The following is a 55,272-nucleotide window of genomic DNA, read 5'->3' as shown; positions in this document are numbered from 1 at the left end:
GGTAGAAAAATACAGAATTAAATGCACTGCAGGTGAAGGTTCAGATGAGTGAAAAAAAAAAACTTGTTTTTGGAAACTGGAGGAATGGAGATCTTTTCCATAGCATGGCAGACAGCTCAGCTGAATTGTATCATGCAGTAAATGTAAAGTTACTTACTATTTTATTCTTTTGAAATTAATAAGTATCTTATAAGAAGCTACTTTGAGACAATGTGAGTAAGTACTGCATACTGCTTTTCCTTAAAGGTTCATCACTAATTTTAGCAGCCACTGATGTTTCCTTGCTGGAATAAAATTATTGTGATGATGACTGTCAAATGGTCATTTCCTACCTTCATCATTTCTTCTATATCTTTTAGTTGACTTCTACTGCAACAAACCAGCAAAAACTCCTTTTCTTTCTTCTTTCCTTTTCATCTAATCCCTCCCTTTCTTCTTTCCTGCTTTCTCCTTTACTTTTTGGAGCAGATAAGTTCTTGAGGGAGCCATGAATCATATCAAAAAAGTGTCATGTTATTTTAGCTACTGGATTGATGGTGACTATTGTTTTCCTTGTCAGAAAATAATTACTAAAGAAAGTAAATATAGACACTTTCTTAACTGATCTTAATTTACCCAACTCCTTGGGTTGACATTTCCTATTCTGTCGGTAAAACCTAATTATTAGCTCAAATTATGCTGAATACGCTTGACAATTACATCAAGAGAGTCCCTATTGAGTCTCTAGTTCTAGGGTACATCTACTCTCTCAAAAGTTCTACACCAGATAAAGGTGATTTGTATTTATTTGTAAATCAGTTTATACAAAAGATTATTGTAGTTACAGAAAGTAGATATTTTTACTTGCTTTGATTAAATATTAATATAAAAGATTGTTTCTATGTAAATCATAGTAAAACTTTATTGTTTTACACTAAGATACCTTTGAAAGTGTCTTAGAATTCTGACTCTATTGAAACAAAAATAAACTGTGTATTTTTCTACAAGAAAGACGATGCAGAATAGTAGACCCACACTTGGCCCTTGCCCCTACTTAAAAGACTGATAAATAAATGAATGATAATAACAAAATAATAAAATTTACCCTTAATTTATTTTAAGTATATTCATCTTTTTTACAGATATGCTTCTTCATCTTTTATTGACTTTTTTACTTACACAACTAATTACTAATACCAATCTCCTCAGATAAATGAACTTTGGTTATTTTGATAGCTTTCAGGACCTGAAACGTATATCAGTTCAGACTGTAAATTTGAAAGATAGATAATTCAACAATTTTAGGCCATCTACCATGTATACAAGTTTTTGGTGATGACGGAGATACCAAATCACCATGAGAAAATTTCTGTGTAGATAAAATAACTTCTCCATCTGAAAAGGCTAGACTAGTTCCTAGAGAATAATCAGGCAAACCATGCTGCTTGGTGGGGGGAGGTGGGGGGTGGGGAAAGGGAGCTTTAGAGAAGTCCGCCACTAGGATTCCTAGAGACTGAGAGAGAGCTATGAGGAGGAAAGGACACTTGATCTTTCCCACCTCAGCCTCTCAAAGTGGGATTACAGGTGTCAACCACTACGTCTGGCCCCAACCTGAACTTCTTAATGTGACTAGGACACTGTATGATGTAGCCACTCTTTAGATGTCCCACCCCTTGCACGTCTTTCACTCATGAAGGAACACAAAACCAGTGGCCTAACCACATTTCAGACCCCTGAGGTGACTTCTGTTTATGTTCTTTCCTTTGCCTGAAATAATCTTCTCACTTCCCTTTCGTCCAGCAAGCTTTCTTTGTTTAAATGTTACTTCCCCTAATTTCCTGACCATTAAAACTGAGTTCAGTGTCCCTAATAACCCTCTCCATAGTACTCTGAATCCTATAATCACACATTCCATAGGTATAATTGACCTTAAGCACCTTGTAGAAAATAATTTTTGTTGCTTAGTGAGACATCGTACCTAGCATAACTCCTGGCCCAGTGTAGAAGCTCTGTATGTACTTGTTAAATAATTGATGAGCAGTTTCAGTGCCCTTAAATCAATCAACTTTACATTTTTTATATTAATTTCAATTATAAAGAAAGTTTACAAATACATTTATGTGAATTATTTGAGTGAATCTATCTTATTCATAAAAACCAAAATAGATTTGCAAAAAAAAAAAAAATTTTTGTGAGTAAATTATTTTCTGCTTGTGACTTGCGATAATGGGGAGAGAATTCAGACAGTATGATTTAGCAGAAATGTGCTTAGTAGGTGCCATGGTTTAAAGGCATGTGTCCCCCCAAATTCATTTGTTGGAAACTAAGACCCATTTTGACAGTATTCAGATATGGGGTCTTTAGGATGTGATTAAGTCATGAGGGCACCATTCTCACGAATTGGATTGGTGACCTTTTAAAAGGGCTCGGTTGGGTCCCTGTTGACCTGCCTTCCACCATGTGAGAATGCAGCAACAAGGTGCCATCTTGGAAGCAGAGAGCAGCCCTCACGACACACCAGAATCTGTTGGTGACTTGATCTTGGACTTCTCAGCTTCATGAACTATAATTAACAAATTGTAGTCATTTGTAATTACACTGTCCCTGTCTAAGGTGTTTTGGTATAGAAGCCCGAGTGGAACGGGTGGTAGACTAAGATCTAATTAACTCTGTGAAGTCAATATAACTGAGAATTTCTCTAAGATATCTCCAGGTGGTTGCAGTCTATTGGCAATGCCTGATTAAAGCTGAAATTTTTCCTAGCAGCTAACTCCTTTGCTGAAATAAATAGGTCAATGTTTGTTCCCTATCACTGCCAGACAGAATAACCTCAATGTGTTAATGATGGAAAACTCCCAGAATCCACAGGTAGAAACAAATTGTCCTTAGTAGGCAAACAGATCAATTTTCCAAATCTAGTCAGAATTCAATGTGAGTAAATTTATAATCTGCATTTTGGCATAAATCTGACGTTTCCTACCATATAAACACTAACAGTAGATTAACGTTAACTTGAATGCTTGGTGTGTGTGTATGTGTCGGGGGTTGTTAAGTGCAGAGCTCTGTGACCAGCTGTACTTCTTGCTTATCATTCTATGGCCCTCTCAGTTTGTAAATCATGAGTTCAAACCCTGTATTGTCAGTTGTTTCATCTGGTTTCAGGGACCCAGATTATTGTTCCTCCCTCTCTCTCTTATTTTCTTGAGAAGCAGTTTCACTCTTGTCACCCAGGCTGGAGTGCAATGGCGTGATCTCGGCTCACTGCAACCTCCGCCTCCCAGGTTCAATCAATTCTCCTGCCTCATCCTCCCCAGTAGCTGGGATTACAGGCGCCCGCCACCATGCCCAGCTCATTTTTGTATTTTTAATAGAGACGGGGTTTCACCATTTTGGCCAGGCTGGTCTTGAACTCCTGACCTCTGACCTCAGGTGATCCACCTGTCTTGGCCTCCCAAAGTGCTGGGTTACAGGCAAGAGCCACTGAGCCCAGCTACTGTCCCTCTCTTAAAATGGCTTGCCACATTTCGACACTATAAGGCTAAGAAAAAAAAAGACTCTAACGCAGAAGTCAGAGACTGTGTTCGCCCCTGTGCCTTAATTTCCTTTAATCTACACTTCTGTGAGATGAACATCATTCCCTAGCTTGCCATCTTGCATAAACATCTTTTTTTTTTTTTTTTTTTTGAGGAGATAGTCAGTATTCTTCCTAGGGTTTAAATGAATTTTATTTGCTATTCAAATCATAATACAGAAATTTAATTTAGCCCAAATCTTCCTCATTGGCTTTGAGACATTTCCCTGTGTTTCGAAACCCATTGATTTTTATCAACACATAGCCCTTTTCATTTTTTACACTGGTTCTACTGCAGGAACCTGCTCATGTCACTGAACCTGCATTAGAACACAGAATCTTCACATTGACCTTGTAAGGCAGATAACATAATCAATTGACAATGATACTATTGATTATTGAGGAAAATGAAGGCACAAGGAGGAACACAGAGCTTGAAGGAGACAGTGCCAGGTGCAGGAACGTGGTCCTAGGAAACTCTGGCAGTGTATGCTGGGCTAGGGACAGGAAAGGAGAGAGGCAGGATATGGAGGGAAACCCTGTACACTTTTCTGGCACTTTAAGCACTCGGAGCACTTCATTGTGCCCAGAGACATTTTAAATCATTCCATTCTTACTGATGGCAGGGATTCTCTACAGAGTCTTTTCTAGTTACCCTAAAGTTACAGTCACTCTTTTTGAGCCCAAATGCAGTTAAAGCTTTAGTACTTATGCCTAGAGTAGCTAGCTAACTTGATGCTGGGAGCCCAGACGCCGATTTTCTGGCAATTTAATTGCCTGTGGCTGGTGCTTTTTGTTTTTTCCTCTCCCAGCCTTGTCTCTGCTTTCACTTACACTCCCCTCACTCCTCAACCCTCCCCCAAGAGGTACATAGAAGAGGTACTGACATCCCTTAAATCTTGTCTTCCTCCTCCCTCCCCATTCTCCCCCTTCCTCACAGACCACCTACCTAGAACTTTCTTCCCAAGACCAAAAACACAGCTCCATGCCCCATCCATTGCAGCTTTTCCTCCTCAACATTTTCCCTAGTCAGGGACACGCAGTTTGACTTTCCATTTACTGTTATAACTCACATAGCAGAAATAAAAAAATAGGCAACATTTCCTCAAATCTCATTAAGATTACAGTTAAAATTTGAAAAACAATTCCTGGTATTTTCTTAAATATCGAATTTTTCATGTGTGATTATTTTTCTCTATGTAATTATGTAATGAGAAGATATTTGTCTAGTATTTAAGTAGGTTCTGCAGAAAATATGTGGAGTTTTGCTCAGATGTTCTTTGCAGAGTTGAATAAAGAAAAAAATGTTTAGATCAGTTTAGTTTTATTTTACTTAAAGATTCAGAATCCTGTTTAGAGAGAGACAAATAATGAAAGTAAGATGTAGCTGTCACAGAGATAATGTCAGTACTCTAAGCCTTATTTTGGGTTAGTTTTGGCACATTATGGCCAGTTTGGAAGTCCTATTTCCACCCTCTTCTGTAACTGGCATAACAATGCCATTGGGATTCAGCTATGCAAGTACCTCCACTTTTCTTGACATGCTATCTCTACCAAGCACACGCTCTGAGTGAGTTCCATGGGTATACTTCATCATTGGAATTTGGCATCTGGCGATTTGTTTAGGCTTGTGGGAAATCATCTAGACTTGGCTTTTCTTGAAGATCTCCTGCATACTAATGTTCTCACCACTTGCCATTTGGAGCTATTGAGGTCTAGGGCACTAATCCCATGAGGAGAGCTGCTGTTATAAGAATTGTGCTGAACATGAAAGAGAGACTCTTCCACATGCCCTTATTGCTTAAGCACACTTTTCCGTTGCATGAGGAATATTGTGGGTTGTTCATGTCATATAAGCTACTGACAGGTAGAGAACCTAGTTTCCAACTCTGGTACAGATTTTACTACAAAGTGTCATGTACTTGCTCCTTTTTGAAGGAGATTTGAAAGGAAAAGGCAGTTAAACATGATGGGGACAGGAGGCAGAGAAATTCTAGGCAGAAAAGGGTGAGTCCCCAGTGAAAACCCTACCCTTAAGCTGAAATGCCTGAAACCCCGGCCCAAAGTGAGAATTTATATCCATGTTTTTCTCCTTGAATGTTGCCTTTTCCTAAACTGCCCATGGCCCTCCCTGCCCGCAATCCTGTGCCTATAAAGACCCCAGACTCAGTCAGAGAGGAGTGGAGACTATGGCTGGACATTGGAGAGAAGTAGCTTGACTTCAGAGGGATAGCTTGACAGTGTAAATTCAGAGAAGAATCCAGCTGGAGATGGCCAGACTTCCGAGGAAGATCACCTACCCCACTGTCCCCTTTTCAGCTCCTTTTTTCCACTGAGAGTCACTTTCCTCAGCAATAAAGTCCCTGCATTTACCATCCTTCAGTTGTTTTTGTGACCACATTTTTCCTGGACGCCGGACAAGAGCCTGGGAGCCATGAGTGAAGATACAAAAGGCACTCACACTCGCCCTTTGCCCTTGCTGGTGGAGGGCAGCTGTCCCACGTGACAAGACAGAGGGCTCACTGAGCTGTTAACACTTAAGCCGTCCACAGACAGCAGAGCTAAAAGAGCACTGTAACACACCTTCTGGGGCTTCAGGAATCGCAGGCAACCGCACCTGGTTGCTACCACAGGGCCTGCACGGAGTTTGCTCTTGCCCGTGCCAAAGCGGTCAGCCAGTTCCAGTGCTTGTGCACTCCAGTTCCTGCCTTGTTTGCCTGCGCACTCCCTCCCAGGAGGAGTTGAGAGTGGCAGGCTGAGTAAACAAGACACCGCTTCTCGAGTCCCAGGAAGGGGTCAGGGAAATATCCTGCTTCAAATGTACCATCATTTAACTGAATGAGTGTTCAAAATACCATCTGAACACATTTTGTTTAAAAAACAAAAGTCAAATATACAAAAAAATCAAGTTTTTATTTCAAATATTTGAATCTAATAGATCATTATTTAGGTTTATTCTCTGTGAATATATATATAATATTATATTTAATTACCATCAGAGTAATCTCAATTACCATTTTCTAGAAAGGATAGAGTATAAAAGCTATACATTTCATATATAAATATTAACTTTCAAAAGTTATAATAGTACGAGTTTCAGAGTGAAAGATTGTTTAAAATGTGCCTTTCTTTGGACAAGAATCATTTTGTTCTTTACTAACAATAATTTAAAAATTGGTAATTTAATATCTTGTGAATATGAATGTATCATTTATGGTACAGCTTAGCTTCTAGGAGAAGTTAAGTGTAGCATGATTTCTTGAAGATTAAAAAAATACATTTAACTTTTTAAAGATAATATACATATTGAATATTATTTGAACATAACAGTAAAGAAAATTATCTTTGAACTTTTTTGAATATATGGCATTTGCAAAATAACATTAGCTCTTATGCATGAAATAAATTGTAACTAGATTTAAGATATAATTTATATAAAAATTAATAAGGCCTTAGTTAATATTTGGTAGTAAAATGGACAGTGGATCAGAGATCATAATTCAAAGCAGTTTTTCACAGGAAGTTTCACTAATAAATGCAAAAACTCAGATGTCCTTTTTCTCAAATTCACAATGAGTATTAAAAAATGTACAAAAACCTTTATAAATCAGTTATACAGAAGATAAACTATAATTTGAAAAGCAAAAGTATACAACCAGAGCTACAGGTATTACAGCTTAATTCACACAGGTGTGAGTTTAGATAGTCTCAATCAATTTACGGACTTCAGATTTCCTGAGACTTTCACTAATCCACTACCACATTCCTGATTTTTGTTTCTGGCTGCCAGTGCTTTCAAAAAACATGAAATCCTAGATAAAAACAAAAATACACAAATGAATTTTCAGCAACAAAACAGAGATCAATTATCTGATGCAGAAATACTAAGGGATCTAGTGAAACACAATAACATATCTGTTAAAAAAATTAAATGTAATAAACACAGAAAAGCTCTATAATTATATAAGTTCTACCTTTAGCTTTCCATTTTAATAATAAATTTTATAATTCTATTAATGTATTGATACCTGTATGAATTTAATTAATCTTCTGGTCATTTTCTCTAAATGTGACTTTTTCTCTATCCCCATAATTCTCATCTTTGGCTGCATATTGGAACCACCTGGAGCACTATATGAACTTCGAAGTTTGACTCAGTTGAAATGAGGTATGGACTAGTACTTACAGTTTTTAAAGGTCCCTAAGTGATTCTAATGTGAAGACAATTTCAGAATCACTGGTATATCCAATTATCTCCTGTAATTTGGTAGTTAGGTCTGCACACTTGAGTGAATGCACACTCTTACTGTAGTTCATACTCCTATATTAGATGGTTTAATTTCTTTACCATGAGTCATGGTAAAGTTTCCTTGTTTCACTAAATTTTTCCCACATATGCCCACTTTCAACTTCTTCCTCAAAGCATCTAGGAGATGGCTGATTTAAGGGGAGACTAAAATCTCTACTTAGTACGCCTCCTTAGTCCCTCTCTTGCCATGTGAATATTCATAGAATCGTTAGACAGAAACTAGTCACCTGTGACCCCAGAGTGTCAGGATCAAATAGAATTTCAGAGCTAGGATTAAATGGGAATCCTGATTTAAAATCTATAAATTTTAAAACGTCATTTTGAAATATACACTTTACTGAATCATTTCAGAAAGAACCTAGAGAAAGCATCTATAATCAAGATTAATAAGAACAGACTTACAATGAGGAAACAGGCACCAATCATTACAGCTTTCATTTTAACATCAAGGTCTAAAGGGAACTGGATTCCAAAGTTATCAGCGTCTGTAAACGCCTCTCTCAAAATTCCAGTCCAGTGCTTGGAAATTTTGCCAACCACACACTGTTCATCAAGAGATTTAATCTAAATTGAAAAAAAAGTATTACATACTTTTAGGAAACTTACAGCAAAAGTACTTTCAAATTTGAAGATGAAACAAATGTGGTATTAAAATTATGTACCATATGTAACCATGAACATGTAACCCTCATTAGATAACTAGAGGCTCTGGTATCTATTTATAGATACATGAAAAAAACTGTTTCATTATATAGAGAAATTATATGAAAGTTTTTCTGAAATATATAACAATTTGTATTTTATATTAATAGACATTAATAAATTATTTGAACTGACCCAAAATAAAACTTAGGCAAAAAAGGATATAAATATGAAATGTTTATGTGATGACATTTCTAGAAGCCATCAGGAAGGTAATGAACAAAACTCCTATTAGACTTCTGCTTTAGGAGAAGCACAGTTTACATAGACCAAAAGATTAAATATGATGAAAAGGCTTATTACCACCCACTGTGAGTTACCAAACATGAAATGCTATGCGCCTAGAAAAGATTAGCAGTTTGGAGTAAAGGCAAATACCAGTAAGTAACTTGATGAAATGCCCCACACCAAGGGCTGAAGTAACAGTGGATAACTAGTGGGGTGTGAATAATAAAAGACAAAGAGTGTATAAACAAATGAGCTCCAAAGTAGCAATTTTCTAATTTTACAATTCTGCCTGAGGAAAGTTCAGGACCATCATATAGGGCTGAATGGACTGTGCTCAGACTAAGGCAACTCCTCTAGGAGGGCAGGTGGGGACTGAATGTAGCTGAAATTCACAAAACTATGTACATCTATAGTTGTGTTAACAGAGGAGTGTCTTTTCAGCTAAATAAATGTGGGGAATCTAAAAACACTTGACTCATTTTATTTTAGTACAAGTGGGTAGTTTGTAAAATACCAGAAATAAACATCTAATATGAAACTGATAACATAATACTGTTCATCAAATATTCATTTCATTCCCTCTCCTTCTGTATGGCCAGTATACTTCCTGTTCCTTCATAATTAGGCTTGGCCACGTTACTTGTTTGAACAATGGGTGTTAGCAGATATGACATGAGTAGTGTCCTTAAACTGGCCTAAGTGCTTTGGCCTGTTTTATGATCTTCAGTGACAAGCCACTAGAAAAGCATGACTCAGGTAGCTGCTGCTGCTACAGCCACAGAACAAACATACCTGGAGCAGATTGAGGTTAACATGCAGCCTAAATCACTGCTTAAATACATCTACTGAAACTCAGTTGACCTGCACACCCCTAAGTATGAGCATAAACGCTTGTTGCAAGCGGCTGAGTTTTAGGGATTATGTGTAATGAAATACTATGTGGAGAAATAAACGAATACAAATCCTTTCTTGTACATGTTAGTATTTTTCTGCTAATAGCTGTCATTGAAGCATTTGAAGCTAGTAATGAAAACTCTGGTTTATTTTTTAATTCTGAAATTCTGACTATTAGAAGGAAAACTATCAAACAGGAAGATTCATCTTTATATAGCTGAAGTCTGACAGAGGAGTCAAATACTATATGATTAAAGAAGGCAGACAGATCACGGAAATGAATGACACTGGATATTGAAAAACCTCAGTAAGGGGTGGAGACAGTGATAGAGTTCCCATGTCATTATTACAAGGGGCAACCCCACACATCTTTAGTAGATTTTTGCCCTTTCTGTGGAAAGGTGGGCCCAGTTAACCCAGTTTTCTGATTTTCCAAGAGAAACAAGAAATCAAGATTAAATCATAAAACCTTCTGATTTTAAACATTTGCAATGAAAAAATTTGGATTGTAAAAGTAGACCATCTGTCGTTGAAGAAATACTGTAATGAAATTCTACAATATATTACAGTAAATATACAAATATTAATATGTTGCAGCTTCCAGTGACCTAATTTAATATAGGGAACAGGAGAGACCACAGAGAAGCATAATTGGGTAGTATACATTATACTAATTTTCTCAAAACTATCTTTGCATAATTGGGTTTCTTGTAGGAATTCAAAGATGTCAGACATTCTGAACATGGCCTTGAGCACTGGCAGCTGATATTTCAGATTTAAGAAGGATCCATATGCTTTGGCAGTCAGACTTAGATGACAAGGTTAACATTCTGTTTAAAATGGATAACATACAGTGTCATCACACAGAAACCACCACATTTAAGTGTTAGACGATTTGCTTATTTTTATTTGACTACATAGGTCTGCTTCTCTTTTTTCCATTTATCATGACCAACAGTGACCTTTAATCAGAGTGATAACTACCACTCTGACCAAAGTTAAATATATGAGCAAATTATCTTGCTATTGAGACACTGGCACACAATACTTATTTAATGCATTTATAACATCCTGTAAAATTACATTCTTATATTAGGAAAGCAAATCTTATAAACATTATGACATCTCTTACCTCAAAATCAACATCTCCACAACAGCTGCACACAACACATGGACCACTTATTTTTAGTACATCCTCTCTTTTCTCATTTTGAATTGTAAACTTTGGTAGACATGGGTGCCAGGTCTGAATAACATAACCTACTGGTACACCAGGAGGAGCTTGGATTTCTATCTATAAGGCAAAATAATATATGTAAACGTAATAATCATAATGCCTATGTTTGATGAAAGGTTCAATGACAGGGTAGAAATTCTTGCTGAACTACTTTACAAAATGCCCTGGTAATTGCTCACATACCTCCTGAAGGCAGCAGGGACAACAACAGCTGCTACATCTTAGTGGTCTCTCCAGAGTTATGACTTCTTGACCCATATTATCAATAATCCTCAAGGTAAAAGGTCTAGATGGCCCACAGCAATTTCGGGTACAGCAATCCGTATCTTCTGCTGCAAAGTAAACCCTCTGTCCAAAGCTGTTCTTAATTTCATATTTGTTATTAGTTTCAAAACCTGTTAAAACTAAAAACATAAAAGATGAAATCATAATCACCTCTATGTTAAAAGTATTGAATTTATCCAAAGATATTATAATATCTAGCTATGCCAGTTTTAGATGATACTCCAAGTGGCATAAGGAGAAGGAGAAGAAATGATGTTCAGAGATGATCCAGGCAGAGAAAAATGGCAAAAAAAAAGGAGGAGGAGAGAATACCAATGTATAGAGAAATTAAGTCCTTATGTGAGACACAGGAAACAAGTTATATTTTCCTAATTCCATAAATGTCTGTCAGAAGAGAGACTTTTCTGCTGAGGGCTGGGACAATGCTGTGGGTGGGCACAGTGGTGCTAGGTGCATAGATACAATGTCCGCTAATGCACGATAGTTTTTGTGTAATGTGGAGGGGAATATAAGAGGATTGCCATTTATGTGCTAGGAAATTTTATATTAATTGGTTTGAGACTGTCTTATAAACCATACCTATGTCTTATTTTTTGCAATGCTTTTGAAAGAAGGCAATGTACATGCATAAAAACCGAGGGAGTGAAAATGAAAAGTGAATTAGAATGTCACAGTGGACCCAGGGCATCCTTATTCAACTCAGCAGTAGTTGTTCAGAAGTGGGAGGTGGGTATTAGACAAAGGGTGTTTGGCAACCAACACTTCAATTCACAGAATATCTAGACCATGGGAATCCTAAGTGAACTCTGCACCTTAGCTGGGCTAATCTCTTCATGAGGGAAACAGATGGCTGCAAAATGCTGATGCTTACATGCTTTTGTATCAAGGGCTTTCCATATCTAACCACACACTTGAAACCTCTAGGTATTTAAAGCCAGAAAGGAGCAATAACTGTCCCACTTGTACATAACCCTCAGTAACTGGGGTCATAGATGTCAGAAGCCTGACTAAAATGATGAGTGATTAAAATAAATATATGGAGGAACAGTCACTCTACAATGCCTATGTGGAAAGACTCTGAGTCAGAGAAAGATGGCCTTCCCAAGTCTTAGCACCATGAATGCCTTTAAGAGTCCTTGGTGGGACACAGACAGACCCTGTTCTCTGCATTTATAAGAACCACCTCTGATTTCAACATCTGAAATACTTAAATGTTTAATGAGAAAAAAGTTAAGCTGATTTTGACAGGGCATTTATTATCTAATTAATTGTTTCATTAAGTAGCTTAATCTCAAAAATCTCCAGCTTATTTGTAAAACAACATTGCTTTACATAACCTTTAAGTTTCTTTTCATTTACTTAAAAATACAAACAAATTGTTCATGTCTTTATTGTCTTCTGTGTTTTGAACTGAGAAAAAAACTTATTTTATGCTCAGATTCTAAAAAACTGAGTAATCTTTGTCTTTTTTATACCACTCATGAAAAAATAACATAGACTTTCAATTTTGGAGAAAAAGAAACAAAAAAACCTTGAGACATTTCTTTTTTGAAAAATAAGCATAATTAAAAACTATTAGGTTTGGAACTTTCTATTTCATAATTAACACATTATTTAACAAATATTTATAAAGTCCAGAAACCTACAAAAAAAGATAAATAGTGTGCTGTGTAATGTTTGGTTATATCTGTTTGGATTTTATAGCCTTATTAATATATACTATAAAACATTTAAAAATTCAGAATACAAAGCTGTCTTCCAGAGAAAGCTTTGTTTACATACGCTAAAAAAAAATCAAGTAAATTATAAATATCTAATAATGTGCTTTATAAATAACTTCAATATAATAGATGACAATCATATATTTTAGCCAAATCCATTATTTTGCTTATACAATCCATGTTCTAATTTTTACCAGTGGAAAGAAACTTTGGAGACAGGTGAAAACGAACTTAACAGACATATTCCTAAAAACTGGCAGAGTTTTTATTAAACCTTTTATATCTAGAAGGCAAACACTATTGTTCATAAATCTACCCGGGGTCTTCTTTCCCTGGCAGCCATTATAAAACATTAATTGGCTTCCTAAGTTTATTCTTGCACCTAAGGAGCCCTGGACCCAGGGAAGTGCCAGGCCATTCAGCAGGAGCAGGAGTGTTCTTCTATGAAGCCAAGCCTGCAGGCTAGTTGGTCAGCATCCTCCAACACTGCAGCGTCCTGCATCCGACCTGGTATACAAAGGTTTTATAGGGTTCATCTTAACTCCCAAGAGAAACTGTGGGCACAAATGATAATTTTCCCAAACTTTCTCATCCGAATAAAAAAGATAACTTACTTTAAAATGTGGCTCTGTGCCATTCTTAAGCTGATCACAATTACGGAGAAAATAGCTTAAGTGGTAGAAGTCAGATAAAAAGTGATGTATGAATAGAGGAGCAAAATAAGGGTTTTGATTATTTTCCTTCTAAGTTAGTGTCAATATCCTGAGGGCAGGTGCCCAACATAATAGCATTTTACCTTTTGATTCCTAAATTTTAGAAATGAATTGCTGATGTTTATTATTGTAAATAACCGGCTTAACTGTCCCATATAAGTGAGAGTGTTACATTTGTGGAGGTTGATGTGCCTTTATCTGCATAAACTTCTACTCTGTATAGAAACAGGATGAAAACAATGAATACATACCTTCCAGAAGTTCAATTTGCTGATGAATCAGTATCTGATCTATCTGTCACAGGAAAAAAAAAATAAGTGGTAAGTATATGTCAAATGAAGGTTTTTATAAGCTAACCCAATTAAAATTCATGTATTTATATTTTTTAAAGTACATGTAATCAGTTATCAATATTTGATAGCTTATATTACTTCTTAGTATAAAACTGAAGTTAATATTTTTAATTAATAAAAGATTTACTGTGTTCATTATTAATGTGGAAAAATTCAGGTCAAATAAAATTGATTTACACTGGATTATCCTTAACAATTAGTAAATTGAGGTGGCTCATGCCTGTAATCCCAGCATTTTGGGAGGCCAAAGTGGGCAGATCACGAGGTCAGGAGAGTGAGACCATCCTGGCTGACATAGTGAAACCTTGTCTCTATTAAAAATACAAAAAATAAGCTGGATGTGGTGGCAGGCGCCTGTAGTCCCAGCTACATGGGAGGCTCAAGCAGAAGAATCACTCGAACCCAGGAGGCAGAGGTTGCAGTGAGCCGAGATTATGCTACTGCACTCCAGCCTGGGCAACAAGAGCGAGACTTTGTCTCAATAAATAAATACATACATACATACATAAATTGATACAAATGGCCAGTAAGTTTATGAAAAAATGCTCAACATCACTAATCACCAGAGAAATGAAATCCAAACCACAATAAGATATTATCTTTGTCCAGTTAAGAATGACTATTATCAAAAAGACAAAAAAAAAAAAAACAAATAATGGTAAAAATGTGGAGAAGGGGAAATCTGTTGGTGGGAAAGTAAATTAGAGCAGCCATTATGGAGAACAGTGAAGAGGTTCCTCAAAAACTAAAATTACAGCCACCATATGATTCAGCAATCCCACTACTGTTTTTTTTAAACAGTATTTTTTCAAATTTTTCAAAATTTTCAGAACAAAAATTTTAAAGGACAGGAAATCAATATGTCAAAGAGGTATCTGCAATCTCATGCTTATTGCAGCAATAGTCAACATATAGAATCAACCTAAGTGTTCATCAATAGATAAAGAAAAATTCATTGTTAATACACACAATGGAATAAAAATCAGCCATAAAAATGAATGAAACCCTGTCACTGGTAGCAACATGGATGAGCCTAAGGGACATATTATGTTAAGTGAAATAAGCCAGGCATGGAAAGAAAAATACTGAATGTTCTCACTCATATGTGGAAGCTTTAAATAATTGATTTCTTAGAAGTACAGAGTAGAGGCTGGGCACGGTGATTCACGCCTGTAATCCCAGCATTTTGGGAGGCCAAGGCAGGTGGATCACAAGGTCAGGAGTTCGAGACCAGCCTGACAAATATGGTGAGACCCCGTCTCTACTAAAAATATAGAAATGAGCTGGGTGTGGTGGCGGGCACTTGTAGCCCAGGTACTTGGGAAGCTGAGGAAGGAGAATCGCTTGAACCTGGGAGGCGGAGCTTGCAGTGAGCTGAGATCGCGCCACTGCACTCCAGCCTGGGCAACAGGGTGAGACTCCATCCAAACAACAGAAAAAAGTAGATAGTAGAATAGTGGTTACTAGAAACTGTGAAGGGTAGAGAGGAGAGGTATAAAGACAAGTTGGTTAATGAATACAAAATTACATTTAGATAGGAGGAATAAATTCTAGTGTTCTACAGCTATGTAGGCTGACTATAATTAACAACAATTTATTGTATATTTTCAAATAACTAGAAGAGAGGATTTGGAATGTTTTCAACACTAAGAAATGATAAATATTGAAAGTGATAGCTATGCTAACTATCCTCATTTTTCATTACACATAGTACATGGGCATTAAAATGCCAGACTGTACTCTATAAATATGCACAATTATTATGCGTCAAAAACAATTTGAAAAGTAGAAAACAGTCTTCCTTCTAGAGGAGGCTCAAGAAATATTGATAACTTCTTTAGCCATCAAAGAGATTTTTTTTTACAAGTTTCAAATTTGTATTAAGCATACTTAATATCAACCTTTGTCGTATGTGATAACATCCTTTATGTATTTTATGAGACCTTGATTTTTAAAATATCTATTTCTGTGTATTTCTTGCATAATACAATAATGACCAAAAATTCCTATGATTGTGCCACTTAAGTACATTGTGGGAAATTAAGTTACTAAAGAGAGTGCAAGAAAGAAGTGATTTATAAAATGAAAACTGGCTGGACACACGGAGTTTCTTGTTTCTATTTGATCTACCTGATTTCTAACACCACATAAATGTTAAACCTCTTATTGCTGAGATTAATTATAATTTAGTGCAACAAAATCCAGGACTTTTTACTCCTTTATTAATGGCATTTATGAAATTGGGTCTTCCAAAGAACAAGAGCAGCATCATAAAAATGCAGTTTTATTAGTTACAATATAAAGGTGAGTTGTATTACACATAAAATATTAACCCCTTGTTTGGTGCCGCTTATTGAAACTCAAAAATAAACTTTATTTAAATTTTCTTTCAAATTATAAAGCAATTATTCAGTATTGAGATTAAAGAGCACTTTGCTCAGTACCAAAGTTTGGGGATTAAGAAAACAGTCTCAACTCTTTAGGTTCTCACCCCAGAGCGAGCTATGTAACTTCTCTGGACCTCAGTTTCTTCTTTTGAAAAATGGAGATAACTGTAGCACCTATACATCATAGACTTTCTATAAGGACTAAATGAGATTACACATGTATCAGGCATACAACAAAGACAGGAAAACAGTGCTAATTAAATGTTTGTTATTGGCCATTATCATAGATTGTATTTAAGATCACAGAAAATACAATTTTCTAAGGCATTTGTATTTTGCTTTAAAACTGAACCTGACCTAAAAGAATGAGAGTAATCTCTTAGCAGAAAATATAGTTTTGCCATTTCAGACTTTGGTGAATTATTCATTTGTTAATCTGGTTAAGCAAGCTGGAAGCACAGTTCTGTTTTTTATGAGTATTTTGTGTCTTTGAAATTACCTGACTTAAATATTCTAATCCAGGTGGACAGTTTAATGGAGGCAGTGGTGCTGGCATCCATGGTATCCCTGCAGCTCCACCTGGCTGATTATACATTGGCTGATTTGGGACAGGAAAGCCAGCTGGGCCAGGACCTGAATGGCCAGCTGGTGGGGGTGGGTAGCCAACCTGGGGCCCAGGGTAGCCATTATATCCTGGAGGTCCTGAAATACAAACAAGTGAAATGATTTATAACTGCACCAAAAATGGAATCATCAACCATTTTAGGGTTACGCCATCTATCTGTAAGTTGACATTTCAGCATAGAAATCTGTATCTGTGATGTTTAAGATATGCTTTTATCTTTCTGAGATTTTTCAATGAAATATCTGTGGTTGCACATCCACTTCTATTTTCAAGATAGCAGGCAGTGAATAGCTTTACCCTTACCATTCAAAACTCAGATGGAAAATATGCTTTAATATCTGAGAAAATGAAAGTAAATAACCATGATCTACAGTCACCTACATAAAGATTCTGGCAAGCCTCAAGGGAAACAGACACGGCATTGGTAGAAGGCCCAAAATAATGGCTTTGAGTCAGCATTTCTAGGGCCAAAGTATCTTGTGAAAAATGATAATTCTGAAATTCTAGCAAATGACTTATAATATATGTATAGAACTGGGGGTAGTTTTGCCCCCTTTCTGTCAGGGATATTTGACAAGATCTGCAGACTTTATTTGGTCACAACTGGAGGGGAAGATAATACTGCATCTGGTGGGTAGAGGTCAGGGCTACTGCTACACATCTTCAAAGACCCAGAACAGCTCCCTAAAAATGAAGAATTGTCCAGCCCAAAATATTATAGTGCCACTGTTGAAGGTGAAAGCATGTCATTTCTTTCAGTACATTCCAGATATCTGCTTGGGTTAATCCTTTGCGTTATGTTTTAATCCATAATGTAGTGCTTTCCTAAGTCCTTCTTCATTAAAATAAAATTTCATTGTAATATTTAGGTTAGAAATTTAAATTTCACAATTTAACATACTTTGGTCTCTGGAAAATATAATTTGAGAAACAAGGATGGCAAAAAATTGTAAGAGGCAGCGTAGAGGCAGAAATTTAATAAGAGTAAGTGTACTTCATATTATCTATGAATGTGTGATTACGATGAAGATTTATATGCCTGTTTGTATGGTCCACAGAGTAGCAATTCCATAGCAGTGGAATATAATTTCAAAAGACTGTGTTTCTCAATATTTTAACATTAAAGCCTATGCAAAATGCAATACTTAGAATAGGAAATGTATACATTCTTTTAAATGGAACATTTATGACAAAATTCATTTGCCTTTAAAAAATAAGGCTTAGAAAAACAGATTAAACCTCACAATAATGCATCACAAATATAGTTTTTATAATTTGTTCCTTTACGATGAATGAATATTTACAAATGATCCATAATGTGACTGGCTGTGTTGTAGAATACGAGGACACAAATCTCAAGGAGGCATCCTGCTGCCAGAGAGCTTACAGTCAACTTCTGAGAGAAAGAAAACACATTTAGAACAAAAAAAATTCATATGAATGTGATGGAGAGAATGTATGTCAGGGAGGGCAGGGCATGAGGCAGTTACTTTAGGTAAATATAACTTACATCAAGGTCTAAAAGATGAGAAAAGCTTTATATGAAGATCTAGTGACAAATGCTTCAGGAGGAAAGAAAGGCAAATAGAATACCTCTGACTTTGTAATGAATTTGACATGCTTGTAAAAGAGAAAGGAATGTCATAAGAAAGAAGACGACTAGGAAAGGCTGTTAGCAAAGTAATAGGAAGCTGTTCATCAAAGGAGGCCTTACTAAGGAGTCTGGATTTGGTTCCAATTATGATTGGCAAGTACTGGAGGATTTTGAGCAGAAGAATGAGTCCCATGGTCTTATTTATATCTTACAAAATTTTCAAGAGTGGAAAAGTATTAGAATTTACAACGGAAAACACAGATGCAATCCCTGTCCATCATTGTTTAATGAGAGAGACAACTTTATATCCCCACTTATTCTAGGGAGCTATAATACCAGAGTAATTAATTGATTAATTAGAATCAGAGATAAATGCTTTCAAGTAAGAGACCACGGTTTTATGACTAGAGATGCCAAAGGTTGCTATTGAGATGGGAAGAGAAAAAGGGAAGGAGTAGGAACAGCTGCCCTGAGGGGTCACCTTTATGCTGAGATCTGAAGGATGCACAGGAGTTCAGGAGGCCGGAGTCATAGAAAAAACATTTCAGAGCAAAATCTGAAAAATCGCCAGTCTAGCTGAATAGCAGCAAGCCAGGCTCAAGAGGAGGTTAAAGAGAGAGCATGGAAAAGGCCATCCTGGGTTTAGTGTTAGCCTTTATTCTAAAAGTAATAGGACACTAATAAAATAGGGGTTATACACTCTCTGTAATATGAGCAGATTTACATTTTTAAAGATCACTGGCACAGAAACCAGACCACAGGCAGACCAGTGGGTATGTGGAGATGTGATTTAATTTCTTACATTTTTAACATCATCATAATTTCCCCCAGACTCTGAAAATATGATCAATTACTCATCAAATGAATGAATTAAGCATAAAGAATTACCTGAAATTTGAACATTAGTATCATTTATGTAAAGAGTAATTAATTTAAAATATTTTAAATATGTTAGCAAATACTTGTCATTTCTTATTTGCAAGCATTGTGCTCAGTGTTTTACATACACTCTCATTTACTCTATAAAGCAACCTACATTGAAAATATCACCCTCATTTATAGATAGGAACACTGAGGCTTCAAGGTACTGCAACTTGTTTAAGACTACCACATAACTATTAGTACAGAAGGCAGAACCTAGTTTACCAGCACATTTACCTATACAAAATTTTTTTTAAAAAAAAAGCAGGCAGAACCTGAAGCCTGATCCAAACTCCCTATGCCTCAGCTTTCCCACATACACAATGGGGATAACTAACAGTATTTACCTCGTAAGAGTATTCTGAGAATTAAATGTGTTAATCCACATTAATTCCACATTTAAAACAATGACTAAAGCATGGTAAGCTCTCAATTTTAAACTATCCTTACTGTTAGCATCATTGTTATCTTAAGACTTGTGCTATATATAATCCTGGACTTGAGAAACAAAATAAAGCTGTAGAGTGATATATATATGTCAGCAAACTCTCAAGTCTGATTATATCTGAACTGTATCATTTATGCATATCCACTTTTAATTTAGTGATAGGGTGGATTAAATAATTCTCTTGTGCCTTGGATGACTATTATAGACTTACTAATGATTTGCCAAACAGCAATCCTGTGAGAATTTAGAGCAGAGGTTCTCAACCCTGGCTTCACATTAGAATGACTTCGGGTGTTAAAAGATTACTATTCCTTGAGTCCCACCACCAGAAGCTATGATTTAATTTTTCTGGAATAGTGCCTTGGCACTACTATTTTGAAGTGGTTCTGGGTGATGATACTTCAGTGCAGACATGGTTGCCATGAGACACCACCTGAGAGTCTTTGAGCTTATCTAGCTCATATTCTTTTAGTTGCAAACATCTGGATGAGATCCGGGACCGCAGGGAGGTTTCTTGATAGGCAATTAAACATGACTTTCAGCTCCTAAGCACATTTGTTTACTCAGGGAAGAGCATACAATGGGTACATCCTTCTATCCAACTCACATTCCCTTTGATCTTAAATCCTCAGGATGCTCTTTCAAGATCTGGGTAGCCTGCCTGCTTGTAAATCTGGACATGCCATGGCCTTTGCTATTTTTAAAGTTCTAGTAGTTTGGATAACTGCATTTGCCTAAATGAAAATCTCTGAATTCTTTCAGGCATTGGTTGAAAAGAAAAAATGTACTCAATTACATGCGTAGTCAAATGACTCAATTATTTTTCTTAGAAATACAGGGCTGAATCAGTATATATACAAAAATAAAGCTTTCATATATATTACGAAATTAAAATGAGAATTATTCCCAGGTAACTGAATTTCTATTACTTCCAGTTTTAAGCAGTCTTACCATTTTGATGTGACTCTCACTGAACACATGCCAAACTACTACATGACTCAATTTATCAGAAATAAATTTCCTAAATGTGATTAAATGATCATAATTTTCAGAACAGATGGAGGATCAATAAAATATTTTACTTAATATTTGTGTTTTGGGATGTGCAGTCTTGTATTTCATTTGCTAAATTTAAACCTAATGCTGTTTTCACTAGCTTTCTTTATACCTTTACTGTCCTCTATAAATAAAAATTACTTCTATGGAAAATGTATAGCCAAATAAAAATAATCAAGAACTAGGCTGCCAAAATTTCATTAATACAATTTTTAAAAAAGAATGACTAAAATAAAAACAAATGCACAATTCTCTCTCTCTCTAGAGAGAGAGAGAGAGATCGATTAACTTTCATTTTTCTTCTTTAATCAACTACTTTACCTTGGAATGCTGTCGGTGGATACTGAGGAGGATACCCAACTGGCAAGTTTGTTTCCGGGTGAGAAGCATTCATCTGTGTGTCTGCAATTCAAGGAGAGGTAAATAGATGTCTGATTAAATAAAATATATACTAGAAAGAAACAATGTATTGTACTTAGATAATTGTCACTTGTGTGGTCTTATGCTGTACTGAAATAGGGAAAGTAAAATTTTCACTTAACATAAGCTGTGCCTATTATCAGAGCTAATTTGCAATTAGCAAATTTGTTTCAAACAAATTTCCCTTTAGATAAAATGAGACAGCTAAGTTACTGGGGCTGAATTACCAGTTTTTGAAACATCCCTGATAAATGTTCAGTTCCATGTTTTGTTGACAATAAAATAAAGATAGCTTTAAAATTACATATAGACTACGAAGAAAGAGATAAATGAAATTAATGGGATGTGAGGATGGTAGAATTATGGATGATTTTAAAGATATCTATCATCACTGCTATAAGAATTATTATTTTAAATATTTAAAATAATGAATATACTTCAATATTTATGTATTTTATGCTTACTCTGGAACTACACCAATAAAGTTGAACCATATGAAATTCCCCAAATATGACTGTTTTTGACCCACAAAAATCATAATGTTTAATTACAATACACTAGCATATTAAACTTTGTTACTTGCTAAGAAGGCTTGAGTAACCTTAACATATGCACAAATGGTTCAACCTAAATATTAATATTCATGTCTATCTAGTCATTCAGTTACCTACTGCACCCAGTCTCTAAATATTTACTGAGCATGTCCTATGTCACCCTTGAATTAGGCTCTGTGGCTACAATGGCTCTGCTTTCATACAGCTTAAGGTGTAGTAGACACTACACTTATCTCCTTATCTGTTTCCTGATGAATTACTAACTCTAAATTCAAAATCTTTTTTTTTTAGAATCGTGGAGGCATGGCATCAATATAGAAGAACATATAGGTCAAACTTTCACTGTAACATTTTTTTGTATGTGTCTCTATTATGAACTTTGAAAGACCACTCAACTTGCTAATCATGTGGTTTTATCAGGAAGATTGGACTGTTCTCCTCACCCCCTGCCCCGGCCTTTCTCCTTCATAAATGGCTTCATCACGACTTCAGCAGAATGCAGTCCATGGTGATTGTGTAAAATCAGGCAAAAAAAACCGCTCTCCTACTCGTTCAAGACTAGCCTGGCCAACATAATGAAACTCCATTTCTACTAAAAATGCAAACATTAGCCAGGCATGGTGGCACATGCGTGTAGTCCCAGCAACTCAGGAGGCTGAGGCAGAAGAATCACTTAAACCCGGGAGGTGGAGGTTGCAGTGAGCCAAGATCGTGCCACTGCACTCCAGCCTGGGCGACAGAGGGAGACTCCGTCTCAAATAAATAAACAAACAAACAAACACAAAACAACAACAAAAAACAAATAAGGGCTTTTCCCTGGACAAACACTGCAACATACCCTTTGATATCTGAATCATTACAAAATCTCTGAAACTTCCCATCATTCTTTCCCATCCATTCTCTTCTATTTCTCAGCATCAAATGACTGACCTAACTCCCTAGTTCTCTAGCTAATAAGGCCTTGCCTGCAGCCCCTACTCCAAACTTAAATTGGAAACAACAGCATCAGACTCAGAATAGATTTCAAGAAAATATTCTGCAAGTCTGAAGTAAAGATCTAGCCTTGACAGGTATGTCACATTGTGATACCTCTTAATAAGCAACATTGTTTGAATACTAGAACATAGAACACACACACACATACACATATCCAGGAGCAGACAGACTCAAGAAGTCATGAGCTCACAATCTCTGGGCTTTTGGTACCAAAGCAATGATTCCGATTTCAGGCATTCCAGGGGGAATTCATACAAGGAGAATGAGTGAATGGGCAGGTGTTCAAATAGAAGAAAGAGTATGCTAATTATGGTTTGATTTCTGCATTTTTGAAATGCAACTTAAAATGGCTTATAAATAGTACAAGTCTATCGCATTGTCTTAAAGATATTTTATTTTTATGTCTACATGTATGTATATATACATATATACACATTTATTCACACACATATACACATTTTATTTCTATTTAGGCAAATGCATTCATACATACATACAATTATATACATACAAAACTGAAAAGTTATAAGTTGACTATGACCATGACCAGATACATTTTTGTAAATTCAGTGCAATCAACTTAAAGCTTGTGGCAAATAAAACAGTGTAATTCTATACAAATTTACATTTAAAAAGCTTTGAGTTTTGTAAGTAAAAAGAAAACCATAAAACTTCACATGGGAAAAGCGAGGAGTCTAGTCCTGGAGATTATTTCATATATCTAATAAGGCTGACACTGTAGCAACAGATAAATATTTTTTTGTTACTTCAACAAAGATGAAAGAGAGAATAAAGAAAAGCATTTCAGAAAAATGGGATTTAATTTTTGAATTTAATTTTCCCTATGTAGTGGGAATTTTGAACATAATTTTCCCTCTGTAGTGGTGTCCCTCTTCAGAACCTTAATATCTTAATAAGACAAAGTTTTTATTACTTGCTTGATAAATATCCATCTTACTTAGAATTTTCTTGAGAGAAAAAAAGCTAGAACATAATGACTGGTATTTATTTAAACATACAAACATGTGTCTGTGATGAAATATACGTTGAGGTGTGTATCTGAGGAGTTTATTACAATGAACTGAAATGTTACTATCTGTTGATTAGTATGACTGAATAATCTTTATACATATAAAATACATAGAGAAAAAAGAATATTGTTCTGGTTTGAATATATGTTACAGAACATATTTCCCAATAAAACTAGCATTTCTTAGCTTTCCAAAAGGTTTTCTTATTTTTAATGAAGAACCTAGTGGTAGTGATATTTTTGTACATCTTCTCTATAGTCAAAATACTGAACCAGACATTGTATTCTGGAGCATAAACAACAGAAAGCAAATTATATACTTTCAGACACTGAATAAAACATTATGACAAATAACAAGTTACCAACAGATTAACATTACAGGGAGGAAAGTAAACATTTAAAATAACTTACTTTGTTTGTCCATGATTAAAACAGTTCTGAAAAAGAAGATCTGATATTAATACACTGTCTACAAGGCCACAAGTCAAATGTAACAGTTGAAACAGGATACTCCAAAACTACACAGTCACACTCATAGGACATCCCTCTTTATTCATCCAGCCCAGCCTTACCTGGTCATTTAAGCCCTTTGTGCTTGACTGCATTCCCCTTCCTGTGTTTCTGAGCAGGAATTTAGAAATTGTTGGTCAGCTCATGATGGTGAACACATTCTAAAGCCTTTTGGGAAGAGGGTCCAGTGGGGCAGAAAGCCATAAAGACACACTATGAGCTAAGACTCCAAATAGTAACCAAGCTAATAACATCAACCTTCACAACTTGCACAATCTAAAGGAAATGCGTGGTTCAGTTCCCAGTCTCTGGACTTGGGCCCCAGGAATGTTCTAGCAGGAAAGCAAAAAAATGTTAATTATCAGGTTACACTACTGCAATTTAGGTCTTGTGGACCTGTTCTTTGCAAATTTGAGAAGGCCTGAGACTACTCTGTGCATTCGGATATTTTTTTTTTTTACTAGAAAACCCACTCTCAGGAGTCATCACAGCCATAGCACCTTGACCACCCAAGTGAAACGTTGTACTCGGTATTTATACAGAAACTTAAATAGCAGCAGACATTCTACTCAGTATTTCTGCCTTCCAGTGCCTTGATCCGATTCTAGTTTTTCCCAGTACTATCCAGTCACTACTTTTTCCATCTCCTGTAGATCCTGATGCCCTTCATCCCTTTTAGCAACAATGCATTCGGCAAAACTCTGTTACCCAACATTTTTATCTTGGACCCATGCACATTAACACAAACTGCCCTTCCTCTTCCCAGGCCCACTCCTGTGCTGGCTACCCTTTAACTAAATTCTCTTACTGTGCAGTCCTAAGTGGTTAGTAAGTCAACCGATCCCTTTACATGCTCAACTAAAATCTAGACTTCCCGAGAAGAAACCACCTTCCTCCTTGCTGTTTCAGAATTATTTTTTGGCCAGGTGTGGTGGCTCTTGCCTATAATGCCAGTATTTTGGGAAGCTGAGGCAGGAGGATCACTTGAGTCCAGAAGTTTAAGACCAGCCTGGGCAACATGGAGAGACATTGTCTCTACCAAAAAAAAAATTAGCCAAGCATGGTGGCATGTGCCTGTTAGTCCCAACTACTCAGGAAGTTGAGGTGGGAGGACTGCTTGAGCCTGGGATATTCAGGCTATAATGAAGTATGATGACTTCACTGCATTCCAGCCCGGGTGACAGAGCAAGATTGTGTTTTAAAATAAAAGTTTTTGTTTTGCTTTTATTATTGCCAACATTAAGCACAAAATTTTATAATCAACTTAAAAGTCTTAAGAACATTTCAATTATAGTCACCTCTTAATTATACATACTCAAGATATTGAGCAATGGTTGAATAATTCAAAATGGGTTTATGTGGTCCTGAAATAAATCAAAAGATGTGTTTGTGTTACTGATTTAACTTCCCAGATTTTCTTAGGACAACAGGAATCCCAGTTTGCATTAACCAGTCAGAAATTAATGTTGTAGACCTCATCAAGCCAGAAAGGTAGAAATATTAAAATTTATACTCTTTGCCATTAATCTATAAGGTGAACAATAAGCTAATAAACACATGTAACCAAAGTAGACTAAAAGTTTTGAAGACATTTGTGTTTTAGATTCTATCATAGGAAAAACTGTATAAAGAAGACTAAATTCATACATATAAAAGGACATGATTTTTGTCAACCTCACATTTCTACCATCAAAGACTATACTTTAAAATGCCAATTTTCTTAAAATATGCTAAGAGTACTTTAACAGATATATCAGAAAAGATGAATAATTTTGGATTAGAAATAGGTAGTACCCTCTAATTAACATACTGGACTACACCTCTCTAAAATCTTTACCTGCCCCTTACTTCTTACAGGATACTTCTCTCGATAACATGCTTAGCTTAAAAAAAAAAAAAGTTCTATGGCCTTTAACCAATTTTAACAGAAATTTTAGGAAACTAGTGTTTCAGTTATTCTCACTCTCCCTACAATGTCAGAAAAGCACTAAATAATGTCTAAGGGCAAATCCTAAATAAAATGTACAAGAAGAAACATAGGCAAGTTTTTATTTATTTATTTATTTATTTATTTATTTTTTTGCAAACAGACTACTCAACTGAAAAAAAATTCATAGTTCTGGACTGCAGATCTATGTATCTGAAATAAAAAAATTTTGTCATAATTTTAAAAATAATTTTTCTTAGCATTTAGTTGTTTTAGGCTTTCAAGTCCCATGCAAGCCAGAAATAAAGGATGTGCTGCAAAGATAGGGAATTTATAAACCCATGCTATGTATTCTGGTAAAGAGTGGTCCCCAACCTTTTTTGGCACCAGGGACCAGTTTTGTGGAAGACATGGACCGGTGGAGTTGGGGATGGTTTGGGGATGATTCAAGCACATTACATTTATTGTGCACTTCATTTCTATTATTATTATATTGTAATATATAACAAAAGAATTATAAAATTCATTATAAGGTAGAATCAGCAAGAGCCTTGGGCTTGTTTTCCTGCAACTAGACAGTCCCATGTAGGGGTGATGGGAGACAGTGACCAATCATCAGGCATTAGATTATCATAAGGAGCGCGTAACCTAGATCCCTCACACACGCAGTTCACGATACGGTTCTTGCTCCTATGAGAATCTAATGCTGCTGCGGATCTGACAGGAGGTGAAACTCAGGCGGTAATGTATGCGAGCGATGGGGAGCAGCTGTCAATACAGATGAAACTTTGCTCACTCACCAGCTGCTCACCTCCTGCTGTGCAAGCCCAATTCCTAACAGGCCACGGACTGGTACTGGTTGGTGATCCAGGGGTTGGGGAGCCCAGCTGTTAAAAATAGGTGGAGGATCTTAAGCAGGGAACTTCAAGTCCTTGCCAAATGAGTACCAACCATGAATATACATGGTATTTGCCTTTCACAAGGTCAGAGATGATTCTCTTCTTGCACAGAAATACAGGAAAGGAAAAGATTTCCAAACAACGACAATTTCTTCATATTGGCTCTTTTTCTTCCCACTTGGTTACATTGTTCTTCATCTTAAAAGATAAGTTAGTGAGGATGAGACCTACTGGCAAAACTACTGTAGTATAAAATCTGGGTCTTTGCTTTACTACAGGTTTTAGAATTTTAGCATTTATGTAATACCTAAAGCATTAAAAAAGGTATGTAATAAGCTCTGGTGCAAAATGTTAAGTGTTCCTTGTACCTGTATATGTGCCAAGTAGATAAAGCACTGTGTGCCAGGTCATTAAAGTCACCCACTATGTGGATGCCTACATTCTTGTTTGCTGTTATAATGATCCTTTGGGTTTTCTCAAGGTTAATGAGTCTATTACAAGTTACATGTCACTCAGTTTGGGGAATAACTGGGTGTGCCCTGAATAAATTAATTAATGAGTTAATTAATTTAGCATGATAATTCATAAATAATGCCTTCTACCCCACTTATTTTGTTTTTATTTTCAGAAATACTTCAGAGAAAGAGAAAATCTTTAAGCTAGACCAAAAAATGCATTAAAGTTATGTTGTATATTGTACCATTGGCATAATAATTACTCCAGGATGAACATAGAACTTCAAATACAATCTGATTTTTTTCTAACTCTGTTAACTAAGACTTTGGAGGAAACTGAGGCATCATACATTATTTGCATACAAGTATACCTCTTAAAATTTTTCTATCAGAAATCCTAAGTTCTCATTGTTTCTCTGGACTGTTTGACAACTGTAACCTCTACTACCGTGAAGAGGAAGAAACAGCACAGGGGATTTCCAGTTCTGGCTTCACAATTCACATTACAGTGAAACTCTTTTGACCCATCCCTTGAGGTCCTGAAATTTTTATCTTACTGCTTTCAAAACGTATTAACGTAAAATCTGGAACCCAAGGGGGAAGCATACTTAATTTTGACAGTTCCTAAAACTAAAATTTGTTTACCCACACCAGATTTGGATTATTTATTTAAATTTACTTGTTAATTGGCTAAGAACAACCTCCTTCCCTCATTCCCTCAAAACAGAGGATAAAGCATTTCACATTCTCTTCAAGTCCCAAGATAGGGATATACGTTTTGAATTATTTTAGCAAAATGCTACTGCCCTGCAAACAATCACAAGAATTCTAGGTCCCTAACTTCCTCCCAATAACTGAGAATACAGATACTAGGCTAGAGGGAAGGGAGGAATTTCAAGTAGGCCAGGAGATTACACAGGTAAGTCATGAATCAAATAACTTTCATGTTATTTGGGTTATGTTTGTATGCAAACTTTGTACATTTAAAAATGTTTAGTTAACATCTAAGAAGGAAAAATATCCATCTTTTGAACTCGGGTTTTGGTAAATGTTAAGCTTAGAAAAAACTGATACATTTAAGCAAATGGGTGGGGCAGGCAGGTGGTGAGGCTTTTGAGTATACAGCACATCATACCTGTAAGCTATGGAATGAAACTGAGGTGACTGAGGCTGATTATAAATGCAAAGTACCTTGTAACACGGAGTCATTCCATAAAAATCCTCTTGCGCATTTTATGCTTAACAAACAAAATAAATATGCTTAAAAGCAGTTTAGGATAGCCTTTTATAGCATTTTATAGTAAACCTTGAATAAAAATGTAGATGATACATCAACTAGGACCAAGTGAGATGGTAGTGATCTACAAAACTAAAAAGTAAAAAAAAAGAGACAAAGGAAACAGATATTGAATCAGTTATTCTCATTTGATTGCTTTACTACTCTGAAAAGCCTTTCCTGACAACCCAGAGCTCCCTCACAAATTCGAGTTGTTTCCTTTCCTCCTAATAAATGGTGAAACTAAACCCATAGAAATAAAAGTGACTTTAATAAATGTGACACAGCTCACTAACTAGCTGAATTAAGATGATCAATAATTCATATTGTTTGCACCGATATCTCTAATTCACTGAAAAAAGGAAGACTGACACCTTTCAGTGAAATTTGTTAAAAGACTCTTTTAAGGTATCTTTCTTATGTAAGACAGAAAAGGCTTGAATTTCAATTTACTCTTGTACCACTTAGCTTTAACTAGGCCAGGTGCTAAGTTCATGTGTTGGAAACTTAATTTCCAATGCAACTGTGTTGGGAGGTGGGGCCTAAGAAAAGATGATTAGTTCATAAGCACTCTACCTTCATGAATAGATTAATGTTGTTATCTTGGGAGGGGGTTAATGTAGTCTTGTTAAGTTCCACTCTCTCTTGCTGTCTTGCCCTTCCACTTTCCACCATGGGATGATGCAGTAAGAAGACCCTCACTAGATGCTGGTGCCTCCATACAGTCATGCACCACAACAACAGATCACATATATGATGATGGTCCTGTAAGATTATTTTTACTGTACCCTTTCTATGTTTAGATACATAAATACTTGACATTGTATTATACTTGCCTACACTATTCAGCACAGTAACATGCTATACAGGTTTCTAGCCTAGGAGCAATACCTTATTCCACACAGTCTAGGTCTAGTAGGCTATCTGCCACCTCACTGGTCATTCCTTTGCTTGAATGAGCCAAGTTCCCCCCAGCCCAGGACTTCTACCTGTGAAGTTCCCTCTGTTTATAATGCCCTCCACCACTACACACACACACACACACACACACACACACACACACGTCTATAGACTAATTGATTTGAGACTTCCTTCAGCTCTCAATCTGACTCTCCTCAACACCCCCCACCCCACCACCCCAGCCTAAATAGAAGGCTGGCTATACCATCCAGGATTATGTAAGTAAATTCTATGATATTCTCACAACCACCAAATTGCCTCATGATGCATTTCTCAGAATGTATTCCTGTCCTTAAGCAACACATGATTATGTTGGACTTCCTAGCCTCCAGAACTGTAAGAAATAAATTTCTGTCCTTTATAAATTACCAAGTCTCAGGTATTCTGTTACAGCAGCACACAACATATGGAGACATCATTTTTTTTCTAATGACTTATTAAAAGAACATACGGAAAAATGAAGAGTGCAACTGTTCTGATTAACTAAAAAGTGTTTTGGCTTTTTAATTTAGCACTATTCAGGGTAGTGCATAGAGTGTGTATATACACAGATACACACATATACATATAGAAATACTTCCTATATAAATATTCACTAAATATAAAGCTGGTGTGGTTTTTAAGGAATTAATTGAAGGCATAAAGCATGCAAAGCACTATACCAGGCACTAGTGCACAATACCTAGACACTAGGGAGACAGACAATTAAGAATGAAATAGATTATTAGAAACACTCTAAGTGCTATAAATAAAATTAATGTTGCTACAAGAAAGGGTTATGGGACACTAACTTAAACAGTGGTAGGGGGTTTAAGAAAAGTCAGACAGCAGCCGGGCGCGGTGGCTCAAGCCTGTAATCCCAGCACTTTGGGAGGCCGAGACGGGCGGATCACGAGGTCAGGAGATCGAGACCATCCTGGCTAACACGGTGAAACTCTGTCTCTACTAAAAAATACAAAAAACTAGCTGGGCGAGGTGGTGGGCGTCTGTAGTCCCAGCTACTTGGGAGGCTGAGGCAGGAGAATGGCGTAAACCTGGGAGGCGGAGCTTGCAGTGAGCTGAGATCCGGCCACTGCACTCCAGCCCAGAGTCTCAAAAAAAAAAGAAAGAAAAGTCAGACAGGGAGCTGAAGGAAGTCTCAAATCAACAACTAGTCTACGGAGGTATGGTGGGTGGGGTGTTGGAGGGCATTATAGAGAGAGGGAACTTCATAGATATAATTCCTGAGCTGGAGGAACTTGCCTCATTCAAGGAAAGGAAGACCAGTGAGGTTACAGAGCAGAAGAGGGAGACATTCTTAGAGATGAAGATGGAGAGGTACATAAGCGTCTGCTCACACACATTTGATGTCTCTCCACCTGTACTCTAAGCTCCTTTACAGATCTAAAGGCAGTTTGATCTATAAACCAGCTATTTTACACGCCACTTTGCTATCCAACTGCAGAACTCCACTCATTTCCCTTTATATGTCTTTTTCATTTCCCTGCATTTTCTCGTTGTTCAAAGCCCCACTATTGTTGTAAACAAGGTGGCATTAAGGGAAAGGTTTGCTCTTAGGAAAAGTTCAAGAAAGGAGGCCCCAAACTTCCTGACACGTTTAAGTGTCACTTGTAGTAACCGTGTATCTCAATGTGATAAGCCAGAAAAAACAAAGACTGCCTATTCCTGGAACTGGGAAGTGGCCATGCCAAGACTTTCAGGAATAACAGTGCATGAATGAAAACACATGGGAACCAGAGAGTCAGCTTGGAGAAGCAGGAACTTTGTCAAATATTTAAAATAATAAAAGCTAACTTTCACTGAGTACTTTCTGTGGTGCCAGGCACTGCTCTAAGAACTTTACATTAACACATATAATACTTTGTGGTTCTTTTAATAGTTACACAATTTCAGAGATGAGGCAATGGAAAGAACATATATTAAGAAAGTGGCTGACAGTCCACAGATGTGAAGCAGTAGAGGCCGAATTTAAAGTCGGGGAGCCTGACTGGAGCTAATGGTCTTAGGGAACCGTGCCAGATACCGCCGCTATCTTTTCTAAGCGCGTATTGTAGAAGGTTTAGCATAGATGTGGGCTCCAGGCGGACTTCAGTGAATACTTACTGATAAATGACAGCTTGCAGGCTGTATTAACCGTCCCTTCTAACAGCCCCACTATGCTGGCACATGCTCCCGAGCCCAGTCTCTGCCCAGGATTCAGGGCCGCTCCTCTGCCTGTAAAGCAGTGTGGCTAAGGGGAAGCCGAGCCCCGCCAGGCGTTTTCAGGCAGGACACCCCTTGTCATTCAAATGGTTCTGGGTGAGTCCAGGTGCCGCTGGGCCGCCTGGGGCCCCTTGCCGTGCATCTGCTCCACTTACAGGGTCCCTTTCAGAGGCCTCTTGCATTTCTGGCCCCAGCCTTCACCCGACATCCTCCACCCCGAGAGCAGCAAACAACCTGCTGGCCCTCGCGCCCGTTCCCCGTAAGTTGGCCTCCACACCTGACCCCGGCCCTGGCCCCAGCGCAGACTCCGCGCAGTTCCCGCGCCCGAGCCCCCGGGAGGCGGCAGAGAAAGCCGCTCGCGCACCTGTGGCTGACGCTGTTTCCGCTCCCGAGCGAGCGGAGTTCCAGAAAGCCGGGGTCAGGCGGTGTGGCTTCCTCTCCTGCGCCTCTAGACTACCAGGCACAGCTGCTGCGCAAGCTTCGCCGAAGTCAGCCGGAACAGGGTCTGCGAGTAACCCTTGCGCCAACACCCGCGGCTCCTGGTTTCGTTTCCTGGATCTTACGTACACAACACGGTTTCCTTTTCCTGGTTCCCGCGCTGGCGCCCGGGCACCCGCGGGACTACTGCGGGATGAAGAAACTGGAGGAGGGACTGCACCCACCACCAGGTGTGAGGCCCCTCCCCTACCCCCGACTTGCTTTCTTGCTCATTGGAGAGACTCCAGAGACTTTTGTCCGGTGGTTAAGGAGAGGAACTGGGACTCCGTCACTAAGAGGAACTGGAAAGTCATCAGGTGGGGAGTGGTCTCCCCCGGGAACTTTCTTTACTCTGACTTTGACCTCCATCCCTCGGAAGCCCGTGGCTTTTCAAGGCGAGGGAGCGAGGCAGCTTAGACTACAAATAAGGAGGGGTCAAAATTGTTTTTCTTTATGGTGCCTTTTCTTTCTTGCTGTCTTTTCTTTCTTGCTGTCTTGCTCTTTCTTTCCTTCTATTAAATTATGTGATATTATTATTTTTTATTTTTAAGCAGTTATTTGAATGTTTTCAAGAGCTCACCTTATTTTTAATAAATATTTTTCCATTTTAAACTAAAATAGTTTTTATTGTCTGTATTTAAGTTATGTGTATGACATATCCATCAACTCCTATAATTACACATTTCCCCCCTTGGGGCAAGAGCAGCTGTAATTTACTCATTTAGTGTAAATCCTGAATACAACTATCATTAACTAGAGCCCTCATGTTGTACATTAGTCTTCCCATTTGTTCATCTTACATGTTTGTAACTTTGTATTCTTTGACCTAAATTTCCCCATATCTCCTGACCCTACTCCAACCTGGATGACCCTGGATAAACCGGTGGTCCCCAACCTTTTTGGCACCAGGGACCAGTTTCACGGAAGAGGATTTTTCCATGGACCAGGATCAGGTGGCAGACGGTTTCAGGATGATTCAAGCATATTATATGTATTGTGCACTTTATTTCTATTATTGTTACATTGTAATATATAATGATGCTGTCAGTGCAGACATATTTGAGGACATGGTGGCCTTCAATAATTGCTTGTATGTGTTCTTTGTGTTCATGTTTTCATGGTTTCTGTTTTTTTTTTAAACAAAACAAAAACTCCAAAGGCTTGTCTTTTAACGCAGGGCACTTGGTGTCCATGTGGCAAAGCAGTTTTGCAGGTTTCGAGGCTTCATTGGATAGTCGGTCATCACATATTATACAAAGCAGGGTTGGAGAATGTGAACCACCTGTTGCAGTGAACCTGTAATTTAAGTAGGACTCTTGGCATTTTCCTTTAAATGTGGCTTTCTTTTTGTTAGCAGTCTTAGAGTCTTCTGTTGTCTCATCATTGAGTTTTTCCCCATTTTCAAAGAAGCTGTCCAGTAATGTTTGTTTTTCACTCACTTTGGCTAGGCTTAGCTTGTGGGCTTAGCAAAACTGTGACTAAGACAAGTGCACAGTGTGGGAAAGAGGTGCGGATGGAAGTGGTAAAATAATGGGTGGGCCATGCACAGACTAAAATAAGTGTTGGATCCTGACTGAAAGCCTGCCTGCCACCAGATGCAGCTGTACAATTGAAGTACATCAATTTTCCACTATAAAGCCTGCCTCCAGACACGGCTTAATTGTCACTTGTCACTTGCCCCTCACTGATAGGGTTTTGATATGAGTCTGCAATCAATGTATTTATTATGGTCTCTGTGCAGTCAAAACTCTCTGCTAATGTTAATCTGTATTTGCAGCTGCTGCCCAGTACTAGCATCACTGTCTGAGCTCTACCTAAGATAACCAGGCATTAGATTCTCATAAGGAATATGCACCTAGATCCTTCACATGTGCAGGTCTGTGGCCTGTGGCTTGGGGACCCCTGCTATAAATCACCGCTGTATATATTTGACCTTTTCTTAATTTCATATAAATGAGAATGTACAAAATTTTTCTTTCTGTGTCTGGTTTATTTCATTTAGCATAATGCCTTCCAGGTCCATCCATGTGATAGCACCTGGCAGAATTTCCTTCTTTTATAAGGCTGAGTAATATTCCATTGTGTGTTTCTGTGTGTGTGTGTACACACACAATGGAATATATGTATCTTTCTTCATACATTTGTTCATTGATGGACACCTAGATTATTTCTATTATCTTGACTATTCTGAATAATGCTGCAATGAACATGGGAGTGCAGCTATCTTCAGGAGATGGTGATTTCATTTTCTTTTGGTATATACCCAGAAGAGGGATTTCTGGGTCATATGGTAGTTCTATTTTTAATTTCTGTAGGAACCTCCATACTGTTTTCCATAATGGCTGTACCAGCCTACATTCCCACCAACAGTGTACAAGGATTCTCTTTTCTCTACACCCTTGCCAATACTTGTTATCTCTTGTCTTTTTGATAATAACAATCCTAATAGGTATGACATAGCATTTCATAGTGATTTTGATTTGCATTTTTCGGATGAATAGTGATGTTGGCCACATTTTCATATACCTGTTGGCTATTTTTATGTCATTTTTGAAGAAGTGTCTATTCAAGTCCATTTCCCATTTTTAAATTGGGCTATGTTTTCTTGCTATTGAGTTGTATAAGTTCTTTATAAATCTTAGAAACTAAACTCTTCTCTGATAACATGGTATGCAGATACACTTTTTTCCAAACTATAGGTTGCCATTTCATTTTGTTGATTGTTTCTTTCCTTTGCCATGCAGAAATTTTTGGTTTGATGTAGAAATAATATTGTTAAAATTTTCATGCTACCCAAAGTAATATATAGATTCAATGCAGATTTGTATGAAACCACAAAAGATCTCAAATAGCCAAAGCAATTCTGAGAAAAAAAAATTGAAGTCGGAGAAATAACACTTCCTAATTAAAAATTATATTACAAATTTATATAAAACATAATGGCACTAACATTAAAACAGAAATGTAGACCAATGGAACAAAATAGCTCAGAAATAAATCCAAACATACATGGTCAACTAATTTTTCACAAGGGCCCCAAGAGAACACGATGAGGAAAGGATAGTCTCTTGAATAAATGGTGCTGGGATTACTGGATTTTCACATACAAAACAATGAAATTGGACTGTTTTCTTACACCACACAAACAAATCAAAAACAAAACGGATAAAAGACCTACATGTAAGACCTCAAATCATTAAAATCCTGCAAGAAAATATAAGAGAAAAGCTCCTTGACATTTATCTTGGCAAAGATTTCTTGACTATCACACCAAAAGCGCAGGCTACAAAAACAAAAATAAATAACCGGGACTATATCAAATGATATTTTAAATATGTTTTGGAAATCAAACCAACCAGATTTGCTTAGAATGTTTAATTTTCCAGCCCTGCAGCTGGCACAGAGACATGTAATAAATAAATATTTATCGAACTGAAGTAATAAGTATTTTCCTTTAAAATTTGTTACTTGCAAAAGTAATGTGATTTTCAAACAATAAAGCTGCAAATGCAGAAAAGTGAAATCTTGTCCTTTTCACTCCCTAGTTTTATTCCCATTATCTTAAACCCACATTTGAAGATTTACTAGGAGAAGTGAGAGGAGAGAACAGAAAGGTGGAAAAGAAATTGAGAAAACATGATGGAAAACGGTAGAAGGAAAACTGAACCACCTAGGTTTGATCTCTTTCTATTCAATTTACCATCCCTGTGACCTCATAAAAGTTACCTGACAGCCTCCGTGCCTCTTTATGAAATCTATCAATGAGGGTAGTAATAGTATCTACCTTATAACATTTTTTGAAGCTTCAGGAAGTTAAAATACATGGAGGTTTAGGGTGGTGCCTGCCACAGGGTAAACATTGGCTTTGAATTTACTGATGAACTTCTGCTGCAGAAGGGCAGGAGGCTGTAGAATTCCAGTAGCTTTCATTTTCTATATTTTTCAACCTCTCCTTCCCTGATGAATAGTGTATTTTTGACCCAAAACTTTTCTGTCAATTTTACACAGAAGAATTCGCCTATCCTTTGCTTAGGATGGTACCACCTTCTCTTCGTGGAGGTAGTAAGTTAGGCTGGGTGAATTGGCTTGTGAATAGACCTTCAAGCATCCTCGATTTACTTTCTAATTCATAAATTTGTTTTTTTATTTGACATCACTAAGTCCTCAACCTCTTTGGATTTCTGTGGCGTTAAGGTGGATCTCCTGAATCTTATGTTCCTTTTTACACACTTTAGGTTGTGATTTTCTGAGTCTTGCAAAATCAGTTTCCACTTTTGCCTCTTCCTTCCATTTTCTCAAATTTGTTGCAATCTCACTCATTATAGTAAATTCTCATCTTTTCATAGTCTTTGTGGCATTTACAGCTTTTGGGTTCTTTATTTTGTTTTAACTGTCTTCATTTTCATTTTATTATAGTCTCTGAAGAAAGGTACCATGTTTAATTAGAAAACATCCAGGTACCATATAAATTATTGTTTGCCTAGATAAAGTTCACTATTTGCTTTGACATAGTAAAATAGTGGTTCCCATATTTTAACATGCATAAGTGTCACTTGGAAATCTAATTAGAACTAAATTTGCAGAGTCCCGTCTTTAGAGTTTCTGATTCAATGAGCACAGGTTGTGCTTTGAGAATTGCTTTTCTAACAATTTTCCATATGATGCTGATGATTCTTTTCAACAGACCACATTTTAAGAAGCATTTGCTGAAAGAACTCTATTTTTTTCAGGTATTGTGGAACAATGCATCATAAGAAGAGGGTCATAGCACAAAGGATGAATTTTGAGTAGTAGACAATCATAGCGATTCTATTCTCCTTTGACTGTAACTTGTGTAATTGAGGGCATATAATTTATGTTTAGCTAAGTGAAAATCTTCTTGAGGGATTCTAGGAAAGGGTTTACTGCTTACATTTGTGTGTGTGTGTGTGTGTGTATGCATGCATACACACATAGATACACATACAAGTATATATGTGCCTCTTTCTCTCTTGTATAAGGCAGTGATATGTGGAATTATGACAGTTATCTTCAGATGACGGAATATGAGAGAACAAGTCTTAAGAATGGTGGATCCAAGATGTTCTATGGTTCTACGTATCTTTCTAAGGACACGTGATGCACTGATGACCCGCTACACTCATGGAGGACTCACATACTTCAGATAACTCATTACATGAAAGCTGGCTTGTGGTTATAAACTCTATAGATATTTCTCTTTGCTCTTGACCTGATTTCATATTCAAGCAAGCTTCTTTATTGCTGTTCTCTTCTGCATGGTGAGGTTTCTTTTTAATTTTATTCTGTGGTTGTAGTTCTTTGTGATTATGGCTTTTTGTTTGAGCTATCAAAGTTTATTTGTAGTCAAAATCATTGTACTACTGAGGGTTTTAATCATATTCCTTCTGAAATCTTTAGTGCTCTTAACTCTGCTTTCTGGCTTAGCATCAATACCTCCAAGACTTCCACAGCTCCAAGGAAGAATTGACATAACAGAGCTTTATGGGAAACAGCAGCAGAAGGAAAATTTCACTTTGAATCACTGGTCCTGACAACTGGGTGCCTGAATGTCACCTAAATTACACAAAATCTTCCTTTTTTTTTTTTTTTTCTTACAGAGTCTTGCTCTGTCACCAGGCTGGAATGCAGTGGTGCTATCTCGGCTCACAGCAACCTCCACCTCTCAGGTTCAACTGATTCTCCTGCCTCAACCTCCTGAGTAGCTGGGATTCCAGGCACATGCCACCATGCCCAGCTAATTTTTGTGTTTTTAGTAGAGATGGGGTTTCACCATGTTGGCCAGGATGGTCTTGATCTCCTGACCTCGTGATCCACCCATCTTAGCCTCCCAAATTTTGTTAATCAACATTGGGCCATATTATATTGGGTAATGCTGGGGACATTACCATCAACCCCAAGACTTTAATAACAAATAAAATTTTAAAATTAGGCTATAAAACAATTACGTAGAAATGTTCCTCTTTGTAAGTGGAGGACTGTGCTTCACAGCATCGTTTAGGAATCCAGGTTAATGAAAACTCTGGCATCTTTGATATGTGGCTTTCCAGGTGGCTCTGGGCTTTGACATTGAGTCTGTAGTCAGAAGATGGGAGAAAAGGGTTGTATATGGGAGATTTTTATGAACCACACATGAAATTGACACATATTACTTCTGGTTCCATTGTATTGGTCTGAAGTCAGTTGGATAGCAGCCACACTTAATGGAAAAGGAGGCTGGGGGATGCTGTCTAGTATCTGCCCAGAAATACAAGGAAACATGTTTGTGATTAATTAAGAAATATTTACACCATCTTCCGAAGATTTTCACTAAAGAGTAAGACCAAAATAAAAGCCCCTCTTTAACAAACTTCAGCCGGATACATGATCACAAGTATTTATAAAATCTTAAATCCTAGTGCTGTAACAAAAACACTTCCAGAAGTTTGTAATAGCCATCATTTTTAGTAAGCCAGATCTTCAATACCCATGTTTTTCAGGTCCCACTGAGAAAGAGAAGATGGACATTTTAGAATAATAATGTATAGATATTACAACTGAACCTATCAATATTTTCCAAGCACCTTATTGCAAGAGAAAAATATAGAATACATAAGGAGGGTATTAATGCAAAAATAACATTTCTGTGCTGACCTTGTGAAGGAAAAGTCTTCTTAGCTAAGTTTTGAAAGAAGAGTAGAAGATATTCACAAGCAAAAGACAGCAACATAAGCAAAGAAAGACCATGGTGTATTTTAAGAATACAAGCAGTTAAGTATGACTATAGTGCAAGATGGAGCAAGGTATGGAATTTACAAAGACTCTGGATCTTGAGGAAGAGACAATTAACTGTGGATCAAAATTAGTGTTCTCTCTTTCATGGACTAGAATTGTTGCTGAGAAGTGGCTGTCTAGCCTGAGACTGTATTTCCTTGCATAGAGGTGTGGCCACATGACTGAATTCTAGCCAATTAGAATGTGAGAAGAAACAAGGGTTTAAGTTCTAAACAAGAATTTTTAATAGGTGAGACTTCACTGCCATTTTCCATCCATTGGTTTGATGCAGAAGATGATGAGCTCTTAAGGGATGGCTGAACTGCAAAACAAAGAATCCCTCCACCCTGAAATTCCACATGAATAGAAGTTGTCCATTAGCCAGAAACTCTCACCTTGATAGTCATATAAGGGATAAATAAGTTCTGTTGGAAAATTTGTTATAGCAACTAGCACTATCCAAACTAATAATCCTGGAAAGATTGAGAAGGAGTCATTGGTATAAGGCCGTATACCATAGAGAGGACATTGGCTTTTATCTTGAAGGATAGATTGAAAAATGATATAATTTTAAGTATCATAAAGACACTATTAAGCTCTTGTTTTAAAAAGACTAAATTAGTGACAGTGTGAAGAATGATTTGTATGATAGGAGAAACAAACAGTTAGATCATTTTAGTTACAATTCAAAATCAAAATAATGTAATCCTGAACTAAAATAGTGAGGTGGTGTTAAGTAAAATTAAAATGGAGGGAGGTCTCTAAGGAATTTTTAAAAAAGAATAGACAGGCCGGGCGCGGTGGCTCAAGCCTGTAATCCCAGCACTTTGGGAGGCCGAGACGGGCGGATCACGAGGTCAGGAGATCGAGACCATCCTGGCGAACACGGTGAAACCCCGTCTCTACTAAAAAATACAAAAAAACTAGCCGGGCGAGGTGGCGGGCGCCTGTAATCCCAGCCACTTGGGAGGCTGAGGCAGGAGAATGGCGTGAACCCGGGAGGCGGAGCTTGCAGTGAGCTGAGATCCGGCCACTGCACTCCAGGCTGGGCGACAGAGCGACACTCCTTCTCAAAAAAAAAAAAAAAGAAAAAGAAAAGAATAGACAATGCTTGGCCACTCAATCGATTTGGGGGAGAGGAAGGAAGAGAATTATCTTAAGAATGTTTCCACCTTGGGCAATTGATAGTACCCATATATATATGAGGGATTGCAGAAGATTTGGGGGAACAGTCTGGTTACATTAATTTAGTTTGAGAGGCTTATGGGCCATCAAAGCGGGAAAAACTGATAGCTTGTTCAGATAATCTTGCTTACCTCTTAGGAGTGAAACAGCTATATGCACAGTAATTGAACCCATGGATTAGATAGATCAACACTGCTGAAATGTTATTGCATGAAGAGGAAGTTCAAGTATGGGAAATGGGGACACTCGTGTTTAAAGACCATGGGTTTGTTAATCTTTCCTAAAGCAAACTGAAAGGTAAGACCAAGAAAGATGTGTAAGACAGCAGTGTGGTTTTTCTGAAACTAAAATGTGACAGACTTACATAAGGAAGTGATGAATGGTGTCACAAATTGAAAAGAAATAAAAGAAATTGCAGCTGTGGTCGTCAAGTCCTGCCTCACAGTTCACATAGTATCATGTCCTTTTGTTTGCACCTAGTGACAGTGAAGGAGTGCTTACATATACCTTGTAGTAAAACACAATGTCTAATTGACTATGCTCCCCATCCCCCCAGTTCCATAAAGAAAAAAATGTCCATAATCAGAAGATATATCCCACAATGTTATGCCACAATCTGAAGCCTACTGGGCAGATGCTATCTGAATGGAAAGAAAGTAGGATCTCACAGTGTAGTTTCTGGTTTTACTAATGTAGTTGTCATGTTTTCTTCAGGCAGGGGAGAGAAAGAGAGCGTTCTCTTAGCCAGCAGGAAGGGAGTGAGCATGCTGCTGCCTCAGGTTTCTCTGGGAGGAGGCACAGGCTGAATCTATGAGGCTAGCCAGTTGCAGCTATGGTTTTATCAGGCACCACCTGATGAACTTGACTGCTTCATTTATTCACTTTGCAAACAATTATCACTTACCACAAATCCAAACCTCCTAAACCAAACAAACTGATTAGATTTACGGCCTAAAAGTTTCTACTTATTTAGCCAATTGTTGAGTGACCATCTTAAGAGACAAATATTAGAGAAATTGAAGCACACACAGAAAAGAAGTTTTATAGATTTCTTCTCACTTTTAGTTCAATATTTAAAAGTTTACTTGAGCTCTAACAATTAAAAGGCCATTACCAATTACAGAAAGGTCAATTTTATTTAAATGGTGGGGGTAGAAACTATATTTCAGTGGTTTACAGAATAATATCATGATCACTAACCATAATATATAATGAAAACCTAAACTTCACCATGAATCCATTGAACTCTACATTTATTAATTGGAAACATAAATTTTCCTGGAGGTATCACAAGCAAAAACAAGGAAAGAGACATTTTAATATAAAGTTCTGAGACCACCTTGAAACCCTATTAACTGAAGATCCTAAGATTCAGATATAAGGTGTATTTGTCAGGGCTCTTCAGAGAACCAGGACCAACAGGAAGGATACAGGTGATAGAAAGGATTTATTGTGAGGGATTGGCTCCTGGGATTATGGAGGCTGAGAAGCTCCATAATTTGCCATCTGGAAGCTGGAGACACAAAAAAGCCAGTAGTGTAGTTCTGATCCAAGCCTGAAGGCCTAAGAATCAAGGAAGCCAGTGGTGTGGGTTCCAGAGTCTAAATGCCTGAGAACCACAAATCCTGAGGTCTGAGGGCAGGGGAAGACGGATGCCCTAGCAGAAGAAGAGAGGGCAAAATCATCTCTTCCTTTGCCTTTTTCTTCGATTTAGTCTGTCCTTCAGTGGATTGGATATTGCCTGCTCACTGTGGTGAGACAAACCTTTACTCAGTCTGTTAATGCAAACAATAATCTCTTCGGGGAACGCCCTCACAGTCTATAAGAGACAGAAAAAAACAATTTGTTTTTCCTATTCTCACACACTACTCAGCACTCACTTTCTGACAATGGATGTTTATGTATTTTTCTTCACATGCCAAAAGGACACCAACTGGGTGTCCTATAATTCAATGTAGTTCTTACACTGTCTACCTGGAGTTAAAGTCAGATCCTACAGGTTAAGGGATCAGTCCCCAAAAAATGCCGCCCCCACTTCTCATGCCAATCACAAGGAATAAATTGTCACTTACACTTCTTACCAACAGGCTACAAATCAGGTTCTCATGACCCACTCTTAGGTTTGACTAATTTGCTAGGATGGCTCACAAAACTCAGGGAAATACTGGCACTTACTGATTTATTACATAAATGAAGGATATGATAAAGGATACAGACGAATATATGAAGAGATGCACAGGGTGAGGTCTAGGGTAGGGAGAATGGAGTGCCCATAACCTCTCTGAGTGTGTTACCCTCTAGGTTCCTACATGGATTCAGCAATCCTGAAGCTCCCCAAACCCAGTCCTTTTTTTAGTGGCTTCATTATGTAGGCATGATTCACTAAATCATAGGCTGTTGCTTATCTACTCAAGTTTCAGCCTCTCTCCCTGTGTTCCCAAGGGTTAGGACTTTAAAGTTCCAACCTTCTAATCACATAATTGTCTCTCTCGATAACCGCTTCCTCCTGAGGCTATCTGGGAGCTCATCAACAGTTATCTCACTAGAACAAGAAATATTCCTATCATAGAGTAAATTCCAAGGGATTAATGAGGGTGTCTGCATCCAGAACCTGGATCAAAGACCAAAAATCTAGCAAAAGATGCACCTAACACTCCCATTGTTCAAGAAATGAAGAGAGTTTTAGGAGTTCTGTGCTGAGATCTAGGGGCAGAAACCAAATATGTATTTCTTATTACCTCACAATATCACAAATCACACCCAGAAATAATGTTCAACAAGGTATTGGGCATTTCTTGGCCCAGTCTGTTTGACACATATAATTAACCATCACAAAAGGGTTCATACTTCTGAAGTACAAACATTTGCTTACTCAGTCAGAGGCTGAGGTTGGATGTGAAATTCATACTCCTTTATGAATGCTAAATTTAAACAAAGCAAAGTAAAAGATCACAAAAACCCAAAAAGGGTCAATAATGCCCTTAGTTCTTTAAAATCATTATGAATCTGTCATATATAAATCTAACCTGAGTTCAATATAGGTAACATATTACATAAGGTCTATAGATAAACATCACAATTACTTACACTCTATCTTGTTTGCCCTTTGCTTGCTGTGTCCTCTGATCACTTTACTCTTTATTTGTAACACCTACACCCAGGTCACCAGTGGAATCAAACTTGAAAACAAACAGTAACATGTGGCAACCACATATGGTTTGTTAGATGTTAGCTCTCCTTTCACAAGTTCGGTACTGTGATAAAATAAAATTTTATCTATATTTTAGAAGGGCAATATTTTAATCTTGAATTTTCCAGTAATGATAGCTGCTAGTTATTTCTTTTGTGATATAAGAAAGTAATTACTAATGTTTATTGCAGGTTTGAAAATTCAGATGGTGACCTGAATTCATCTGCAAACTAATATAATACAAATTTATACCAGAGCAGGAATTTCATTTATAGATTGAGTCATTTATCTGCAAAGAGATAATCATCAAAAAAAGTTTTTCATAGCTAGCTTGATAAATATAATGTTACTTCAAAGAAAGTAACTTTCACTTGTTAGTCTGGCAAGCAGATTAAAACCTTTCCTTCACTGAGTACTGAATGTCTAATTCATTCCTTTGCAAATTGGAGTATTACCAGGTTAAATTTAGTCTGGGCTATAGTAGTTGAGAAATTCAACAATTCATGATAGATGGTTATAGATTTTATAATGCTCATAATTGTAATAAAATTTTAAAAACAGAAATAAATATCCATCATTTTTCTGTTTTTTTAACTTCTGAATCATTTCATGAAGATAAATTTCCAGGTGGGTTTCTGCATCATAGTGCTTGAACATTTTGATACTCTTTATCATCTTGTCAAAATGCTTTCCAAAAGAATTTTATCAAATTTGCTTTTACATGAACATTGATTTATATATCTACTTCTAGGACAATATACATGAAAAATAAGATGTTTTTATTCATGAAGGCTGATATGTGCTTAGATTATTAAGCTTTAAATTAGATGGCTAAAATGATTTTGAAGAATTAAAATAGTTTTGATAAATATAGTCTCTATGTATTTGTAAGCACATCTATATAATTTTTAAAACAATGAACTTAATTTAAAATTCTTCCTTACAAACATGAGGGCAAGGAACACCTGTCCCACCCAGGGTGGAGAACTACTTAAGGCGTTCTTAAACCACAAACAATAGCATGAGCAATCTGTGCCTTAAGGACATGCTTCTGCTGCAGATAACTAGCCCAACCCATCCTTTTATTTTGGCCTATCCGTTTGTTTCCCGTAAGGAATACTTTTAGTAGATCTTATGACTAGCTTGCTGTCAATAAATACATGGGTAAATCTCTGAGGCTGTCAGCTCTGAAGGCTGTGAGACCCCTGATTTCCCACTCCACACTCTATATTCCTCTGTGTGTGTGTCTTTAATTCCTCTAGCACCGCTGGGTTAGGGTCTCCATGACCAAGCTGGTCTTGGCATACAAATCTTATTTTCATATGTATAATACTAATACCAGGAAATAATAATAGCATGAAGAATTTGAAAAGGAAAATCACAAATAAACTACTCTATATAGACATCATTTACATAAGATGTTACTTAAAGTGAGAAATTAAGATAGCAACTTCCCAATGATTTGCCGTCTAGTTTGTACTGTCTTAACATACTCAAAATGAAGTAGTAGGATGAAAAATAAAGAAGACTTCATTTATCGTGACTTAGTAGAAGACTCACATTCAGTGTTCAGAATATGTTAATGCTCGTAAGGGACCAGTACAATAGTGACATGAAGGACAGAAATAGCAAACTGCCAAATCGAGGTGATGATTGTAGGGCAATATATCATACACTTAAGCTTTTCTTGAAGCTGCTTGCTGTAATTTGGATGTTTTTCCCCCAAAACTCATGTTGAAATTTAATCTCTAATGTTGGAGGTGGAGCCAAAGGTGGAGCTCGGGTCATGGCAGTTGATCTTATGTGATTGGGCTTTGTGCCATCCTTGCAGTAATGAGTGAATTCTCACTCTGCACTTCCCTCCTCTCTCTCTTGCTTCTTCTCTCATCATGTGATCTCTAGAAAGACTGGCTCCCCTTCCCCTTCTGCCACGAGTGGCAGCAGCCTGTAGCCCTCACCAGAAACAGATGCTGGCACCATGCTTTTTTTGCAACATACAGAACAGTAAGACAAATAAACATTTTTTTTAAATATATAAATTACTCAGTCTCAAGTATTCTTTCATAGCAATGCAGTGGACTAAGTGATTTCTAAATCTGGATATTTCTAGAATGTTTGTGTTCAAACCAATACTAGGCCTTTTAGGTCAATTTTATTTTTAAATTGCAAAATTGTTAATTTGGCAAGGACGTATGTAGAGTTAGTGACATATATATAAATAGAAGGCTAATTCTACAGATTACAGTCTTCTTAATTACCTTTTTTATTTTATAAAAGTTCTATATATTACAAAGTAATAATAAATATAACTTTTATAAAATACACAGATAATAAGAATTTCTAAAACCTTACCACATATTAACAACCTCTCAAACATAATGTTCTTCTTTCCAGTCTTCTCTGTGTGTGCAGTTCTATTTGTATTTTTAATAAAATTGCTTCAGACTGTTGATACAATTTACTTTCCTACTTTCCAATTATACATGACAATTGGATCCCTACAAATGTATTTCAAGGTTTGCATATTATTTCTTCTAATAATTATATAATATATTTAAACATTATTATTATATATAACATGGTGAGCAACCTTATACATCAAATATATGAGCACCTAGAATTATTTGGGTGAGTTAAAGTCCTAGGAATAAAATTATTAGGTAATCAGTCCTATTTGTTGTTGCTAACAAGTAGTGGTACAAAATGGAACTAGTGTACATGGAGAATGAGGAGTCTGGTATCTATTTTATCCATACAGGCTTGCAGATAGAATGCAGAAATAAATATGCAACAAACAAGCTTTCTGTAATTCAGCAGTTAGTTTGGCAGTACAAAAGTTGTCAGAATCGTCCGGGCGCGGTGGCTCAAGCCTGTAATCCCAGCACTTTGGGAGGCCGAGACGGGTGGATCACGAGGTCAGGAGATCGAGACCATCCTGGCTAACATGGTGAAACCCCATCTCTACTAAAGAATACCAAAAAAAAACAAAAAACAAAAAAAACTAGCCGGGCGAGGTGGCGGGCGCCTGTAGTCCCAGCTACCCTGGAGGCTGAGGCAGGAGAATGGCGTAAACCCGGGAGGCGGAGCTTGCAGTGAGCCAGCATCCGGCCACTAACACTCCAGCCTGGGCGAAAGAGCGAGACTCCGTCTCAAAAAAAAAAAGTTGTCAGAATCAAAATGGAATCAGTAATGATTCTATTAGGAAAATCCTGACAAATACAGCCTGGAAAGTCCGTGAAGAGAAGGTTCTCATGCTTACATGCCTGATAGGAAAAAAGACTCTACAAAACCACAACCTTGCACAAAGGCCACCACAACCTTTCACAAAAAGTCCTTCTGCAAGAACGTCTGCCCAGCAACTGCCTGTGCAACCTCAGATTGGTATCACCCATCTTATTGATCTTTGTAGCCAATGATAATTTTTAAAAAATAATTATGTAATCCTAATTTTTTCCATTAAAAACCTTTGTCTTTCTTTATATTCCTGAATATGAGCATGGTGTACTACATTAGGGATACTCTAATTGTAATGCTGTATTCTCAAATAAACATCTTGTCTTTTAGAGAGCCTCTCTCTTTGCTATTTATGTTGACAGCAGTGCTACTAGTTTTAGGTAAAATATTTTATAGCATAGTCTGGGCTGATATTTAGCAGTTATGTGCTTGCATGCAAGTTATACAAATTGGTTGACACTTATATTAGTGTTTTTTTTTTTTGTCATTTTTATTGCTGCTCTAACAAATTACTACAGATTTAGCACCAAGTAACAACACAAATTTGTTGCCTCACACTTCTGTATGTCAGAAATCTGGGTAGGCTTGAGTGGTGTATTAGTCAGGGCTCTCTAGAGGGACAGACCTAATAGGGTATATGTATATATATGAGAGGGACTTTATTGAGATGAATTGACTCACACGATAACAAAGTAAAGTCCCATGATAGGTCATTTGCAAGTTAAGGAGTAAGGAAACCATTGGTGGATCAGTCCAAGTCCCAAAATCTCAAACATAAGGAAGCTGATAGTGCAGCCTTCAGTCCTTGGCCAATGACCCGAGAGCTCCTGGAAAACCATTGGTGTAAGCCAAAGAGTCCAAAAGCTGAAGAATTTGGAGCCTGAAGCTTGAGGGCAGTCTGATGCATCCAGCACAGGAGAAAGATGAAAGCTGGAAGACTCAGCAAGTCTGCTCTTCCATCTTCTCCTTCCTGCTTTATTCTAGTTGTGCTGGCAGCTGATTAGATGGTGCTTACCCAAATTGAGGGTGGGTCTGCCTCTCCCAGTCCACTGACTCAAAAGTTAATCTCCTTTGGCAACACCCTCATAGACACACTCAGGAACAATACTTTGCATCCTTCAATACAATGAGGCTTATAGTCAATATTAACCATCACAAGTGGGTTCTCTGATTTGGGTCACATGAGATTGAAAGAGGTGTTGGTCAATTGGGCTCTTACTAGTGGGAAGCCCTGGAAAGAATCCACTTCCAAACACCTTTAGGTTGTTGGCAGAATCCATTACCTTGAGTATGTAGAACTGATGTCCTGGCTTCCTTGCTGGTTGTCAGCTGGGGAACCACCCTTAGGTCCACAGGGGCCCCTGCATCTCAGGGCCAGCAATTTGTCTGACCTCCATCTCTGATGCAACTTTTTGATTGTCCCATCTGCTGTTTAGGCTTCATGTGATTACATTAAATCCCCCCTGGATAATCCAGAATGCTATTCCCATCTTAAGTCAACTGATTGGAGCCTTAGTTAAATCTAGACTAATGTTTGATCAAATAACCAGGGTAAAGAAAACTTGGGGATAAATCTTTATAATTCTATCAATCACAGCATCTATTCTAATTTCTCAGCTCCCATGCCTTCCCAGTCATACTTTTGGTTATCATTCCTGAATATAATATTTTCCTGATAGCAGAAAGATATGCCAGAACCTTGGTTGTCAGCACTATTCCTCTACTCAGCATTCATGCTTGTGGGAGAACCAGTTGTAATCTTGGTATGACTAGGTTTGCAATTGCAGCTGTTTTATCATATAGATGGTTCTGAGTCACTCTCAGCATTCTATCAGAAGATCTATAAGCTAACTCCCTATCTGGGAGGCCAGGTCCTCAAGAATCAATCAAGTTAAACTTTACCATCTGTCCTGCCCATAAAAATGCTTGTTTGAAGTTCCTAGATTTGGAAAAATGGTGCTTTTTTGGTGCTCAACCTCGTGCTCACAGGTAATAATTTGGTACAGGTCCACAGTAGCTCCAAATGACCCCAAAAGCTGTCAGTGTCGTATGCTGTGGAAATACTTACTTTGGATTAGAGTTCGTGAAAATTCAAAGTCCATTTTTTGGAGAAGACTTGAGATCTTAAAACATCTCATGTACCCCATAAATATACCTACTATGTACCCACAAAAAAACCCCTTGAGTCCTGGAATAACCATAGGATATGAGTTTCAGAGGGACCTCTCAAAAGAAGTGCATTTTCTCCCATTACAATAGAGCTGAGGCACCTTTGCAGAGTATTTCGAGAACTCTGTATTGGTCCATTTTCACACTGCTATAAAGAACTGCTCAAGACAGAGTAATATATAAAGGAAAGAGGTTTAATTGACTCACAGTTCTGCATGGCGAGGGAGGACTCAGGAAACTTACAATCATGGAGGAAGGTAAAGGGGAAGCAAGGTGTCTTGTTCACAAGGTGGCAGGAAGGAAAATGAATGCAAGAGGAACTAGCAAACACTGATAAAACCATCAGATGTTGTGAGAACTCACTCGTTATCATGAGATATAAGAGGGGGCTCTTTGTGGGGACTCCAACCCCCATTTTTTTTCTCATACTGCCCTGGCAGAAGTACTCCATGAGGGCTCAACCCCTGCAGCAAACTTTTGCCTAGATATCCAGGTGTTTCCATACATCCTCAGAAATCTAGGTGGAGGTTCCCAAACCTCAATTCTTGACTTCTGTGCACCTGCAGGACCAACACCACATGTAAGCTTCCAAGGCTTGGGGCTTGTACCCTCTGAAGCAATGGCCTCAACTGTATGTTGGCCCCTTTTAGCTGCAGCTGGGACACAGGGAACCAGGTTTTGAGACTCCACAAAGCAGTAAGGTTCTGGGCCTGGCCCATGAAATGACTTTTTCCTCCTATTCCTCCAGACCTGTGAAGGGAGTGGCTGCCATGAAAACCCTTAACATGCCCTAGAGACATTTTCACCACTGTCCTGGTGATTAACAATTGGCTTCTTGTTACTTATGCAAATTTCTGCAGTCTGCTTAAATTTCTTCCCAGAATATGGGTTTTTATTTTTTTTTCTATTGTATGATTGGTCTGCAAATTTTCCAGACTTTTATGCTCTGCTTCTTTTTTAAACATAAGTTCAATTCCAAATCATCTTTTTGCGAATGCTTAAAACTGAATGCTTTTAACAGTACCCATGTCACATCTCAAACCCTTTACTGCTTAGAAGTTTCTTCTGCCAGATACCCTATATCATCTCTCTCAAATTCAAAGTACCATAGATCTCTAGGGCAGAAGCAAAATGCCACCAATCCCTTTGCTAAAGCATAGCAAGAATCACCTTTATTCCAGTTCCCAACAAGTTCCTCATCTCCATCTGAGAGCACATCAGTCTGGACTTCATTTTCCATAACACTATCAGCATTTTGGTCAAAGCCATTCCACAAGTCTCTAGGAAGTTCCAAACTTTTCAACATCTTTCTGTCTTCTGAGCCCTGCAAACTGTTTCAACCTCTGCCTGTTACCCAGTTTCAAAGTTGCTTCCACATTTTCAGGTATCTTTTAAGCAGTACCCCACTCCCTATAGCAGTACCTATGGGTACCAATTTACTGTATTAGCACATTTTCACACTGCTATAAAGAACTGTCCAAGACTGAGTAATTTATAAAAGAAAGAGGTTTAATGGACTTACAGTTTTGCATAGCTTGGGAGGCTACAAGAAACTTACAATCATGGCAGAAGCATAAAGGGGAAGCAAGATACCTTTATCACAAGGCAGCAGAAAGGAGAACGAACCCAGGAGGAACTACTAAACACTTATAAAACCATCAGATCTCATGAGATCAGGAAAACAGCATAAGGCAAACTTATTCTATCAGGGAAACAGCATAAAGAAAACTGCCTTCATGATTCAATTACCTCCACCTGGTCTCTCCCTTAACATGTGGGAATTATGGGGATTACAATTCAAGATGAGATTTTGGGTGGGGACACAGCTAAATCATATCAAACTCTTTTACAAATTATATATAGTTTTTTTCTTTTTTTTTTTTTTTTTGACAAAATCTCACTGTGTTGCCAGGCTAGAGTGCAGTGGCATGATCATGGCTCACTACAGACTCAACCTCTCAGGCTAACTGATCCTTCCACCTTAGGCTACCAATACCTGGGACTAAAGATGTGGTCCATCATGCCCATCTAATTTTTATATTTTTGGCAGAGATGGGGTTTCGTCATGTTGCCCAGGCTGGTCTCGATCTCCTGGGCTCAAGAGTTCTACTCACCTTGGCTTCTCAAAGTTCTGGGATTACAGGCATGAGTCCACCACACCCAGTGTATAATTCTTTTTCATAGAAGAAATGAAATATTTTATTTTGAAAAAGAGTGCAATTGTCTCTTGGAATCCTTGGGAGAGTTGTTCCAGAATCCCCCTCAGATATCCCAATCTGTGGATGCTTAAGTCCTATATGAAATGGTCTTTTATTTGCATGTGATCTACAAACTTTTTCCTCTATACTTTAAATAATCTCCAGATTATTTATAATGTCTATTAAAATCCACACATTTTACTTCATTTGTGTGGATTCTACATAGTACTCAGCAAAGCAAATTCAAATTTTGGTTTTTTAAGTTCTATTTCCTTTTTCTTTTTCTGAATATTTTTGATTTGCACTTGGTTGAATCCACAGATACAAAACCCAGGAATCCAGAGGGAAAATTGCCTTCATGAAATATGAAACAGAGCATAAAAACTACCAAGATTAGCGTCTTCTGAATCAGAGTAGCATGGCCTTTTAGTGAGTACAACTTTGCTTGCAATGGTTATTTCTCTTTTTACTGGCCAACGCAAACTCGTGGCCATCTTACAACAGGATATTTAAATTTAATTTTATCTTTTATTCCCATTCTTTCTCTCTTCCTCCCTACCCCTTTCATTTCTTTTCTTCCTTATTTTTCTGTTTTTTTTTTTATTATTAAATTTCTGGCAGGTTTTCTCAATTTATCTTTCTGATTCTAAATTAATTTTAAATTTTAGTTTCCTATTTTCAACTCCTCCTGCCTCCCCCAAATATCCTTTAAAAACAAAAGTTTCAGCTGGGCACAGTGGCTCACGCCTGTAATCCCAACACTTTGGAAGGCCAAGGTGGGCAGATCATGAGGTCAAGAGATCGAGACCATCCTGGTCAATATGGTGAAACCCTGTTCTCTACTAAAAATACAAAAATTAGCTGAGCATGGTGGCATGCGCCTGTAGTCCTAGCTACTTGGGAGGCTGAGGCAGAAAAATGGCTTGAACCCAGGAGGTGGAGGTTGCAGTGAGCCAAGATTGTGACACTGCACTCCAGCCTGGCAACAGAACGAGACTTTGTCTCATAAAAAAAAAAAGTTTCTTATCCTTGTTAGGTAGTTTTTTTTTTTTTAATATTCCACAAGATATTAATTATTAATTGGGATTTTCCCCCACTTTTTTTCTTGCTACTTGCAATGTCTCTGTTTCTTTTATGTTTTGATTTTTGTTTTCTGAGATCTTTCTTAAATGTCTGGGGATTTTCAGATAGTACATTTATATTTATGCCAGAGGAAGTAAAATAGCAGATCTCAGCAGCAGGTCTTGTCCATCAATTTTCCACACCATGTGGTAGTTTGTTTAATATATGATTCTGTGAGGTATTTCCAAAATTTGTAGAGGTTTCTTTTTGTTCTTTAACTATTTAATTTCTCCACAGAACTTTTTTTATGTTCTATTACCAATTTTTTTGTCTCCTAGAAATATCATCAGAATAGTGAAAATGTATTATTTAGTCCTCCCATGTGTCAATCAATGAATAACCTGTTTATCTATTGGATAGACATAAAATTGGGCAGTTAATACATCTTAAGATTTTGTTTTTAAGTTACTGAGTGACACTCATATTTTAATATTGCCCAAACCCATTTTATGTTTTATAATACATGTTATATTTATGTGTTCCAAATTCTAAAACTACAGTTTAGGTATTTTACTACTGAAGTAAAAATAATCATAGTGCTTGTAACATCCAAGATGTAATATCATTGTATTAGTCTGTTCTCACAATGTTAATAAAGGCCTAACTGAGACTGGGTAATTTATAAAGGAAAGAGGTTTAATGGACTTTAAGTTCCACATGGCTGGGGAGGCCTCACAATCACGGCAGAAGACAAAGGACGAGCAAAGACACATCTTACGTGGTGGTGGACAAGATACCTTGTGCAGGGGAACTTTTGTTTATAAAATCATCAGATTTCATGAAACTTATTCACTACTATGAGAACAATATGGGGGAAACCACTGCTGTGATTCAATTATCTCCACCTGGCCCCGCCCTTGACACCTGAAGATCATTGTAATTCAAGATGAGATGTGGGTGGGGACACAGCCAAACCATATCATTCTACCCTAGCCCCTCCCATATCTCATGTTCTCACATTTCAAAATCAATCATGCTTCCCAACAGTCACCCAACATCTTGATTTATTTCAGCATTAACTCAAAAGTCCACAGTCCAGAGTCTCATTTGAGACAAGGTAAGTTCCTCTGCCTATGAGCCTCTAAAATCAAAAGCAAGTTAGCTACTTCCTAGATACAATGGGGGTACAGACATTGGGTAATTACATGCATTTCAAATGGCAGAAATTGGCAACAACGAAGAGGTTGCAGGCCCCACACAAGTCTGAAATCCAGTGAGGCAGTAAAATCTGAAAGCTCCAAAATGATCCCCTTTGACTTCATGTCTCACATCCAGGTTATACTGATGCAAGAGGTGGGTTCCCATGATCTTGGGAACTCTGTCCTTGAGGCTTTGCAGGGTAAAGCCCCCCTTCTGGCTGCTTCCCTGGGCTGGCTTTGACTGACTGCAGCTTTTCCAGGAGCACGGTGCAAGCTGTCAGTGGATCTACCATTCTGGGGTCTGGAGGACAGTGGCCCTCTTCTCACAGCTCCACTAGGCAGTGCCTCAGTGGGGATGCTGCATGGGGGCTCCCACCCCACATTTCCCTTCCACACTGCCCTAGCAGTGAGGGCTCCACTCTCACAGCAAACTTTCACCTCAACATCCAGGCATTTATATACATCCTCTGAAATCTAAATGAAGGTTTCCAAACCTCAATTCTTGACTTTCATGTACCTGCAGGCCTAACACTGCATGTAAGCCACCAAGGCTTAGGGCTTGCACACTCTGAAGCAATGGCCTGAGCTCTACATCGGCCCCTTTTAGCCACAGCTGGGATGCAGGGAACCAAGTCCTGAGACTGCATAAAACAACAAGGCCATGGCCTGGCCTATGGAAACCATTTTTTCATCCTAGGTCCCCCAGTTTGTAATGGAAAGGGCTGCTGTGAAGACCTCTGTACTGCCCTGTGGACATTTTTCCCATTGTCTTGGTGATTAACATTTGGCTCCTTGTTACGTATGAGAATTTCTGCAGCTGGCTTGAATTTCTCCTCAGAAAATGAGTATTTGTTTTCTATCACATTGTCAGGCTGCATATTTTCTGAACTTTCATGCTCTGCTTCTTTTATCAACTTAAGTTTCAATTCCGAACCGTATCTTTGTGAATGCATAAAACCAAATGCTTTTCACAGTACTCAAGTCACCTCTTTAACACCTTGCTGCTTAGAAATTTTTTCTACCAGATGGCCTAAATCATTTCTCTCAAGTTCAAAGTTCCACAGATCTCTAGGGCAGGGGCAAATGCCACCAGTCTCTTTGCTAAAACACAGTGAGAGTCACCTTTGCTCCAGTTCCAACAAGTTTCTCATCTCTATCTGAGACCACATCAACCTGGACCTTATTGCCCACATCACTATCACCATTTTGGTCAAAGCCATTCAACAAGTCTCTAGGAGGTTCCAAACTTTCCCACATTTTCATGTCTTCTTTGGAGTCTTCCAAACTGTTCCAATCCTTGCTTGTTATCCAGTTCCAAAGTCACTTCCACATTTTTGGGTATCTTTATAGCAGCACCCCACTGCCCTGTGCCAATTTACTGTATCAGTCTATTCTGATGCTGCTAATAAAGACATACCTGAGACTGGTATAAAGAAAATTTATAAAGGAAAGAGGTTTGATGGACTCACATTTCCACATGACTGGGGAGGCCTCACAAATCATGGCAGAAGATTAAAGAAGAGCAAAGGGACATC

General features: G+C 37.6%; 1 protein-coding gene across 4 annotated transcripts; it reads right to left on the bottom strand.

Moving 5' to 3' along the window:
- Positions 1–6,444: 6,444 nt before the first annotated feature.
- On the bottom strand, positions 6,445–33,012 carry PLSCR1 (phospholipid scramblase 1). 4 transcript variants are annotated; one of them, XM_011958058.1, is made up of 9 exons: positions 32,617–33,012; positions 24,435–24,460; positions 21,345–21,425; positions 16,879–17,081; positions 13,891–13,933; positions 11,104–11,324; positions 10,816–10,977; positions 8,262–8,423; positions 6,445–7,362 (listed from the first exon to the last, which is right to left on the bottom strand). In XM_011958058.1, the coding sequence occupies exons 2-9, from the start codon at positions 24,445–24,447 to the stop codon at positions 7,306–7,308; spliced, it is 942 nt and encodes a 313-aa protein (XP_011813448.1). In that variant the 5' UTR covers positions 24,448–24,460; positions 32,617–33,012; the 3' UTR covers positions 6,445–7,305. The 4 variants fall into 4 exon arrangements, with proteins under 4 accessions (XP_011813448.1, XP_011813447.1, XP_011813451.1 ...); XM_011958057.1 differs by lacking the exon at positions 6,445–7,362 and having other exon boundaries at positions 8,055–8,423; XM_011958061.1 differs by lacking the exon at positions 6,445–7,362 and having other exon boundaries at positions 8,055–8,423; positions 11,104–11,252.
- Between the last annotated feature and the right edge of the window lie 22,260 nt (positions 33,013–55,272).

This window comes from Colobus angolensis, unplaced genomic scaffold (assembly GCF_000951035.1).
Source record: "Colobus angolensis palliatus isolate OR3802 unplaced genomic scaffold, Cang.pa_1.0 Scaffold46, whole genome shotgun sequence".
Classification (NCBI taxonomy): domain Eukaryota; kingdom Metazoa; phylum Chordata; class Mammalia; order Primates; family Cercopithecidae; genus Colobus; species Colobus angolensis.
The sequence above is the reverse complement of the archived record's forward strand: the minus strand, read 5'-3'. Positions and strand labels throughout refer to the sequence as shown.

Coding starts and splice junctions, on each gene's coding strand:
- PLSCR1 (XM_011958057.1), bottom strand. Junction 13,934..16,878: donor GATTAGAATATTTAAGTCAG/GTAATTTCAAAG, acceptor TTCCTGTGACAG/ATAGATCAGATACTGATTCA. Junction 8,424..10,815: donor GTGGAGATGTTGATTTTGAG/GTAAGAGATGTC, acceptor TTTTCAATTTAG/ATTAAATCTCTTGATGAACA.